The 60,948-nt window shown below is 40.1% G+C and overlaps 1 protein-coding gene and 1 pseudogene across 3 annotated transcripts; both read right to left on the bottom strand.

Moving 5' to 3' along the window:
• Window positions 1-5,944: 5,944 nt before the first annotated feature.
• Window positions 5,945-27,603, bottom strand: LOC149316252 (cytochrome P450 4A4-like; annotated as a pseudogene). Its single transcript, XR_016280662.1, has 8 exons — window positions 27,487-27,603; window positions 20,086-20,227; window positions 18,263-18,303; window positions 15,089-15,178; window positions 13,800-13,916; window positions 11,173-11,324; window positions 9,469-9,565; window positions 5,945-6,545 (listed from the first exon to the last, which is right to left on the bottom strand). The product of XR_016280662.1 is annotated as a cytochrome P450 4A4-like (transcript).
• A 3,211-nt stretch (window positions 27,604-30,814) lies between these two features.
• LOC149316251 (cytochrome P450 4B1-like) lies at window positions 30,815-55,421 on the bottom strand. 2 transcript variants are annotated; one of them, XM_089515091.1, is made up of 12 exons: window positions 55,047-55,421; window positions 50,521-50,662; window positions 49,155-49,199; window positions 46,234-46,361; window positions 44,939-45,069; window positions 43,262-43,413; window positions 42,617-42,723; window positions 39,899-40,089; window positions 38,186-38,319; window positions 34,977-35,041; window positions 33,381-33,463; window positions 30,815-32,137 (listed from the first exon to the last, which is right to left on the bottom strand). In XM_089515091.1, exons 1-12 carry the CDS (start codon window positions 55,299-55,301, stop codon window positions 31,969-31,971), a joined length of 1,602 nt encoding a protein of 533 aa, XP_089371217.1. In that variant the 5' UTR covers window positions 55,302-55,421; the 3' UTR covers window positions 30,815-31,968. The 2 variants fall into 2 exon arrangements, with proteins under 2 accessions (XP_089371217.1, XP_089371218.1); XM_089515092.1 differs by lacking the exon at window positions 55,047-55,421 and adding an exon at window positions 51,154-51,243.
• Window positions 55,422-60,948: the final 5,527 nt, after the last annotated feature.

Genomic DNA, 60,948 nt, shown 5'->3' with positions numbered 1-60,948 from the left:
GGGGTTTGTGATTTGCTGTTGCACCAGAGCTCTCTGAAAGAAAAGGCAAAATATCTCACAAAATTAGAAATCCCAGAATTCCATTGACTAATTGAAGTGGTGTGAAACTGCATTATTTCTGCATTGTAGATTTAAGCCCCATTCCCACTGGGCAACAAAGTGACGAATCTTGCTGCGAGTCAGACTCGGAGAGAGTTCCCGAGTCGTATTCAAATCACGTCCATCATTCCCATTACAAAAGGGAGAAAATAGACTCGGTTTATCTTGACCCATGTTCTCATTCCCATTGATATTTCTCCGTTGTATTTTGACATGGACTTTTTTGTTCCCCATTCCCATTGCCTGTCCGGAACCGGTTTTTCCTTTTTGAAGCTGTCAGTCAAGCGCTTAGATGATTAGACGTCACAGTGACGTCAGTTGCTTCTATGCATTTTACTCAGGCTATTTTTGTTCCCCATTCCCATTTGCATCTTTCAAACCTGTTTTTCTGGGGGAGTTTTTTGTGGTCAATGGATCGCTGAAGCACCTGAGTGCTTGGGCAGCTAGGGGTCATTGTGATTGCTGCCCAGACACTGGAGCGCTGAGGTGCTCAGGCGCTCAGCAAAAACAGAAAAAGGAAAAAGAAGAAATAATAGTTATAAAAAGGGTGTGCAGTGGGCCTCCTTACACATTGATCGATGTGGAGTGGGGGGGTTGGCAGGGTGCATCATGCGCTTAGTGCATTTAGAGACCAATAGAGCAATTTGCAATGTTCGGACACCCGACAGAGCTCCTAGGCAATCAAAAGCTTAATTAAAAAAAAATATAAATTTGTCTACACACGCAATCGCCTTGCCCTGCTTCCCGCTCCACTGGGGGAAAGGCTACATGAATGGGGGGAAATGGCACCGGGAATACAGGAAAGAGAACAAAGCTGGTGAAACCCCCAGGACAGCCCCTTGAACATTGCTCCTCCCCTGCTAAAATACTGATTCAGACACCCATCGTTCCCATTACTTTGCCCCGGATCCGACATGGCAGCTGCAAGAAAAACTGCTGGAAAAGTACAGTCAGGATAACCTGGGTCATCCACCACCGATTCAGGTTTTTGCTGGAGAAATTGATCAAAGCAGGATTGAATGCAAATGCAAATAAGAACAATTTTCCTTAAACATTATCTAACGTGGCTTCAAATGGGAACGATGTCCCTATAATCCGATTCTTGATTCACTTTATAGCCCAGTGGGAATGGGGCCTTGGATCTCAGCTTCTCCCCTGCACAATCTCTTCATTTAAAATTGCCCAGACTTTCTCTCTCCATGTTTTCAAATGTTGGTAAAAAGCATGGTTCTGGAATCTGGGAAAGAATGTGGAGAGGGAGGGCAATTTGGAGCAGAACAGTGGCAGGCAGAGGTGGTTTTAAACATAAGCTCACTGCCTCTCCCACTGTTTTCTGTTCTGCCCTCTGGAGAACAAATGTGCCCTTTCATCTTCAAATATGTAATCACATTACTTAATAATCTCTTCTCTGGAGTAAACACACCCAACTCCTTTGACCTTTCCTCAGAGGAGTTCACATGCTGATTATTCTGGCATTCTAAGTGGCTTTTCATAACTTTTAAGTGTTATTCTTTTGGATCCCCTGGCAGGGTTGCTGTTTTATGAGGAGGCCAAGCCAGGAACTGCAGAACATAAAAATCTCAGACCTCCTGGATAAAGCATATGTCCCAGATACTTCTGGAAGCCCATGAGTTGGTCTCCCCCAACACACTGCTTCCACCCAGTAACGGTCATTCACTTTTTAGTGCCATAATATTTTAGAACTCCTTAAAGATGTCATGGCTAATAGTTGGAATTTTTTTTAAAAAGATCTGCAAAAATATTAACGAAAGCTTCCATGTATATTTCACTTTTCTGACACTAGGAGAAAACCATGAGTGTAATATTCTTTTTACTCTGTTACCCTCAATTCAAGTGTGCCGAAGGGGACACTCTACCACTATTCTGAATTTAGAAGAATTTTAATACTTAGTTCAAATGAACAGATTTAGGCTAGCCGGGTAACATGGCCTTAGGGAGATATCTCAGCATTACAGAGTCCCAAAGTATGCAAAAATCCAGAGGCAAGTGACTTTTATTTAGAGGGGGAATCAACATGCAAACACACACACAAACAACCAAGCACACACACAAGAATTGTTGAGATCAAATGTGTTACACTGGAACAGAAGAGGCTTCTCTAACGGTAATATTACACCTGCACAGATCTTGATTTCATTGTTCTTTGTCCAGGAACTGAGTGCAGCCTCAATCGCTCCCTGGCAGAGGATGGCAAATGAAAGAAGTGCTAGTGAGACAAAACTAGCAGTGCTCCTGGCTGCAGCTGGACTAAGCCAAAGAAACAAAGTGGGGCAAAATCCAAGCTATAGAAATAACCAAATGTTCTTGAGGTTTTTTGAAATGGGTTTTGAAGTACTTTGGAAGTATTTTGAAGTAGTTCGGGTTACTTTGAAAACAGTTTCCCAAAGGGGTAACACTCAGGTGTGAATAGGAGTGATAGCCACGCATTTCCAGGCAGAGAGAATTAGGACACAAACTCACCCGGGCTTTGTTTATCATGTCGGCAGCCTTTTGTTCTCTGGATGTGGGTTTCTTCACCTTCTCAGAATGTTTGGAATTAATCCATCATGCTGGCGCCCCAAGGTATTGCCTGCTTTCTAGCCTATGTGCAAAAGCTATTCTCTGGTTATGGCTTCCACAATCGGGGTTATGAAAGGGGTGCCCAGCTCTGTTTTAATACATTTCTGATATCAAGGGGAGGGGCCCTTGTGGGCATAATAACAACTTTAAAACAAAAAAGTCTGGTTGGAGTCTGAGCAAGGCAAGGAAAGGAAAGGGAAAAAAGAAAGATTTCCACATCCATACAGAGGGATGTCAGAAAAATACTGAAGCTCAGTGGCACACCACGTTTGGCATGTGAAAGTCCCCATTTCAATTTCCAGCTTAGCCTGATAATATGTGAAAGACTCCTATCTCCAGCCCTGAACATACAATACCAAGCTAAATGGGCCAGTGTTCTGACTCAGCGTAAAGCAGTTTCCAATATTTAATTTCAAATTGTCTCTTCTAGTGGCCATTGCTTCCACATTATGTAGATGTGAATTCTATAAAAGGAATTTCTTTATGAAGATTTGTACTCCCAAATCGGGTGCTGATTTGACTGCATTAAACATCTTCCTATGAATTTTCTCCATACTGTATCCAATTTATAATTCTGTGCCTCTCCCTTTGGATTTCCTCATGGAAAAAGTCTACAACCCCTTGATCATTTTGTTTCCCTTTTTTTTTTCAATGCCTCTGTTTTCAATTAGGTATTTAGACTTCTAGTAGGCTAATTTGCACATTATTTTTTATCTGGGGCAATGGAAGGAAAGGAATACAATTCTCAATGAGGAGTGGCAGTAGAAGTCTAACAATCTTTCTTAAGGGCCCAGGTTATGTGTGAGACTGTTTTAACTTGGCTATATCTAAAGACCAAGATAGACCCACCCCTTTAGCCAGTGTGCATTGACATTTCAAGTGAGAGACAATGGATGGTACCCATCTTTGCAGGAACATCTACGTGGCTAAATGGGAAACTTGGTTACTTCAAAAAATGCTACATGGCCTGAAACTGACCCCAACAGTTGAAAGTTAAACACTGCACCCTTTTCTTATATGGGGGATCCGTTCTGCCCCCCCTCCCGCATAAAGAAAAAATGTGTAGAAGTAATGCCCGTGGCATGCTGTGGGGTGTGCAACGCAGGCGAGCACCTCATTACTTCTTCCAGGTGTGCCAAGGCTTCTTCCATTGCAGGCTTCCAACATATGCCGGAAGCCGCATGTAACACGGGTGCACTGTACTAGTTCAAGGCAAGTCTTGAAAAAATATGCATTGGCTGGCATCTTGTTAGTAACATATGGGCATATAAATGTGAATTATATGCACATATGTATCATTCTGGATAGGGTACAGGGAGCTAGTCTCTAACCTTCTGTGCTACATCCAAGTCCCAACAAGCCCTGGAAGGGAGGGATTTCCTATTTATTGTGAAGTCGAAGGCTTTCATGGCTAGCATCCATGGTTTTTTGTGGGTTTTTTGGGCTATTGCTGGGCGAAGGAGGAAGATGAGAGGCAAGTCAAAGGAGGAACATGCAGCGGGTCTAAGCTGTGAGGGGGAAAGAAACAAGAAGGTGTTCCCAGAAGGAGTGTGCCCTCCTTTTCCTCTCTGTTAGAGCTGAGAACAACCACATCTTCCTTTTCTGAATTGCCTCCCTTCCTCTGGACTGCTTCTCGGGGTGGGTAGCACATGGAACTGTGGAGATAGAGTGTTCCACTCCACTTCCTAGAAGCAGGATCTCAGCCTTTGTCTCCTGATATCCCTGAGAATTATACTATATCACTATTGGTGAAATATGGACCATATCTTTTGCAAACAACTTTGGAGGTTTTCTCTTTAATTTCAAAGTATCTAATTTAGTGGTCATTGCTCCCACATGATGTAGAAGTGAATTCTATAAAAGCAATTGCTTTATGAGATTATTACTCCCTTTATTCTTACTGGATGCATCATCTAGATAACTTTTCTTTCTTGCTATAAAGACAACAGGGCGTGAAGACATATTTTGATATGTGAAATTATTGGAACTGATAGTTGATTTTAAAAAAATCTCTATATTTTTGAGTTAATCTTTGTAGTATTGTTCTACCGTAGGAGTTTTATGTGCATGTATGTGTGCATGCATGCAATACTCTCAAACAATGCTTCAAAGATCAACTCTAATTGAAATGGGCACACTAAAAAATTAGTTTAAACTGTGAAGAAAACACAAATAGGATTTAAACTGAGGGCTTGGATCCACATTTCAAGCCAATGTGGGGACACAATCGACATTATGAATGTGCATTTCACATTATCAGTGTTATATACCTTTGAGATACCAATCCTGTGATTCTCAAACTATGAGGTGGGACAACCAGGGAGCAGAAATTTCCCAAGGGGGACATGAGACTTGGGGCCCTGATCCATCCTTCTCGGTTTTCCAAACCTTTTCTATCCGGGAGGGGAAGATAAAGGTGAGCAGCTGCCTCTGCCTGAGGAAGGAGGATAAAGAGGAAGAGGAGAGTGCGGAAGCTAACTGGATCATGGCCTCTGGTGAGACCCATCCTGAGCCGTCATTTCTTCTTCCCCCACCCCTCCTGTCACTGCTCAGTTCTCAGGACAAACTGCTACAGAAATCTCAACTAATGCACCCACTCAGTCCAATACACTAGGCGCATGGTGGTTGAAAGAGAGCCAGTGTCCACAATGACCTCTAGTGGCAAAGAAACCATGCAGTGACATCTATCCATATGGATCCCACACTGAATTCCTGGTAGTACCCAGCACTTGGGCTGGGGAACTTGGCTCATCAATCAACATGCAGGTTGTTCAGTGCCTGGATCCAGAACATGCAGCTGTAACCAATAAAACTTGCAGTCTTTCTATGTTCCAGATGAACATATGTATTGGTGTCTTATAGACAAGAGAGTAGAAATTGCCCCTTACCATGCAAACTGCAAATCCTAGAATTCTATAGGATGGACTTGAGACAGTTAAAGAGATTATTGTGTGGTGTAGCTCCACCACTTTTCAGTTTTTAAGATACATGAACAGATGCTGAAAACAGCTCAATATCCATTGGGAGACTTTGAGTTCAGCACCTTGAATGCTACCCTAACAACTGGGGGTAAACACTTCTACTGATTCAGATTTGTCTCCTAGCTCCTCTCAGAATTTTATTTTAAATACCCACAGTAATGTGTGAAATCTATCATTTGCAGAAGGTTTTGGATGCATTACCTTCATCTTTACTGGAAACCTCCTTTAGATAATAGTTTCTTCCAGTTTTATGAACTTGGATTTTTTTATTTACATTCATGTTTTCTTACAATTCCATTAATTGCTGTTTTTGTGCTTAGTTTGTGATCCACGTTGTTCATGTTTCTGTTAATACTCTCATTTTATGTAGATTTAGCGTATATCTTTTTAAAAAAAAATCTGCATGCTCTTCTAGCATTTTTGTTTGGGTTTTGTCTTCTGAACATGTTTGTGTTATCTGGCATGTTCTAAAGACAGCCGAGTGTGGATACATTTTGATACATGTCAACAACAGCAGAACTAGGTGGAGCAAACTGATTTGCAATCTATTATAAATTAATTAAAGTTAATTATTCTTTGTTAGATCGTTCAGGTGTATTTGTCTAAGCTGCAAGAATTAAAAATAAAGTTCTTTAGATTGGGGTTTGATCCTTATTTTGACCCCAGTGTGGAACATGACACACTGTGCTGTACAAATTTCACAATATCAAGATGTATCAGAGAAGTTTCTTCAGTTTCAGATGTTCTCCATTCTTGGAGCGTATGACTATCTGAGACATAGGAATTGAAGGATTTTCTGGGTCTGCTTTAACCTCAAACTGGAGCAAAGTCAACGCAAGAGCCATTTTCATCTCCATCATGGCAAACTGCTGTCCAATACAGTTCCTGAGCAAAGAGAGATATGTTACAATATTATATTTTGCAGGAAATGCCCATGTAATGTTTGACAAAACAAACAAATTTCTATTCCATCTCTAGATCTCTGAGCATAGTCTAATTTTACATTAAGTGAATATTTGCTTATTGTGTTAATCTGATCCGTTGTGGCACCAGAGCTCCCTGACAGAAAAGGCTAAATGTCTCACAAAACGACAACCCAGAATTTCATAGCATTAAGCCATATTACTTAAGTGGTGTCAAACTGCATTAATTCTGCCATGAAGACGTAGCCTGTGTCTCTGGAAAGATGAACTGCTTCCAAAGATTGTTTGCCCAGGGCAACACACATTCAGATAATGCTAGGGGGATGGACCTGTGTTACTTTCTCTTCCCCACATCTTATGGGTTTAGAGTTCTCAGAGGCTTCAGGGAAGATGCTAAAAATTCAAAGAGTGCAGTTTATAAAACAGTGGCTGTAATATTTTTAGAAGGGTTGAGGAATGTGTTCCTTACAGCTCCATGTGACACTTCAAGGACCCCCAGCACAACCCTCAATTTTTAATTTTTTTTGGGGGGGGGTGAAATTATCCCTAAGTGGCTACACATGCACTGGGGAGCACGGGGACAATTGTACTACTTTTTAAAGCCACTCTGGGCCATTTTAGGCTTAGGGAAGGTTTTCTCAAAGTGTGTTGGGGAAAAGGCTTCCCCTGAACTTATAACAGCCCAGAAAAGAATGGAAACACCCATGTTAGGGTACATCTGGAGGCAATAGTCATTTTCATTTTTTTTCCAGAAGGTGGGGAGCAGCAAAGAGGCAGGGCAAATATAGTCTGTAGTCTCTAATCTCAGGGCAGATATAGTAGTCTCTAGTCCCAGCTAGCCTAGCAGCCAATGTGGCCCATAACCCAAAAGATTTTTCCTTCTTGGATTTGAAATTATTGTAATAACAGACGTATAAGTAAGATTCACAGGCATGTGTGTCACTGGATGAAATCTGGAGAACCAGGGGTTTTTAGTATTTCCATTTTCAGGCTCAAATGTTGAAAGTCCTGCTGTAGTTTAAATATGAAATGGCTCAAGGGAAGGCCAAATGGCTTAAAGAAATGTTTAAGAATTCTGGAGCAATTACATTCATCCATTCATCCATCCATCCATTTTACACTGTTCCACTGGAGCAATATTACTGTTGGAAAACACATTCAGGCACCATCAGGCCTTCCCTGAAAGAACAGCCCACCCCTCCGTCCACCTTCATCCAGAGAGGGAGAAGGGGAAGCCAGCTCCGTCAGGCCTTCCCCGAAAGAAGAGCCCACCCCCCTCCCTCCACCATCATCCAGAGAGGAAGAAGGGGAAGCCAGCTCCGTCAGGCCTTCCCCGAAAGAAGAGCCCACCCCTCCATCCACCATCATCCAGAGAGGGAGAAAGGCAAGCCATCCAGCCTGGAGGGAGTGAAATGGCAGGCCCAACGCCATCGGGCCTATCCTTAAGAAACAGAGCCCTCCCTCTATTCCTTGTGCCTTGGTCCAGGCCTCAGTGGGAAAGATGAGCTCCAGGACCTGATCCCCTTCCCCACAACCATTCCCTTCTCCCTTTGTGTCGTGTCTTCTTAGATTGTAAGCCTAAGGGCAGGGAACCGTCTAATTAAAAAATTGTATGTACAGTGCTGTGTAAATTTACAGCGCTATATAAATAAAGCTTTATAATAATAATAATAATTCCATTAGATGTGTGTATCCATTTTATGTGTATCCGTGGAATAATGCCTGTATTCATGGTTATGCAGATCATAAAATAAATGTCTACTTATGATCTTATATTCAGTTACAGTTAGGAGGCATTTATCATATGAACAGTGGAACCCTTTACTTATCAATTCAGGAGCTGTACTAAATTAAATGAGCATTACTCCCAAGTAACACAGGGACTGTTTTTCTGGTGTCTTTGTCAGATCCCTGTCATGGACTGCCCTGGGTCTGATGTGGAATCTGACTCTGAGCCAGAGGCACAGACAGATCTGGGGATGCCTGGAGGTTCAAGATGGGACCTTAGGCCAGGGGAACCATCTGTAGTCTCTGAGGACATGTAGGATGCTGGGAACAGAATGGGATTTTACTCTAGTTGGGAACAGCATGGAATACAATATCCATTACATTCTCTGTAGATTGTATGCCATTGGCAGGTTTTATATTTTTATTGATTTGGTTATCTGTATGTACAATGCTGTGTACATTTACAGCACTATAGAAATAAACCATAATAAAATTTTTTAAAAATCTATGTTTGATAAACTAACTAAAAAAATACAGCATAGCTTGCATAGCAAGAATGATAAATATTTTCCATTTATTATCTATATATATTGCTGTCTGCTTTTTATTCATCTTTCATGTGTTTAATACAGACAGAATAATTAGAAAGAGACAGGAATCCCTTAAGGCTGAGAATAAAGAGGAAGCATCTGGACTTTCTGGATATCCTTATTTTGGCAAAGGTCAGTGTTGTAAACAATCCTGTTAACAGTTCACATGCAGAGAACAGTATAATAGACATGATTGTGTGTATGTAGATGCTGACAACCTGGCATGTGCTCTGAAGGCTTTGGTGCAGTGGGTCCTAACATTTTGGCCTAGTCCTTTGTGTCTAAAAACAATATTTCTTTCAAATATAAGATAAATAAGACAAATATAAGACAAATTTAAAAAAAGTTATAAACACTATAGATAATAAGAAGGAAAATAGGAGAAGGAGGATGCTAGACAGAGGAGGCAACTGATATCATGAGGAAAATATAATATTAATAACCATCTTTCTCTATTTTCAAATTTTCCTCCTGTATAATTATATCTTGGTGAAATTTGCTTTTGTATAAACCATCGCACTGACAGCATTGTTGCATTATTAGGATGAAATGAGAAATCAGTTACCTCATGAAGAACCTACGTGCCGAAGTTCATGTTTGCAGGTCATGATACTACAGCCAGTGAGTGGGATTTCTTGGCTGCTGTACTGCATGGCCCAAAATCCTGAACACCAGCAGAGATGCAGGAAAGAAATAAAAGAAATCCGGTATCAGAACACACCGCAACAACCTAATTGGTTTGAAGACATTAAAATCTCCCTGAAGTCTGCAATGCCAATTTTAACCACCAGGTGTCAGACATTTCCAGACCAGAAAGGGAAAATCTGAAGCCTAGTCTGGGAAAATTTATTGCTCCACAGAGGCTCTTCTTTGGAAGTTAGTTTGGGCCTCTCCCTTTTAAAGTTCCAAAATTTTGTTCTTTGTTCAAGTGACATTTACGAGAATGAATCTTCTTGTTTTATTCAAAAGTACAGCCATGTTAGTCTAGAACATCAATATGCAAAGGGATTCTGTAGCACCTCTGAGACTAACTTCATGTTTTAAGAGTTGTAGAATTCAAAGATATAGCCATGTTAGTCTGTAGAATAAGTAGGTAATGTTTTAATAGTTTTTAATGCTTTTATACTATAACTGTTCAATCCTGTTTTAGCATTTGGAAATGGGGGGTGGATGGGGGGTGGATATAAGGATTGTTTTCTTCTTGGATTTCATTGTAACTTTGATGTATTTTATTGTAACCTGCCCGGATTCAGGGCGGGCTAGAAATAAATCCTTATTATTATTATTATTAGGTAGAGAAATCTTGTAGCACCTTTGAGACTAACTGAAAGAAGTTGGCAGCTACTACTTAAGTGGTCTTAAGTAGCAGCAAGTTCATGCTGCTAACTTCTTTCTTTACTTAGTCTCAAAGGTGCTACAAGATCTCTCTTCATGTTTTAAGTTGACTTCGACATTTAGTCATCAGAAATGCAGCTTCTGTTGATTTGATTTTTAATAATTTTAATCACCTTCATTATCTGATGGAGTGCTATTCCAGTAAGTGGAAAGGTGGGTTAGAAGTTAGTGTAATAAACAAATAAGAATGTTCAAAGCTACAGATAATAGGATAAAAGGGCTACTAAAAGAACAGGGAAGGGAAGCTGAACAGCCATGAGCTAGTAATCCAGTGAGTCCATTTACATACACTGTCCTCTGTATCAGCAGGCTAGCCATCCCTGGACTGGAGTATCTGGAACTGAGACCCTGCCAATACTGCGGTCCTACTGTATTTTATTCAAGATAACACTGAGCCAGAAAGCCTTGGAAGGACACAGATAACATGACCTCATCTCATGCATGAACAAGAAATGTTGTTCCCAGTTTCCCAACTTCCTGCTAAAGAGAGACTCAACAATTGGAATATCATTCCTTAACAATGTATGTCAAAGTGTTTTTGTTTTGTTTTGTTTTTGCCAGTACAATTATTTGAGCACATGTTGTCTGATGGAAACAATGGGTTCAGGCAGGCCAAATCTGATCTGGGAACCGCCTTCAGTCACAGACACCCACTACTGAACCAAGCACAATACTGGAAAATATTCAATTAGATCTGCCACAAGTGCATGCAAGTATAATGTGCCATGCCATGAGTTTTCAAAAACTGTGAAAAACTAGACAAACATGGTTCCCCAAAAGGATAATTGTTTATTAAACAACTACTTGAGTAATGTTCAGGCAAAAATCCTGTGCCAGAATGACAGAGAAAAGAAAAGAAAAATCAAAGAGGTATACCTGTGTGAAGGTGGGCTAATCTGCAGGCTTTGTGAAACCAACGTCCTTGAGAGCTAAGCCAGTAAATGAAATCATTTTGGTACAAAAGTACAAGTGTTCTCTCACTGATCAGAAAGGAGAGATCAAAGATAATTTTAACATAGGAATTGTCCCTTTGATAAGATAAGAAGGAAAGGTTAATTCTAAGGAAACTAACTTTTCATTTTTATTTTAATAGCTGCTGCTTTAAAATATATATAATTTCAAATTCATTTTCAATATATTTCTGTTTTGTAAAAAACCAAACAAATGTAGCAGAAGAAAACCAAAAAGTACAATGAGTTATCATTTACATTCAATGTTTCAATTAGTCAATGTTCTGTTATTTAAAAAACCCAGCGATGGAAAAGTTGTATTTGTATGTATTGCCTAGCCACTTCCTTTTATTTTTCTTTCTTTGAATGAAGAATGCCTCCTCAGAAAGGTATGGAGAACTGGCAGTTTAAAGCTCCTATATCTTCTATTCACATAGAACATACGAAAAAGCTGTTTGGTATCAGCTTTCTTGTTGAGATACAGCAGCTTCTACACTTGTTCTCAGTGCTCTCTTGTCCACTGGGGATATAATGGATTAGACACAAAGAGGTTAGGAACTTGACCGTTCTTTCCTAACTCTTGGCTTCCTTGGTTAGCCACCAATCTCAATTCACCAAGGGGTAGACTACATATGATCTGGTTTTGCCAGGTGTCCTTAAGTGACTATCCTCTATTGCAAAGAGGATAGTAACCCAGACTGAAATCTCTCCATCTTATTTTTCTGGCCTGTGCTGTCTGCTCTCTTCCTCTTCATGAAGGAGGACATGTTGTAACATGTTTGCCTACCATTGTTGTCTCTTTTACATCAGTTAAGAAAGTACCAGGCTGTTTCTATCCTAAGAACTAATTTCATGCATTCCTGGAAAAATTGAGTTTTCCTATAATTGTGTAGTGAGGAAGAAACAGCATGCTGTTTCTATTGCAAAAAGAAGCTGGTTTTATAACGGTTTCCTTATGACTCCAATAGCAAATCCAAATAGTATGTTTAACTCTTTGGGAACTGTCCCTGTCAAGGGAATGATTGAAAAAATGGTCTCGTTCCACAGGTTTCTAGGAGATGAGTTTACCTTTTCAAAGTTAGAGATAAGTGATACACATTTAAAATTATGTCTTTAGAACTCAGTTGGAAACATTTAGCACATTTTTGTTGTAAGGGGTTTCCTAAATGTATGGTGTTCACCTTCCCAATAAGTGGTGTTTGGGTTCATCAGCTAGAAAATAGGCTTGGGCATAAATCCAACTACTAGTCCCCACTAGAAATGGAACTAAGATGAGTGTTGACTTTCCAAAATGCAAAATCTACTCAGTCTTGCACTCCTTTAGCAGTATCTAACATGTCTTTATGTAAGTAGTGCCAGCAACACAACAATGTCTAGGCCCAACTCAGCCTTAGACAGAGAAAGATTATACAGTGTTGTGCTGTTCTCTCTTACAGCTGTGTTTCCCCATTGTTTACAATGGCTATTCTTGTGATGCCCAGAGGCCCAAAGTGAAAGCTGCACATATCTTGGAAATGTATTTAAATTCTAATTTTTATTCTGGAATTTAAATTTGAATTCCAACATTAAAAGGTCCAGTAGTACACAACATACCAACATAGGTGGAGAAACCTAGGCTGTTTTCAAGTATTTCTTCCCTGGAGATTGAATTCCATGTGAAGAAATTTTTGACAATATCTGAAAGTGAGTGAACCTGAAATGCCCCATTTCAGGAATAATTTGTGAGTGCCTGAAATACTTGTGTTCTGGTGAGTTTTGAGGTTTTAAATTGCCGAAATGTGGAACTATCTGAACCCAGGAAACTTGAATTAGTATTTTGAAAGCTTTGGTGCATTTTTCCTATACATTTTCTTCCATGTCAATTTGATTGTTGAATTATACTCACTGGGTGGGAATAGAATGTCAAATAAACTTTGCCACAGTAGCAATAGCAATAGCACCTTCATTTATATATCGCTTCATATTGCACTAAGTAGTCTATAAGCGGTTCACAACCTAATTGCCCCCAACAAGCTGGGTACTCATTTTAGCAACCTCAGAAGGATGCAAGGCTGAATCAATCCTGAGCCCCTGGCTGGGATTGAGCTCACCACTTTGTGGTTTGTGGGTGCGTGGCTGTAGTACTGGCATTTAACCACTGCACCACCAGGGACACTGACTGCATACAATGTTACAGTGGCAAAAATAAGACACTTCTATGTCCAGTTATTATTGTCCTGGAAGAAGAACATTCAGGCAAGGACAAAACAGGGATGCACATCAGGAGAGTGAATTTCAGTTTGAACGCTACACTCATTTAAAGATTGATCCTGCATTTGACAATGACACAATACTACACCTATGGAAGAACTGCCATAAGTGAAAATATTGTTGCTGAAGTCAATGAAGAGCTCCTAATGACTGCCCCACAAAAAAGAGTGGTAAGTAAAGATCATAAGAATAGTTGTCTCCCAAAGTATTAGTTTGAATAGTCACCCAAATATAAAGCAACCTTGACTTAGCAACATTCAGAAATAATAACCACATTGGAATATGGCAATAAGCTTAACTGACCGATCCATCTGTCAGTTGCTCTGAAAACTGAAGGCTGTCAAGGGTCATCAAGTTGACATGGTCATGTATCTCCACTGATACTTCTCTGTCTTTTGAGACCAACGTCTTCCATTTAGTCTTATAACACAATAGAAAGTAATGTAAAAAAGCAAATTTATTCATTGCCATATTTCAGATGTCTGGTCTGGCTTGCCAAATTACTGAAAACCAGCACAATCCAATGCACATTTACTCAGAAGTAATTCTCACTGTGAAGTCGAAGGCTTTCATTGCCGGCATCCATAGTTTTTTGTGGGTTTTTCGGGCTATGTGGTAATTCTCACTGTATTTAATCAGGCTTACTCCTGAATTACTCCCAAGTGCAGCTCATAAAGAGACAAAGTAGGCCTTCCTTTCAACAAAATGTTTAGTAAGGAAACCAACTCTTCAAGCCAAATCAGCTAATAACGGCAATAGCACTTAGTGTTTCTACTAGATCACAGCATGGCAAAGATATGCAGGGTTATTCAGCAGATACAGGATTCAGAAACTTCCAAACTAAATGGATTCACCACAGTAGTAAGAGCTGCTCTTCTTCCCTTTCTGGCCCAAGAAGAATGTGGTCCCATGGACTGCTGAGTCTCATTCAGTCTAAAGCAAAACCACCACTATATTCTTTCTAAACAGGCCCCTTTGCGGAACGGTGGTGGTGAGATTAAAGGTTTATGGAGGAAATTGCTCTAAACCTTACATAAGCAGAGGACTAAATCAATATAGACATATAGAATACTGAGTGAAAAATAATGCTGATCATAGTGCAATGAAGAAGAAGGGATGTCTCAGGAGCTCCTGGATCTTCTAGCAGTCTTTTAAACCATCTGTCCTTAGTCTGGGAGTACATCTACACTGCTGAATTATAGGATTTTGCTACCATTTTCACTTCCACGTCTTCATCCTATGATATCTTGGGATTTGCAGTTTGGTGATGTTTACTCCCCTAAACAACACTGGTAGTGCTTTCTGAAAGAGAATTCTAAGTTCCTCATGAAACTAAAAATTCAAAGATTTCATAGGACAGAGCTATGGCAGTTAAAGGGCCGTCAGTGTGCTATAACTGTGTAGTGTCAATATACCCTAAGACATCAATAAGTGCTGATGATTTTCAGCTGATTTTCAAATCCCAGATTTTGAATAGGTGGTACTCATTAGGTTACTGATAGAATCCTGTTAACTGAGACTAACAAACATGCATAAGGAATGCTATACTCTTTCAAATGCATCCTAAGAATGAAGGTAATGGTGTTTCCTGCCAGCATCACTTTGACAAACTCAACCACTGGAGCCAAATAAGATTTCAGAATCTCATAATGAAATCCTGGGGTGAGTAGATTCCGATGTCACTGCCAGAAGAAGTAAACCTTTCTCTATGAAAGGTGGCAGTGAGATAAAAAGGCATGGAAAAAGTAGATTAATTATCACAATCAAAAGTATATTATACAGAAAGACCAGGATCACTAACAGTTTATCAGTCTCTAGAGATCTGTGAAGCCAATCCTTGCTTCCTTTTGATTCCTGTGCAATCAGCTGGCCTTGCTGAAGATCCTGTGTTAAATACAACTGGGGACCTGGATCACACAACACTTGTATTATGTCCACAGCTTGGGAAAGTATTTTTTGGGACTACTACTCCCAAAAAGTCCCAACAGCATTCTATCCCACAATTCTTTCTTCCAGAGCATTTGCATTCATGGATTTAGCACCATATTTTATCTCAGTTAATTTTTACAGTAACAAAATGGGTCCTGAGGACACTAAGGCTGCTATTAATAACAAACACATCTGTTAATTGCATTTATGTAGTCAACATCTCATTGGCTGTTGTCTGCTGTGCAGCCCATGAAAATGTCCATTCCTCACGGGAACCTATGTCAGAAAGCACCAAATGTCCTCAATTGACTAGGTGTGAAATCACCCCCTCTGCCAAGAGAGAAAGAAAAAGAAAGAAAGGCCCTTTACAGACTGGCTCAAAGCACCGGCTTGTGGCTGATTTTAGGGCTCAAGAGAGCAGAGTGTCCACAGACTCTCAAGGCCTACCGCACTGTCCAGGTGCCATTTTGGCACACACATGTTCAGACGACATGCACACCATGCACCATGTTTACACGGTGTGGCACACAAGAGATGTCACCGCTCTGCTCCAGGGCACTAATGGCGCCTCAGCAGTGGCGGAGAAAGGAACCGCATTTCGCAGCACCTTTTAAATGGCGCATTGTTGCTGCGACGTGTGGTTGCCGCAGCAACACTCCATGGGAGAAAGGGGTGGTATCTCACCGCCCCTTTCTGCCCATCTGTATCCCCCCAAAGAAAAATGATGTGTCTCTGCTTGTTTTTTACAGTTGGCCCTCCATATCCACAGATTCAACCTTCCATGGCTTGACATATTTTTTAAAATAAATATGAATTCAAAAAGGGATACCATTGTATTATGCCATCGTATTTAATGGGATTAGATGGGATTAGAACATTCATGGATTTTGGTATTCGGGGGGGGGGGTCCTGGAACCAAACCCCAGTGGATACCAAGGGCTCACTGTAATGCAAGGCAGCCAGCAAGGAAAAACATACTGTATCTTATTGACTCAGGATGTTATCACACATGAGGAATTTCTCTTAATTTCGAATGAAAAGAAAGTGGGACCAGAACGCATTTACGTGAATTCACTAGTTCAGCGAATTTACACGAATGTGAATTGCATTCGAACTGGCTTCCCATTGCCCGAAAATAGCATGCCATTGTCCAAAATTACGTGTGATCATGTCTCACGCAATAACGTGAAACCCCATGATTGCACTCGGACTGACTTCCCATTGCCCGAATTTGCATGTGGTAGTCTATCACACAATAACATTAAACCCCATGATTGCATTCGGATTGCCATTGGATTATACTTCCAATTTCCCTTGTCTGATAATGTCCTCTGTCTCAGGCTCTTAACCTGAAAGATTTTGGTGAGGGGCCTAAGGAAACAACCAGATTCAACTAAACATATAAGTAGATGTAAAACATAAAAAAACCCTTTTTCTTGGCAATTAGAAAAATTATATCAATTATAATAATAATAATAATAAAAACCAAAGGCCAGATGCGTTTCAACTGACGTCTTCTTCAGTGACCTGCCAATGTTAAAAAGATAAAATATACAGCAACTCCTTAGCACACAATGTGACTGTACTGAATTCAAAAGCTGCAATGATCTTAACCTGCTCTCAGAGTGTCTTATATAACCAGCTGTGCTGGTAATGAGCATAATCCTGCTAAGACTCAAGGATAGATCCTGGGGGGAAAAACATAGGGTGTGAAAATGACAATAAGAAAATCACCAACAAACATAAGACCAACGGGGAATCAATTTCCAACAAAGAGTTCAATTGAGTGCCAGTATTTATGGTCATGTATCAAATATCACATCTGAGTACTAAATTTAAAAGGAAATACTTCTCCTAAGGAGAAAGGGTTTTTTTCTCTACCCTTTCTGTTGTTTTATTGGCTTTTCTCCAGGGTTTAGTTTCTCTGGTATTGAATTTTAGACATTTTATCATATATATATATATATATATATATATATATATATTTATTTTCACCCTTAGCATTTATAGATTTTTTTCAGTGGGGGTATTTATACCCTTTAAGATACTAGATTGTTTTTTTGCTCCAGGGTGCTGTTATTTCCTACTAGTGATGAGACCTCACCCCATCATGCAGCACTTGGGTCTCAAACTCCAAACCTACGTAAAACCTATTACAGATTCTATTCATAACAAAATCACAGATATATTCAGGTTGAGTATCCCTTATCTGGAAATGCAAAATCCAGAATACTCAAAAATCCAAAACTTTTTGAGCTATGTATCTGTACTGTATTTGTGAGGCTGGAGAGAGACGCAGCTGGAGAAAGATACAAGGATCTTTGAGATGGTGGGAAGTGTGGATTCATACCAAGCACTACACTTGGAATCCTGCCATTTCACATCCTCATCTCTCCAGCCTCATTATGTATATGCAAATCAGGTATTCCAAGATCCTCCCCCCAACACGGAACACTTCTGCTCCCAAACATTTTGGATAAGGGACACTTGACCTGTAATATCATGAAACCAACAGCAACATTCAAGAAAAACATCACCAGACATCACCATAACATAATCATCTTACATGAAATAAACACACATGTACTTTTAAACTGTTTTTTAGCTAGTTGCTTTTAATTGTCTTTTAAATTCTTAATTGTAAATTCTTTAAATGTTTTTATTTTTGAGCTGCCTTTGGAACCTTTGTGGGAGAAAGGCGGCACAGAAATGAAATAATAAATACATTGATAAATAAAAACATTAAAACCAGAACTAGATTTAAGATTCAAGTATGGTGCCTTTCCACAAAGATCTTACTTAATGGAACATGAAGGAACATGAAAATACATACCAATCCATGGAATCAAGCCATCATAAAATATAAGACTTTTAGGATCTGTGTAATGGAGCAATAAAACATATAAAAACAGTGTCAGGCTAATAAAATGCAAGGTTACTCCATTTCAGATTTCTCTTAATAATCATTGCTTTTAAGTTATATTTAAGTTCTAATAGATGGGCCTGCATAAGAGGAGGATATGAAAATATAGTTTAAGCAAATAAACAATTAATATATAACCAGTTCCTGTAAGAATAATTGTCACGGATAAAAATAGATAATAGACATTAATTATACATTTTTAACATTTATTAGGAAATTGTTGGTCCCCTATTTAAAAAGTACCTTGTTTTAATAATGATACTAACATACATGACATTAAATGGCATTTACTGTCTATTCTTTTCAGTGATATAGTGAAGGCGGCCATGGTGTAACAATCAGAAAAAATGTTATCAATATTGTCGAGGCTGTAAAAAATACCTTAAAGTTTTATTATGTCACCTAAATGTTAACTTAAATATTGTTATGAAACTATGTTGCTTTGTTTTCTCTGTATGCTTTACAGTTCTTGGGGCTAGTGTGCATCATAGCTATTTTGACAATCCACTGAAAAGAAATTTCTACATCATGTGCATTCCATGGCAGTGCTGTAACTACCACAGAATAGTTTAATATAAACAGAGTTTTTGACTTTTACATTGTTTGAATATTTTCATTGGCAGATAACACATATATGGAGACTTTTCATTCACTTGTCACAAAATATATTTTAAACTTTTATTGCTATGTCGAGTACTTATCACTTATCACAAGGAGGTTTGTTTTGGGCTTCTCCCACTGGTGAGAACAATGGGCACTGACCCAAAGGTTTGCTGTGCCAAAGCTCTGAGTGGGGGCATTCTTGAAGAAGCAAGGGACAAAAATAACATACCCACTGGAATTTGTATTTTCTGTCTCACAAGTCTAATTCTAAAGTCAATACCCTGGAAGTTCTGTGACTCAGATTAAAAAACAAGTTGGTGCTAGAGCTGAATTGAAGAGCTTTATTCTATTTTATTACTTACAGGTAGAAAAATGGGGGAACAATTTTGGCAAATTTTCCAGATGAGGAGCAAAAAGTAGCAAAACAGGGCCATGCTCACTATGAAGGGCTAAAGTATTCATTGATGCTATAATCATTCTCTTTCCTGCACCCTCAGCAAAGAGAGCAGCAGGGAAAGCTGAGGTGGGAAATCAGGTTAACGTTATTTTATCATACATCACCATATTGGTGCCAGTTAAAGCACTTTCTATCTTCATACTACCGATTAGGTGTGTGACTGGGTAGGTAGGCTTGGAGGATCATTCATAAAGGAGACTTTGGACAAAGATCAAGTCACAATCCTAATGACATTACAAGGAGTGTAATAGTGTCAGAATTGGGATTGAAGCTAGGCTAAGAATAAAATGAGGTATTTTCTGTGGCTGCATCCATACTGGTTTGACACTGCTTTAACTACCATGGGTCAATGCTATGGAATTTTGGGAACTGTAGTTTGTTGTGGCTTCAGAATTCTATAGCATTGAGTCATAGACTTGAAGTTGTGTTAAACTGGTTTATTTCTGCAGTGCACATGCAACCTGAATTTGGAGGGAATATTTCATTTTTTTCCCCTGGACTCATCTGGGGGAGTTACTTTGTGCAAAAGTAGTGGAAGAAGGAAAAACACTTGTGTGTCCAATACAAGTCCAATTTGACTGACTATACTATTCTGTAAGTATTACAGGATTTTACCCTGGTATTATAGGCAGAAATGTGGCACAAGTGTTTAGGATCAATAAAATATAAATACTTACCACCTCTGCTGTATACTGCCTTGAAATATTCAGAATGGTTAATGGCTAAGCCGGCTAAGAAACCTCCATACCATACAGGAAAACATCTTGGAAATTCTTCTGTTCACTTCACTATACTTCTTAATTCTTTCTGTTGTCCCATCTGCATTATGAGATTACACATAGATATAGTGAAGATCATGTTCACTGAATAGAATGTTATCAGGAAAATAATTTTGTTGCAGGAAGGCAGTCGAGTGTTCCAAGTGAAAAGACAATGAATAGAAGACTTTTTGGTGGTGACAGCTGGCCATAGCGGAAAAGGAGGTTGTGGCAGCTGTCCTCCTTTCTAGTTATGACTTTCAGGACACAGAGTTTCAGACTTTCTTGCAGCTTGAGATAGCTGCCTACTGTGCATCATTTTAGAATTCCTTAAAGGCTTGGAAAACCTATTCAAGATTAGACAGTGAGTAAAATAAAGCTCTAGAGTAGATCCACCAGTTCTTTTTCTGTTTCCACCACCCTATATATGTGGAAGGTGACTGTCTAAAAAGGAGAGTCTCCTCTACTGATAGATCTCCACACCATTCCACATGTTGGGAAGTCACTGATCAAAATCACATGGAGAGTCACTATAGATACAGGAATACCTGTCATTCAGAATTTGCCCTCTAAGCATAGAGGTGACAGAAATTATGGCTGCTTGGGGCAGTCAAGGCTACGATGTTCATCTCCTGACTTGTTTTATTTTACTTCCAGAGTACCTGAATAAGGCTGAAGAGACACAATTGTTTTTGAAATCAAGACTTCTGAGTTAGCAGAGGATATTGAACACAGTCCAGAAAGTGCAGTAGAGGTTGCTCCGTTGTTTGAAACTGTCCTCAAAATAAAATAAAATAAAATAGAGAATTCAGAGACATAGTCATATTAGTCTGTGTAAGGGCGATTGCTCAAATTTTGGGGAATATTAATTAGCTCAACACACCAATATCGGGCTTTTTACAAGTACCCTTTTTGGACCGAATCCCAGCCGTGTTTACCAAGTGGCCAGGACTTCCAGGAACTAACGCAAAGGCAAAGTCTTTGAATTTTAAGCTAGTTTATTGATGCACAGGGGAACACACACTCACATACACACATTCACTCATGCAATCACTCAAGGCTAATAGAAGAAAGGGAGGAAAAGTGGAGAGAGAGAACATGAGGCCTTCTAATGGTAGATACTTGCCTGAGATGGTTTCTCTCGGAACCAAGGTAGATGCAGCAACACTATGAAGGGAAATAGGGAAAGGGGTGCATGGAACCACACCAGGAGAAGCAGACTGACAGAGTGCCTGCCTGCCACTAATGTGGAACCCAGAACAAAGGAAAAACTAAACTTTAAATAGGTTCCTAGTCATGTAATAGTAATAATAGTAATAAATTTATTCGGTCATTGACCAGTATAAAAACAAAACCACACAAACAGCGTATCAGTATAACAGTAACAGGTTAAAATATAAACTGATAGTAGACTATACATATACAATATCCAAACAGATCTTTCTACATGGTAATAAAATGACCATTTGTCAGTTGAGGGCACAGTTTACAAACAATGTAACAAAATTTAGCCACGTTATGGGATACTCCTATTGTTATCCAATAGGAGGCATAAATAGAAGGAGTCAGTTTTACCTGGGAATTTACTCAGTAGTGGGCTAATCAGTTGGTGATGAATGTCTCTATAGAATTGACAGTAAAGGAGAACATGCTCATTGGTTTCAACAGCGCCCGAGCCACATGGGCAAAAACGAAGTTCAAAAGGTGTTTTTTTGAATCTACCTTCCAACATGGCCGTGGGCAACACATTGAAACGTGCCAGAGTTAAAGCCCTTCTAAACTTCGGGAGGGTAACATGGAACAGATATGGAGCTGGGGAGGGGACCAAAGCTTGAACACTGAACAAGGCATATTGTGGGAGGGAAGCGAAGTCCATGTATCTTTCTACTTCTAGGATTTTTTGTTTAATAATAGATTTAGCTCTATCAGCGTCAAGCTTTAGAATTTCATTTTTGTTGAGACCTAGCTCCTTTAATTTGTTGAGAAGAGAAATTTCCCAAGAAGATTTAAAAGAATCCAGAAAAATTAAATTTGTCAGACCTCCAGAAGTTTTATGCAATTTTTGCCAATAGGTAAGTATTCTGATCCACAGACTAGATTCTATTTTAATAGTCCCATCCTCCTTTCTAAGAACAGCATTCGAAACACAATGGGCGACCTGAAAGATTCTCCTAAGGAACTTAGTTTACACACGTTCGATTACATTGATGTTACTATATGGTCCCAGTTGGGCTCCATATAGAAGTTGAGGGCGAACCTTGGCATTAAACAGTTTGATTGCGGCTGAAATAAACTGAGGACCTTTAGTGAAAAAAAAAAAAAATCTTAGAATAGCCGTTATGGTTCTTTGGGCATTACTGATGACAAGTTCTGAATGGGCTGTTCTCCTACCAGAGGTATGAAATACAATCCCTCGATATTTGAAAGTCTTAACCTGCTCTATGTGTTGTCTATCAAGTGTCCATTGTCTCAATTTGGGGTGGTGAGCAAAAGTAAGAATCTTAGGCCTGTTACAGACTGCCAAAATAAAGCTGCTTCCGGTCTCTTTGGAGGTATGCTATTTAAATGATTCATGCATCCTAAGAATCCGGAAGCTACACACCAGTGCTTAGGAATGGAGTGTGGCTTTGGCACGACCTCTGGATTCTTAGGACCCATGCATCATTTAAATAGCATACCTCCAAAGAGACCCGAAGCAGCTTTATTTTGGCAGTCTGTAACAGGCCTTAGTCTTAGAGAAGTTAATTATTAATTTCTCCTCTTTGCAAAACAAAGCAAGAGAGTTTAGGGCTCTTTTAAGTCCAATGGGGGATAACGAGAGGATAACAACATCATCTGCATAGAGCAATGAGTTGATATGCTTATTAGCCAACTCTGGAGGATGAAAAGAAAGATTATTCAAAGCAGAAACAAGGAAATTAATGTAAAAATTAAATAAAGAGGGGGCCAGGACACATCCTTGCCTTACACCCGTCTTAACAGGAATTGTCTTGGAAACATGTCCTTGGGGACTGCATCTAACCTTGATATTAGAATTCTCATGCATCTTAATAAGAAGCAAGAGGAGTCGTTTGTCTATATTAGTGCACAATAGTTTCCCCCACAATCTAGATCTATTAACTGAATCAAAGGTGGACTTAAAATCTATAAATGCCGCATATAGTGGTTGAACATAATGGAGGTATTTTTCAACAAGATATTGGAATATCATTGCACGGTCAATAATGGGTCGTCCAGGCCGAAAGCCTGCCTGTTCAGCCAACAGAATATCCTCGGTCTCAAGCCAGTCTAAAAACTTATTTAAAAGGTGTTTTGTATACAACTTACTTACCAAACTCAAGAGACTAATTGGTCGAAAATTAGAGGGATTGGTTCTATTACCTTTTTTATATATCAGGATTATGATGGCCAGGCCCCAGTCTTTTGGAATGGAAGCAGATCTATCAATGGCTGTAAATAATTTAGAGAGGACAGGAACACACCAATCAAGATTACTTTTGAGTACTTCACCAGTCATGTACTCAGCAGAAGTTGTTGTCCTACATCAAAGCAAAACCAAATTTACACATCACTTGATTTTATAGACATCCTCTGTCATGGGAAAACTATCGATACCGGAATGGCTTCTATCTGTGAAACATCTCCTAGTCACAAATCTGTCTCATAGGTGTGAAGGAATCTTCCTGTTTGCAACTCCTAACTAAGGCTGGCTGCCTACGTGGTCTCCCCGCTTTCAGGTCATGACAGCTGAGGGGCATCTCCATAATGCCTTTCCATTAGATCATAAGGAGACATACCTTCACCCTATAGATGCAGGACTTGCTTAGAGGCCTCTAGGATCAAGCAATGCCAGGGACGAAGGGGCACCTGATTACCTCCACAGATGCATTTTGGGATAGGGATTTGTGGGCATATTTTTATAAAATTCCAGACTCAATAATATCTGGAATATCAGTATGCAAGGTAGAGAAAGCTTATGCTACAACATCTTCTACATAGCTAGTCTCAAAGGTGCTATAAGATCCCATTGAATACAGATGTTTCATGGGAGAGAAGGAGAAAAGCAATCCTCCTTATCACAGAGCTGGGGGCCTGTTTCTGTTATTTAAAATTATCACAATCTTCTTCCATCTTGGGAAAATGCCATAATTGTTCCCTAAGAAAACAACTGAAAAGAAGACTGCCGATGCCATAATTCTCTATACAAATCTATGGTGTGGCCTCAGATGGATTTCTGTACACAGTTCCGGTCACAGATTTTTATTTTAAAAGAGTAACCAAATGGGGAAGAGGCTGGACAAATTCTACAAGTGATAAAATTACAATATCTGGAGATTTCCATTTAGAAAAAAAATATATGGAAAAAACACGATAGGAGTGTACAAATGATTCATGATACAGAGAAAATGGATAGAGAATAGTTTTGCTCTCTCTCTTCTAAAAGTAGAACAGCAGGTCATCTAATGAACTTGAGAGGTGAAAGTTGCAAGTCAGATAAGAGAAAGTATTTTTTTCTATATATCACTCAGCTGATACATATCAGCTACATGATATATGATTATATATACACAGACACAGGGACCCATGAACTATGGTGGGGTAGGCAACCTGAAGCTTTCCAGATATTTTGGACTATAACTTCCATATCACAGATTGAATTTGGGAGCAATGTCTCATGTATTCAAAAGGACGCTCCACTCTTTATGGACCACACTTCTTGATTGGGAGTGAGGAGACAGAAAGGATGCAATCATTTTTGTTGTGCAGAAAAACTAGTTATGCTCAGAGAGGCTTTCAAGTCATTTCTGATTAAGTATGTAGTCAGAAAATCAGAAGAAGATTAAAAATGGGGAAGGTGGGTATAAAAGAACTAGAAAAAAATCTAAAATGCAAAGATATACAACTGAGTACAAAAGCTAGAATCATACAAGCCGTCATATTCCATATTACCATGTATGGATGTGAGAGCTGGAATTTAAGAAAGATGATAGGAAGAAAATCAATTCATTTGAGATGTGGTGCTGGAGAAGAGTGCAGAGGATCCCATGGACAGCCAAAAAGAAAAACAAAAGGGTCCTAGAGCAGATCAAGCCAGAAACCTCCCTGGAAGCCAAAATGACCAAACTGAGACTGTCATACTCGGACACATCATGAGAAGGCAGGACTTATTGGGAAAGACAATGGATGTTATCAGACAAGGGAAATTGGAAGTACAGTCATCCCTCCATATTTGTGGCTTTGATATTTGCGGATTTGATTATTCACGGATTTCATTAATATGTTCTCTCTAGGACTGTCTTTGTCCTCCAATGCAACTCTGTGGTCAACTTTAACGAAAAGTTGCACTGAAAGACCATTTGTAGCTACTCCAGTGCCATTCTATGGTCAGTGTATGTTGGACATTGACCACAGAATTGCGCTGGAGGACCTAGAGATTCCTAGAGAGGTGTCCTCTCAGGTAAAAACAGTGTTTTTGTTATTTGCAGTTTTTCCATATTCACAGGGGTCTTGTTCCCCTAACCCTAGCGAATATGGAGGGACAACTGTATAATCCAGTGGCAATCTGAACGCAATCATGGGGTTTCATGTTATTGCAGGACAGACTACCACATGCAAATTTGGCAATGGCATGCTATTTTCGGGCAATGAGAAGCCAGTTCGAACACAATTCACATTCACCTAAATTAGCTGAAGTAGCGAATTCACGTAAATGCGTTCTGGCCCCACTTACTTTTCATTTGAGATTAAGAGAAATTCCTCATGTGTGATAAAATCCAATAATTCTGGGAAAGGTGGAGGGAAGTAGGAAGAGAGAGAGAAAGGCCACTCGCTAGAATGATGGACTCTATTAAGAAGGTCATAGTATGGGGTTGCAGGAATTAAGCAGAGCAGTGGAGGACAGAGGGTCTTGGAGATGCCTCATCCATAGGGTTGCCATGAGTCAAGATCTATTCGAAGGCAGTTAACAACAAAAACCTTTGATTCACAGACTGATATCTGTAGCTTTATTGTTATTCTCCTTGCAGTAGATCAGTCCCTGCTAATGGAAAAACGTAGACAGAAAGACATAATTTCTTATCATCTTTTAACAAACAAGGCATTTGAAAAGTAAGTGAATTGTGCAAGTTGGTGAGGATGGAAAGAAGAGAGAGATGTAGATTAGTGACAAATTTAATTGAACAGATTGTAAGGAAAGATTCTCCTCCTTTAGGCAGCCTTTCCCTACCTCACATTTATTATACATGTTGGACTCTCACCATTTCCAAGCAACAATCGTTTTCAGCGTTATAATCCATCTCATTAAAAAAATATGTATCTAAATTGGAGGAAAGAAGCTCTGAAAGGATAAACAAAACAAAACAGCACTTCTGAAGGAACCAGTGGAGGTCAACCATGCCATTCTCTATAAATCCCAGCGTGCCCCAAACCAACAACTTCATTAACAAGATAACAAGCGATAACTCAACCAATTAAGTGATTTTTATTGGTGTCATTACTTGTTGACAGTGCTGTACTGAATACTGTTGACAGTATTAATTCCCCAGAGAGCCAGTGTGGTGTATTGCTTGGGCATTGGACTATGACTCTGGAGAACAGACTTTGAATCTCTGCTTGGCCAGTTCCTTCCTGTGAAATACACCTGATATCTATTGGCAGTCTCCCATTCAAGTACTAACCAGGGCTGGCCCTGCTTAGCTGCCAAGATCACAGGAAGTTCCCAAGCTTTCTTCCTCCAGACTTTTTGGAGTTCAACTCCCAGAAGCCCCTGCCAGCTTGGCCAACAACCCAGGAATTCTGGGAGCTGAAGTCCACAAAATATCTGGAGGACCAAAATTTTGGAACTCTTTAAGAGAGCCAGCGTGGTGTAGTGGCCTGAGGGTAGTAGGACTAGGACACTGGGAGACCAAGGTTCCAATCCCAGCTTGGCCATGGAAACCCACTGGGGAGTCACACTCACTCAGCCTCAGAGGTTGCCAAGAAAAAACCATGATAAGGTTCAAACGACTTGAAGGCACAGTACAAAGACAACAGCAGCTTATTATTTAGGCCTCCTGGAGAGATCTTGGCTTCTTTCCATGTGATTTCACTACAACCATAGAGCACAAAGTGCTAGAGCGGATTCTTTTTTTACTTATGGCCGCTCTAGCATTCTACTTTCTATGGTTTCTCTATCAAGAGACGGAGAGAAACCATAGAGAGGGCGCGGCCTAGAGCAGCAAAATAGACCCTTGGGGAAAACTAAGGGAATGATGGTTTCCAGAGCAAGCAGAGCAGTTCAGGGCTTCTCAAGGAAGAGAGAGACCCCACTTTCTCCCTGACCATGTGGATGTGGCCATAGAGCCAGTGGGTGGGGGGTCCTGGGAAATCTTTTAACCCCTGGATCAGTTTCTGCCTTGCCTAGAACAGCTGGGTTAACATGAGAGCAGCAGCAGCCATCTGGAAAAGCTGGGAGAGGCTCCTTGGTGATGTCCAGGACACCTTCCCCCCAAAGCATCCATTACACTCTCCATCTCTCTTCCCCTCCTTGTTTTGTTTTGCAAGTCTAGAATATGGCTGGTGGCTGAGGAATCCTGCTTGCAAGCTCTGTATTTAATGCCAAAGCATTCCAGCAAAGGTTGAGCTGACCAGCAGGTACAGGCAGTTGAGCAGTTAGTTAAAACCCACAACCTCTTATTTCACTTGGCACCAGACCCACAGCTGAGCTACAGAATCACAGGACCACTGTAGTTGCCCTGGATCTAAGCTACAAAATCCTGGGATTTCTACAGCCTTGCCTCACTTAATAAAAGCCTCTGATAAAGAAGCTTCTTCTTTTTTTACAAAAGCCCTCCCTGTCCCTCCCCTTTAAATTAATTGCCCCTTCGAAGGGCAACTATGAAGGAACTAGACAAGATCCTCAAGCGCAAATAATTACCACTGAATACAGCCGGCCCTCCTTATCCATGTATTTTGTTATCCATAGATTCAAGCAGCCACTGCTTGAAAATATTCAGAAAAAGTATCAATTCTAAAGAGCAAACCTTGATTTTCCATTTTGCATAAGGGACACCATTGTGCTCTGCCATTATATTTAATGGGACTTGAGCATTCATGGATGTTGTTATCCATCCGGGAGCCTGGAACCAAACCCCAGCAGATAACAAGGTCTCACTGCACTAAAGTTATAATTGTCAATTCCACCGTATTTCCAGTTTCTACATGCGTTTGTGAAAGCTGGGCAGTGAAGAAAGCAGACAAGAAGAAAATCAACTCATTTGAAAAGTGTGCTGAAAAAGAGTTATACAAAAGCCCTCCTCTTTAATTGTCTTCTGTCTAGTTGGAAGTTTTGCTTTGCTTTGTTTTGTTTGCATCACTGGCATTAAGAAGGTGGTGAAGGAGAGATGGTGAAGGAGAGATTTTCAGGGCTGCGTTGCAGCAGAGGGTTTACAGTGAATAATAATAATAATTAAAAAATACACTCATCTCTTCACATTTGCTCAACCCTGTGAATGGAAAAAACACAAATTACAAAAACACTATGTTTTTACCTGAGAGAACACTTCTCTAGGTCCTTCAGTGCAACTCTGTGGTTAACATCTGCCAGACATTGACCAACATAGAATTGCGCTGGAGGAGCTACATGTTAATGTAGAGTTTATGAAAATGTTCAGATGTGACAAAATGGAAATTGTCATTTACTTTGCAGAAGCCTGGAATTGGCTACAGCTGGGACTCAAAGCAGCAAGTGATGTCCAAGGTCACAGTGTGTGCCACAGAGCAAGTAGCTATATGTAAATATACTGTGTCATCTTTGCAAGGGGGAAAGTATTCCAAGATGCACAGGAACTTGTACAGGAAGGGGCTGGGCAAGGTGGCTGCATGGCAAATGTGTATATAAGCCCAGTTGTCCAGTTGTACAGTTTATTGGGGTGTTTAGTTGGTGGATGGTGTTAGTATTGTTCTCGCGTGTGTCTTTGCAACAAATAAAACAAAGTGCCTCTTTGGAGATAAGCCAGGCTTCGGTGTACTTTCATCCTGTAGCTGTTTTTCTGGCATGCTCCAGCAGCTTGCTGGTTGTTTATCTTCACACAAGCTTCCAAGTTTACTCTGCGCGCTCACGCTTGCATCAACACTACACATGCTTAGTGGAGTGTTGCTAGGAATCTCTAGGTCAGTGGTTCCCAACCTTCCTAATGCCGCAACCCCTTAATACAGTTCCTCATGTTGTGGTGACCCAAACCCATGAAATTATTTTCATTGCTACTTCATAACTGTAATTAAATAGGTGTTTTCCAATGGTCTTAGGCGACCCCCATGAAAGGGTCATTCGACCCCCAAATGGGTCCCGACCCACAGGTTGGGAACCACTGCTCTAGGTCCTTCAGTATGACCTTTGGCTAAAGTTGACCATAGAGTTGCACTGGAGGACCTAGATATCCCTAAAGAGAACATATTAATAAAATCCGTGATTAATCAAATCTGCAAAAGACAAAGCCACAAATGTGGAGGGACAAGTGTACATTAAAGTTTGACTTGGGAAAGAATGGGATTCTACTTTAGCTGATCCTAGTGTAGCTGTGTGGGCTCCCCTGCGTTGCTGCCTCCAGAAAAATTATTTAGCATCTGTGAAGAGCAAAACAGAAAGGAAAAGGAAAAGAAAATTAGCCTGCCTTACCAACTATCCTGACATATTTAAAAAGCATAAATCTATAACTTTCACCACCAAAATGGAATTCATAAGAAAAGGGGAGGCTAAAGAGGGGCGGAGGTAGATAATCCCTGGATGCATTTTGGAAGAAGATTTCAAGTGGTCTGTAGAAGACTCAAAATGTATTTGTTTATTTATGCAAGGCTTACCTGAGCTGGTTGTTTCATTTCACATGTGCATAATGTTAGTTTTCAATGAAGGGTTTGCTGAAACATTAACTGCTCTTCTTTTTATGGCATACGAACCTATCTCTATTCTGACCATGTTACGTCTACCTCTGGTACCAAAGTTTATGTTAAAGAAGTATAGCCCAGGAACACATCTACTGTATTAACTGAGGTTTTTATGACACATTCAAGCTCTGTGACAGATAAATCGGAATACCTCATTAAATGACAAACCGTAGGATTCCATAGCATGGAACTGTGGCAGTTAAAGTGCAATTATATGGTGTGAAAGAGTCTCATTTATTGGCAACTTGGTTGTAAGCAACTGTGAAACAGAAAAAAAGTACAGTGTTGAAGCATTTTAATAAGAGTAGTTGAGACCCAGCGTGGTGTGGTGGTTGGTGGGTTCAATTATGACTCTAGAAACCAGGCTTTGGTTCTGAACTCACCATGAAACCCAGTGGATGACCTTGGACATATCACATGCTCTCAGCCTCAGGGGAAGGCAATGGCCAACCACCCCGGGACAAATCTTGCCAAGAAAACCCCATGATAGGTTGAAGGTAAACAGCAACAATGAAGACTAATTCAGAAGAAAGAAGATTTCACAGCAGCCTGATAGAATGCCATAAAACTATAATAAGCGGAACATCAGACAATCCCCAATTTATCATATTAATTTCTATCACACCATTCTTTCTCAGGGGAAATATTTAAGGGAGGGGTAGTCTGAAGGCCAATAAATGTTCATGCATATTATAGCAACTGTACACTTACACTATTCACAAACTAATGCATTTAAACATATTTATTTTTAATTTGAGAGATTTATATCCAGTTGTTCAGCATACAACAATATACTAAAAGCAACAGCAAAATCACCTAGCAAAATTGTCTCAGTCATTAGTCAAAATTGTCTCAGTCATTAGTCAAACTGGAGACTCCATCAAGAAAACAGAAGAAGAGTAAGACTTGAGGCAGCTATGAAAAAATACTTAAGATCTTCAAATGTAAAGAAATATCATTAAATACAAAAGTCAGAACCATACATGCCATACTATTTCTGATTTCTTTGTACGGTTGTGAAAGCTGGCCAGTGAAGAAAGCTGACAGGAGATGATTAACTCATTTGAAATGTGGTACAGGAAGAGAGTTCAGTGGATACTATCTACTGTCAAAAAACAAATAAATGGGTCCTAGAATAAATCAAGTGTGAACCCTTGCTATAAGCCAAAATGACTACACTGAGGCTGCCATGCTTTGGACATACAATGAGACTGACAAAAATAACACACTGGAGAAAACAATTCAGTAAAATGGACAGCAGTAGGAAAGAAGAAGACCACACTACAAGTAGCGAGCCAGTGTGGTGTAGTGGTTTGAGTTTTAGACTAGGATGCTGGAGATCAGGGTTTAATTCCCTGCTTGGCCATGGAAACCCACTGGGTAACCGTGAGCAAACCACACATGCTCAGTCCCTGAAAACCCAGTGATAAGCTTACTATTGCCATGACTTGGAAACATCTTAAAGGCACACAGCAACAAATATTACAAGTGACTTGGGCAAGTCAGGGAAGCCATGGCCCTGGCTTTGTAAGACTTGAGCAGGTAGGTTGATACCGGGGAATCATGGAGGTCTCTTGTTCAAAGGTCACTATTAGTCAAAGTTAACGGGTGGTAAACAACAACAACAACAACAAATGATTGCAATACAAAATATCGCAATAGTATTACTGGAATCAAATATGGGGAAAATACATTTGGAAGTAACTGTGATCTTTAATCAGTCGATGTATGCCTATAATGGTAAGAATTCTGTCCCATAATTACCAAGATGTGAACAATTCTATGCAAAGACCAAAAGTACATTTGGTAGTATTAAAATTAAAGTGCTACCAATATTTATTTGGGAGTATAAAAGCACTACTGTTGGGGTGATATCAAAGCTCAGTTAATAACTTTCAGTTTCAGATGTATCCCGTTCTTGGATCGGGTGACAATCTGTGGGATGGGAATGGGAGGGTTGGAATGATCAGGCAAAAGTTCGAACTGCAGGAGTGTCAAGGCGAGAGCAACTTTCATCTCATTCATGGCAAACTGTTGTCCAATGCAGTTCCTGAGTAGAATTAAAAGTAAGAAAAGAAATATGGCATTTTGAGCAAAAGCAGAGTCCAGAGATTTTCACATAAGTTACTTTTCTATTGTTGCTCTAGTGGGCTTTGGGTATCCTCTGGGGATTGGTTCTAGGAACCCCATAGATAACAAAATATGTGGATGCGCAAGTCCCATTGTATACAATGGCACAGTAAAATGGTGTCCCTTATATCAAAAGGCAAAATTAAGGTTTCCTTTTTGGATTTTTTTTGGGGGGGGGTGGAGAGAGGGATATTATCAAACTATAGAGGGTTGAATTTTTGGCTACAGAATCCTTGGATACAGAGGACCAACTGTATTTTTGTTTTCTTTTGGCTGCCAACTGAAAATCTTATTATTTTCTCAATCCTTTTGAGGGCTCACTATGTTTGCGCCGGTTCAAGAATCGGTGCAGGAAGCATAGCCCGGCTTCCCCACCATGCCTCCCTCCGTCCTCCTGGCCATACTGGGGGCTGAGGAGAGGCCAGGGTAGAAGGAGAGAGGCAGGCTTGGAGTAGGCATGGAGGTATAGCCAGGATGCCAGGGAAGCCACTGCCAGTGGGAACCAGGATGGATTTGAATCTAATTTGAATCCGCCAGGTTCCACTTGGGCTGAATCAATTTATTTCCAAAAAACATCCCATTTTACCCGCGCCTTTTTGACGTAAAATGGGTAAAAAACATGCCCCCTTCTCCAAATTATTTCAGCGGTTCAAATTAAGTGGAAACCATGGTTATTTAAACCAGATCATTTTGAATCACGATCCGGTTTAAACCATAGTGAGAATGAGGCCTACATTTTAATATTTTTAAAGTATTATTTTAGTACTTTCACTATATTAATGTGAAAGCAGATGGTGATAAACAATATAATATTGCACTTGGAGAGAGAATACAGTTGTCCCTCCATTTTTGGGGACTTGGAGTCCACGTCCCTTGCCCATTCGCAGGCGGCAAACAGAGGGGGACAAAATGTGATGCATGCAGCCTTTCAAGCCAATGGGGCTTGAATATAGGCAATTTTTTGTTTTTGCGGGTGGGGAGGTGACTGTATATTAATCCTCAGATGTGGATCCAAGTGTTTACAAAGTACTAGGAATATTTACATATCTAAAACTGATTCAGACCTACCTGCAGTTATTGTTCAACATAGTTATGCCTCTCATGGAAAATAAATGTCTTTTAAAGAAGAAAGTTTAAAACAATATAAATTTTTAAAAATTTACCTCGACCCAGCAGCAAAAGGAAGAAAGGCAAAGGGATGGCGACGCTGTGAATTTTCTGGGGTGAATCTTAGAGGATCAAAGACCTTTAACAGAAAATGAATATCTGAATTAGCCAAGGCGGTCATCAAGACACATAGACAAAAAGAACCTTGCCAAAAATTACTATGCGACTATTATTCCATACACACGTACCGAATTATTAATCCCACTGAACTCAATGGGTTTTAACTCTGAGTAGGCATGCATGGGATTACAGTATTAGCAATCACTTTCCCCAGCAGGTTTAAACAAAGGAGCTGTGCTGCATATCCTACCTTCCTGTCAAGGAAGACAGAAAACAGACAGCATAACCTGGAGGAAAAATCCTTAACATTCGTAAATGTTTAGGCCAATGTAGACTTGACAATAATTGGATGGATTGAATTAACACAGTTAGTGTTTAGAATATAAGTAGCAAACAAATCAGACTGTGGAGGGAGAGAGAGAGCTTAACCAACACTTTTGTATGTGTACATGTGAGTATGTGCATACGTTCATATGCATGCTCATTAAACCATACAGGGAAGCCATACCAGGAGGGCTTTGAACCATAGTCCTGGCACAGGACTTCTTTCCATACTTATTCTCTAAATCATTGCCTGAACTTGGTACTAGGCATGAGCAGAGGACAGTTCTGGTGGCATGTGGTTTTGTATCTGGACTGTGATGCCAGGGGAATCACTATATCTCTCATCCCACTTCATATTAGGGCCCCATACACCTTGTTTTGACATAACAAAACTGCTTAAAATGGATTGATATGTCCAGTTATGTCTAACTCTCCAACTATACTGATTTATCAGGGATAGTCCTGACTAATCCCACTTTTTCAGGTGCTTTAAACTGTCCCAGTTTGTCTCTCCTCCTCTCACTTTCTCCCTTTATCTTCACTTTACTTCAGTTGCTGTAAACTGAATTCAAAATACAAAAGCAAATTGCACTCAATTCAGCAAGGGGGAGAGGAGAGGAGGGGACAAAAGCAAACTGCTATAGCCTCGCCTAGCTAGTCTTTTCTTCATTAATAACATTTGCCATCTTGGCCACACCCTGATGTTCTTTGGCCACATACAATAGCCTTCGTGGCTATTTTCCAATGCATTCCTTTTCCCTTCCTGAGTATTCTTTTTCTGGCTAAAATAAGGTGAATCACCTCTCTAAGAGCCTTTTGTATACACTATTCTCCTCTGCATTATTTAATATTAAAACAACAACATGTAGGGTTTTTCAAAACCGAAGTGGATCATCAGCTCCTTCTGATTTTATTTTTTGACAGAGAATTAATCCCAGAACTCAGTGAGGTTGACCACCCCTGCCCTGTCTCATCACTAAATGGATCTGGCTACAGCTATGGAACCCACTGGGTGACCTTGGATAAGTCACATACTCTCAGCCTCAGGGAAAGGCAATGGCAAACCTCCTCCTCTGAACAAATATTGCCGAGAAAGCCCCATGATAGGTTTAAAAGTTGGAAACGACTTGAAGGCACATAGCAAAAGGAAACCCCTGTCTCACTAGAAAGGCCTTACTTTCTTAGATTTTTTATCTTCTTATTATTACCTCAGGATTCTCCCAGATCTCAGGATTTCTGTGAAGGTTATAAATACCCAGCAAAGCTAGAAACCCTGTGAAGCAAAGAGAAAAAATTTCACTTTAAAGCATTTTATTGTTTACTGCGCAGAAATTTTATTTAATGAGTATTAATAAATATATGTTGCAAAACTGCATGACCTACCAAAATATATAATAACAAATTATTATTATTATTATTATTATTATTATTATTATTATATACAATTTGTATTGCTTTTAATCATAGCCTGCATTCCTCTGAGTATTCAGTGGAGTTCTCCTAGCCTAGAACTGGTCTATCATTAGGACAGCATCAGAAGCTGTAATAAAAGTCATTAAATTAAATTAATAATTGATTGTTTACCACTGGGACAGCAAGAGGTATCTGTGGGATTACATAGAGGTTTATCACACTATACTCTTAACGAGCCATGATTCCAGTGTGACTCCTCTAGCTGCCTCCTGCTGCATTCTGGGATTGGCAGTTTTAAGGAGGGGTATTTAGAATTCTCAGGCAGAGAACTTCTCCTTAAAACTGCCAATCCCAGAATGCAGCAGGAGGCAGCTAGAGGAGTCACACTGGAATCATAGTTCGTTAAGAGTATAGTGTGATAAACATCTTAGTTTGGGGATGAGCAGGGTGTCATATTGCTTCAGACACCACAGTGTTTTGGGCCAGTGCTTCCTTGAATTGCCAGAAAAGGTCCATCGAAACACTAGCAGGCACCACATTTGGCCCACAGCTCTGATGCAACTACCTTGGGATCTTTAAGACCACTTTCAAGCCAGACAATTAATTGGGATGCAGGTATTCAAGCACCACATGCACGTTTCAGTTTCTATCTTTCCAATTTAAATCTATGAAAGGCTGCTGCTTGCATGCATGCCTGCGAAAGTAAGACGGTGAGTGAGGTGTGAATCTTGAACTTTGACTGTGACAATGAGCAGATTACTGCCCATCAAACTGCAGGGTTGGGGGTATAGTGTAAATTTTTAGACTGGAAGGGGATGGGAGAGTTAGGGGACCAAAAAACAACTTGTCCTTTCATCAGTTTGTTAACTTCTATAAAAGAAAATAGAATCAAATGACAAATCTGAGATAGGAATGAGGTAGGTTGAGAGAAAGCATTTCAAAAGCAAGGTAAGAATGACAGTGTAGTTCTGAGGATAACTTCCAGCTGTCTCCTTATATGCAGTGAAGCATTAAGGTCATCACATTGTCCTCACTCATGTGGGCATAATATTTGAGTACAATGTATCTATTAATTTATCCACATTTATTTATCCACATTAGCTTAAATAGTGTGATCAGTTTGCTCAAAAACATTTAGGAATATTTTTTAAAATGATACACCCATGTAGGAAAATCATAGAATCGTAGAGTTGGAAGAGACCACAAGGGCCATCCAGTCCAACCCCCTGCCATGCAGTAAATCAACGCATCCCTGACAGATGGCCATCCAGCCTCTGTTAAAAGACCTCCAAGGAAGAAGACTCCACTACACTCCGAGGGAGTGTGTTTCACTCTCAAACAGCCCTTACTGTCAAGAAGTTCCTCCTAATGTTGAGGTGGAATCTCTTTTCCTATAGTTTGCATCCATTGTTCCGAGCCCTAGACTCTGGAGCAGCAGAAAACAAGCTTGTTCCCTCCTCAATATGACACCCCTTCAAGTATTTAAACAGGGCTATCATATCACCTCTTAACCTTCTCTTTTCCAGGCTAAACATCCCCAGCTCCCTAAGTCGTTCCTCATAGGACATGGTTTCCAGACCCTTCACCATTTTAGTCGCCCCCCTTTGGACACGCTCCAGTTTCTCAATGTCCTTTTTAAATTGTGGTGCCCAGAACTGGACACAATATTCCAGGTGGGGCCTGATCAGAGCAGAATAGAATGGCACTATTCTCTTGATCTAGACACTATACTTTTATTGATGCAGCCTAAAATTGCATTGGCCTTTTTTGCTGCCACATCACACTGTTCACTCATGTTCAGTTTGTGGTCTACTAGGACTCCTAGATCCTTTTCACACGTAGTTTCATTCAGCCAGGTGTCCCCATCCTATATCTGTGCATTTCATTTTTCTGCCCTAAGTGCAGTTCCTTATATTTTTCCCTGTTGAAATTCATTTAATTTTTAGCTTTGGCCCAGCTTTCTAGTCTATTCAGGTCATTTTGAATTTTGATCCTGTCCTCTGGGGTATTAGCTATTCCTCCTAATTTGGTGTCATCTGCAAATTTGATAAGTATGCCCCCAATTCTGTCATCCAAGCAATTGATAAAGATGTTGAATAACACTGGCCCCATGACAGATCCCTATGGGACCCCACTGGATGAAAAGGAGCCATCGTTGAGCACCTTTTGGGTTTGACCGGTCAACCAATTACAAAGCCATGTAACAGTTACCTTGTCTGGCCCACATTTTACAAGCTTGTTTGCAGGAATGTCATGGGAAACCTTGTCAAAGGATGTTGGTAGCAATTGTAAAAGAGTGTGTGGGATTATATCTCATTAGAAACAGTAATAAAGTTGTATCATCCAAACTGGGCTAGACCATGAACTTAGAGGAGGTTAGGGAAGCATCTTTGACATTTTTATCCATTTACAGATTGGGAGCTGCTTTCTTGAGGCAGTTGACCAAGCCAGAACATACTTTGCTGGCATATCTTAATCACCTGTGGATATTATCAGTTTATTCATGCCACATACTCCCTGATGCAGTAGTTTTTTGAAACACTGGTGTCATTCTGGTGTTCAGGATCTCTGTAATAATGAGGTTTGAATGGGCCTAGATTCTAGTGGCACATTTGTACAGTAAACATCCATATATACATCCAGCGTAGGTAGTTTCCAGAGAAAACTAGAGATGGCTCCTGTAACTTTAATGGCTGAGCAGAAGAGGAAATTTCAGCAGGTGCTGCTTGTCATATAACTAGATAACCAGAAAAACCTATTTTAATTCCCTCTTCTACACAGCCATTAAATATACATGACCCACCTCCAATTTTTCACTCTGGCAACACTAATATATGTAGATAACTACCTTCTCCTCACCCTCTCCCACCTCCTCTTTCATGTACTTATAAGAGGTAGTGCTTTGAAATACTGAAGAAGTCTTTTTTTAAAAAAAAAAAAAGGTTAAAATGGAAGTACAAATTTAAATTAATTCAAATCTGAAAAAGATGGGAGAAAGATAGACCTTTTGGTAGTGTTTTTCCATCTGGAAATGTCGCTGGTGTGCTCAGTTCTCGTGCTATTTGGGGTACTGGTGGATAAAGTCGAAGGCTCTCTTTAATGCACATGGTGCTGTATGTCATCTTTCCTAGGTCATCCCTGAAAAACATTAGGAAAATAATTAAACAAGTCTCACTTTTTTCACCAAAGACCAAAAACCCACATGTTATCTACTTGCTAAGGTTCAAATGAAAAAAGGTCAGATGTCACCCCAATATGAATAAAGTGTTTCTAATGTGCCTACATGCTAGACACCATTCCTATATTTGAGGAAACAAACAAGAGATGTTCTGAATAAGTGGGGAAGCATCCTCAGTATGCAAGAAAATCATATTCCTGTTTCAGCAATCATCTATAAACCAAATTTACAATAAAATTTTAGAGTACTGGATTATTTTTCTCATAAATTAGGGAATGAAAATACTATATGACAGGACATATATTTGTGATTATCTAACACATAGATAGGAATCTATATTCTCCCCAACGCATGCTGTTTGTTACTCACACACACACACACACACACACACACTTTTTATATTTTGTTTATTTTTATAATAAAGAAAATCAAGGTCAACACAATAACATATCTGACCATAACAATTTACAGGTTCCTTTGGGACATGAAAATAGATGGTGTGTGTTTCTTTATTCAAATTCATATTTAGATGATAATTTCTCAGTGCTTTGCAATATCTGAAACCAAGATTATTTTCAATTATGTCTTTACTAAATTAAGTGTCTATGGCCTGTTACAGACAGCCAAAATAAAGCTGCTTCGAGTCACTTTGGAGGTATGGTATTTCAATGATACATGCGTCCTAAGAGTCCAAAGGCCGCACCAAAGCCACACTCCAGTCCTAAAGACTGGAGTGCAGCTTTGGTGAAGCTTCCAGACTCATGCATCATTGAAATACTATACCTCCAAAGTGACTCGAAGCAGCTTTATTTTGGCTGTCTGTAACAGGCCTATGTTTTTAAGAACTCAGTTCTTAAAAGAGAGGAGTTTATCAGACAAGGGAAATTGGAAGTATAATCCAATGGCAATCTGAACGCAATCATGGGGTTTCACGTTATTGCGGGACAGACTACCAGACGCAAATTTGGGCAATGGCATGCTATTTTCAGGCAATGGGAAGCCAGTTCGAACACAATGCGCGTTCACGTAATTGTGCTAAACTAGCAACTTTAAGTGAATGCGTTCTGGCCCCACTTTCTTTTCATTCGAATTTAAGCAAAATTCCTCCCGTTTGATAAACTCCGAAGTGCCATCACATATCCTGAGTTTTGAAAGACAAGTTCCTAATCGTGAAAGACAAAATGTTCAAGGAATTTTGTTCATTGTATAATATCAGCTTATTCAGCTGTCTCTTGATTAAATGTGATTTGAAATAGATTTTTTAAAATGATGTAATGTTATCAGCCTAGGGAACAAAGCAGTAACTGAAAGTACAGAAAGAAGAATAGAAAAATAAAATTGTTGTAAGATACATATTTTTGGTTTTTTAGCTGTGAACAACTCCTTTCTATTTCAGAGAGCTAAGCGGCCATCTGTGGGATTTTAGCAGCCTTAGGCCTTAGGCCTGTGATAAAATACATCCTTCAAAACCTCAAAACACTTCAAGAATATGACCCTGAAACTGTACTACACAGATGAAGAGCAAAAATGTGGTCTGACCATTGTACATGCTCCTGTTCGCCAAGAAGTTCCCTTATCTCTTCTCTGCATCTCTGCTGATGTTCAGGGTTCTGGGCCATACAATAGAAAAGCCAAGAGATTCCACTCGCTGTGGTATCATGACCTTCAAACATGAATGTGTCCACCTCAGCACGCAAGTCTTCATCTGCTAATGAGTTTCCATTTTCATCCTAACCACACAAGGAACATAAGTTTCAACAGAACGAAAAATTATTAGTAACTCTGGCCATATCGTTTGAAGACATGACTCACTAGAAAAGACCATAATGCTTGGTAAAATAGAAGGTGGGAGAAAGAGAGGAAAACTGTATTACAGGTGGATAGATTCAGTCAAAGAAGCTACAGTCCTGAATCAGCAAGACCTGAGCATGGCTGTTGGTGACAGGGTGATCTGGCGGTCTCTCATTCATGGGGTCACCATAGGCTAACAACAACAGCAAACTAAATTTTAAAATTCTAAATCTGAAACGTAGGCACGGTACAGATTGCTTGGCTGCAGGGATACTGCGCAGCAGCCCCAGCATCATGGCAGCCCCCTTCTTGACAGGAGGCCGCCATGGTGCTGGCGCTGCCATGGACTAGGGTTAGGGAGCGTGTGGTTGGTGTGTGCTCCCTAACCGTAGTATTGCCAGCAGCACGCTGCTTTATGGCAGTGTGTACTGGCCCATAGATTGAAAATAGGGCATTGGCTGAGATCCTGTTCTGTAGGAAATATAGCAGATAATTTCAGTAATAACTATTGCTATAATTACCAATAAGATTCCAGTCTGCAGCTTTACTAAGAACTTTATCGGACAGATTTTTTCCCCCGTTAATGGTAACAGGAAGGGACACTCAGGGCTGCACATGACCGAGAAAAAACAGATTTTACAGCACAGCAAAGTGTCCTCAAAATGGCCCCATTCCATTCCCCATCCTCAAGCCATCCCCATTCAGTGCTGAGGGGTGTTAAATGTTTGGGTTGGAAGTCTTCCGGCTGAGCAAAATGGTGTGCCTCAGCACTGAATGGGGACAGCTTGGGGCCAGGGTATGGAATGGGGCCATTTTGAGGACACTTTGCTGTGCGGTTCTCGGTCACACACAGCCCCAAGTGTCCTCTTCCTGTTCCCATAACGGGAAAATGTCTCCAATAAAGTTCCATCATTACTCGTACTGTTGCAGCATCACTGTAATATGTTGGAAGTTGCTGCAAAATGTTGATCACTTCCTAACAAAACATGGGGAAACATGGATAAGCCTCACTATTTCCACAGTTGTGCTCATTGCTGATTAATGTTGTGGTGTAGCATTTTTCCTGTCTTGACATAACCCCTTTCCCCAGTGCCTCTCTATGTAAGCCCTGTCCCTTTCTTTGAGACTGGCAAGATCAGTAAGACATGTTGGCAAAAACATGCTGCATCTTGAATTGAGCTTCCTGAGGAAATGCAACACAGCATCATTGTTTTAACTTTAACTGTGTAAAGTACAAGCCCTTACAAATCTTATGAAGCTTTAATTTTGGTTCCATATTGTAACTGTCTTTTTAATGTTAAAGGGTATGTGATAGGGTCGCCAGAGTTTGTGTATTATCTCCAGACAGGAGTTGGGGGCACAAATTCTTCTGTTTTGGTGGGCTCATCTCTGGGTGAGATGAAGTCTGTGTGCAACTCTCTAGCTCACTACTATTTGGAAGGCTTAATTGATTGGTTGCTGCAACTTGAAAAGACTCCCCAGGAGGCCAGTGTATTTACTTAGGGTTTAAACAGACTGCCCTTTTGGAGTGGCCTGTTGCCATTCTTTCAGGGCTGTGGCAACTACATGCTGTGGCCCTTATCTGGCATTCCGCAGAACAAAAAGGAGCTACAAAAAGCTGCTCTTTTGTGTGCTGTGGAAAGGGTGCCCCAGTGGCACCTTCTGGCACTCCTTTTGTGTCATCTGGACATAGCACCAAAGGAGCTTCATGATGCTGCCTACTGTGCGGTTGGGTTCACGGCATGACCTCATCAAGACATGCGTTGTGTGGACACCATGGCCCCACTCTGCCCTGAGGCCAGCATATAACGCCCAACTGTACAGCCTCTTAGTTAGTTCACTCATTCCCTCCCAGTCATTCTGGTGCCAAAGTGGTTATAACATTTTGCCTTACGCTCTGCCCTGCCTCCACATTCTGACTAAAAACAAGTAGGTTAGATTAAATACTCCTTATCCCATGTCCCTAAACCATAAAGAAGGAATAAAATCCTTTCATTTCAGCTTGATCGGTGGAACAGCCCCTGAGATGAGATTTTTATCTTAATTTCCAAATAGGAAAACATGACTCCATCCATCCCCCTCTATTTGAATGACAAGCTGCAAACAACTGTGTTTGATACTTAATGCATCACTTAATGACATCACCAGGGACTGTCTCTAGGTTTTAGAGTTTTGTCAAGAACACCTCTGGGCCTGGGACACTCCTGAAGTGGCAAGCTTAGTGACAGTATAGATTGTTAGTTGCTCCTTGAGTATGGGATAAGATGGTTTATATATTAAAATAACTAGGTCATGACGCACAGACCATGAAACTCATGCTTGGGCCATATCAAGACTGATTAATGGCGGTTGAATGGCGCACACGGAAAGGGAGCAATGCTTTGGGAAAACCATTCCTGCTCAGTCTAGAATACTAAGTAAAATAATTATGTTTGACAGACATAACACTCTTGTAAAAATCCTTACCCTTGCACAAAGAAGAATATCTAGGAAGTCCAAACGCCTCTTCTTCATGATCTTCTCAAGTTCTTGCTCATCCTTAAGGGACTCCTTTCTCTCCCTTATTACATTATCTGCAATAGATATAAGCAATAAGTAAAAAATGAGAATAAGAGTTACGCAACATTTCTGGACTAAGTTGTGTCTGTGACAAAGAAGCCTCTTGCGGAGCTGAAATGAAAACTTATAATTTTCAGTACCTCAAGGAAGTAAATAGGTTGAAGCCTAGCTTCTGTGTGAACAGAAGAGGTTGTCACTTTGGTAATACTTCATGCAGGAGATGACTGAGAATGGAAGAACTCTGGCTGAATGGAAATCAAAAGGCAAAAAAGAAGAAGAAGAAGAAGAAGAAGAAGAAGAAGAAGAAGAATCTAGTTGAAAGGATACTGAAGTGCTAATAATAAATGGGCTAGGCAGGAAGAACCTGAAGGAAAGGCAAGAGGAAAGTAAGGATGGGAGAAGCAATGAATTCAGACAAAATTATTTATTTTGTCTTTCCTCTGGCTCTTTTGACTTATTTAAACATTTTGCAATTCAGCAAAGACCATGCAAGCCCCAGAAATATTTAAACTAGAGTGGTGCTGGGGAAGGGACCATCCTTATAAAGCATACCTGTGTGAAGGTGCGCTAGTCTGCAAGCATTGCGAAATCGGCGCCCTTGAGGGCTGAGCCAGTAAATGAAGTCATTGTGGAGCAATGGTGACTTTAGCCTCTGATTAAACAGGTAGGAAAGATCATACACCGCATTAATGTAGGCATTGTCCCTGTGAGTAAACAGGAAGCGGAAAATAGTAAGGCTTTGAAAGCAGACATAATCATATTACAGAAGATGATGTTGGTCTACAGTTAAGACCTATCTCAAAATATCTCAAAATACAAATGAATAGGATCAGTCTGAAAGTACTCCAGAGTAATAGCAAAGCTCTAGGGTCTATTACATAATGAGTAAGCAGGTGAGCATGCTCATCATTTTCATCTTTAATTCCGTAGGCCTGCCAGGAGAACCTCTTGCTCATAAGATGAATTAGGCCCATGGGGCTGCCCATCTACCTTCAAGCCATGCAATACACTCCATTTTAGAGGGTGTGTGGCTCATGATAGATCAAGATGTGGAACTCCATCCTAGCCCACACTCACAATGGGAACAGAACTGAATCAAGACAACCATTTCTTGATCTGAAGTTCCAAGTTTATTTTCAGAAAGTAGACAGAAAACAAAACAAAAAAAACAACAACCAGAAAGCACTTGGCCAAGTGGGTGCCGAAAGGATGAGGACTCAGAGCAGCAGTCTGCAGACACTTTAAAAGCTTAGCTTACTTCATAGCATATGCAGGTGGACCGATCGGCTTATTTGGCGCTGCTCACCTGGTATAACTTTCCACTCCGCCTATCACATGTTTCCCCTTGATATGTTCCCCCATCCTTCACATATATCACATGATCATTAAAAACTCCACATGCCTCTCAGGGCATGTAAATTAATATTATAATGAAGCTTAATGAGGCTGTAGGTGACTAAAGTTCAGCTAGGACACCAGGGTTTGAAGACCTAGTTGGCCGCAGACACCCACTGGGTGACCTTAGACAAGTGATACTCTCTCAGTCTCAGAGGAAAGCAAGGGCAAAACCCCTCTGAAAAAATTCTACTCAGAAATCTCCATGACAAGTTCACCTTAGGGGTCACCATATGGCAGAAATGACTTGAAAGCACAGAAGAACAACAGTATTGCTGAGATAAGGAGAAATTTAATTAAAAAATCCTTTCACGCTATCATTTCTTACACTGGAGTGGTAGCAGATACAACCATTAATTGCAGAGGTTACTGGAATCTTGTGTTCCTTCTCATGCCAGTGCAGGCAAGCACAGCTGCATATCGCATACTCTCCAACTGTTCTGATTTGGCAATGGCAATCCTGCTTATCCTCTGCCATCCCACTTTTTCAGCTGCTTTTCAAATGACCCAGTTTTTCTCTCTCTTTCTCCCACTTTCCCCCTTTGTCCTCAGTTTAATTCCATTTCTGCAAACTGAATTCAAAATGCAAAAGTAGTTTATATTCCATTAACTCAGTGGAAGGGAGAGGAAATGAGAGGAGGGGGCAGACTCGTGCCCTTTTGAATCAAGTCAGGAGAAAGTAAATGGATGTAGCCTCTCCTAGTTTGTGTGTTTTTCCTCTTTGACCACACTCTGATGTTGCTTTGCCAGACTTGTCCCAGTTTCCATCCGTGAAACCTTGAAGGATGTGATATAACCACGGTTCCCACTTTAAAGAAGACATCTTATACTGACCTTTCTTTTTGACAATTACTCTTATAGCTGAAAGCACATTTCATGATGGTATCAAGAGTCATCAAACTGACATGTTCAAATATCTCCACAGATGCTGTATTGTCTTTAGAGATCAGCTTTCCCAATATATCCTAATATTTTAAGAAAAAGAATGGAATGATAAGAAAGAACTCCAAAATGACTAACTTATTACTGGACACTGAGTCATATTCTAGGGCAGTGGTATTCAAAGTGGTGGTCTATGGAATGGCATTGGCTCTTGAGCCATTAGTTTATGGTCCCTGCAGAACTTGCAGGAAGGAAAGCCAGTTGTAGCCAGTGGACACAAATAGATACTAATGTGTTCAATGAATGAGAACATTTGCAAGAGAGAAATCATTGGGCAACAAGTGTTACCTAACTTTTCTGTCTCCCCTATTTTACTGTATCCCTGCTAGTCATCCCTTCAAACACTACTTTCACAAGCTCTGTTGCACAGAACAAGCTTAGCTGGGACCACTAGAGCCTGTAGGTAAAAGTGTGAACCATTACGAAGTGTCATTAAGGATTAACCTCTCTCTCTGCTGCCCACAGATGTCTCTTTGTGGATGATCTCTCCCTTTGGGAAAGGTTTTACAAAGATAAAAGCCAGATTAGTGGGAAGGGAGTAGCCCACCTGGCCATATGCCCATTCCACATATTTTCAGTTCATAGGATGAGGTAATATGAACTCTACTGGTATCACAAACCTCTAGCATAAAATGGTTATTTAAAAAAACCTAATAAGTTGCCCGCTCAACCATGCTGAAAACCAGATAGATCTTGTGGCCTACAAATCTACGTAGTACCATTCTGACAGTCCATGAAAAGTGATGGATTGATATTCAAACTTTAAATAACAAAATGAAACACACAGAAACTTTGTGTCACATCAGCCTCTGAGAGTGATGAAAATTATAACTTAATTTATATATATATAAAGTTATATTTATGTAGGCCTTTTAAAATTCATTATACTCCTTTCATACCAGATATGGTGGCATAAATTCTTTGGCCCCAACTAAAAGATCATTTCACATACTTAGGTGGGCTTCAGACACCAAAGAAACCTTTTGAAGCAAATTATCACAGGATCCTTGCATTATGACAATGGAGGTCAGGAGGTTAAAAGGAGAATTAAAAGCCACCAAAGTATCATCAAAGTTTTCCTTGGGATTAAGGCCACTAAACTGGACCATTACATTAAAGCAGTGGCCGTTTCCCAAGAAGGAAGTGAACAGAAACGAACTTGTAGGCATGGCAGTGAGATTTCTTACCAGCATCGCCTTAACTGATTCAGCCATGACAGTGAGGTAAGGCTTTAGAACATCATAGTGGAATCCTGGAGTAAGCAGCTTCCGGTGTTTCTGCCATTTAGGCCCATCCGAGATCAACAATCCCTTTCCTATCAGGGGAAAGGAGAAGGTCAGAAACACAAGTCAAAAATATCTGTTTCCTTGTAAATATTTTAATGCTATCTTTAAGAGTATAAACTTGTCTAGGCTGTATGCATATTGAAAACCAATATGCAGCTTGGCCAAATGTGTTGAGACATGACAATTTTAATTGTTTTACTTACCGCTTTTATTTTTGAGATCCAAATAATGCTTTTCCTGTGTGAGTCTATTTCCTGGCAATCTCTGTTAATGGTTGCTGTTGCATGCCTTTGGGTCATTTCCAACTTATGGCAACCCTAAGGCAAACCTTTCAGGGGGTTTTCTTGGCAAGATTGGTCAGAGGAAGTTTGCCATTGCCTTTCCCTGCAGCTGAGAGCATATGACTTGCCTAGGGTCACCCAGCAGGCTTACAAGGCAAACCAGGATTCAAACCCTGATCTCCAGAGTCATAGTCCAATGTGCAAAACACTCCACCAATCTGGCTCTCTAAGATGCCCATAGATGAACTAGAATTTGCTACCTTTTAATTTGAGGGCTTTGTTTTGTTTTAGACAGGAGATGCTTTGGTTGGGAAATGACACTGAATAGCATGATATCCATCATTTGGCACAAATTGCCAGTGTTGAGGAGACCAGTCTAATATAAAAATAATAAATTAATAAGAATGAGGAAATGGTGAGTCCCTAGTCCAGAGAATACTAAAATAATTACAGTTCTGGACTAGAGATGTAAAATTTCCAGAAATTTTGATGCCAGGGGAGGGGGGAGATGTTTTTTTCCTGGATTTTTTGGGGGGGAAATTTGAAATTTTCAGAAAAATTTTAAAAATGCAACATTAGCACTTTTTACAGATTGAAAGTCACTCTGGAGCTGCCCATTTTCCCTCTGGAGGGAGGCCGCAGTAACCAAACCTCGCGGGCTCCCTCTGCTCCAAAAAGAACCCACTAAAAGTGGGTTCTTTTGGGTGCACCAGGAGAACGTCATCAGTTTGCCATTGGCACACTGTGTTGTGTCCAAGATGCAAGCGCGGCACCCAGAGGTGTGGACACGGCACTACGCTTGCGTTGTGCATGCGCACCACATATGGACCGCGCCACATAAAGATGGCGCTGTCCATATGTATTAGGGTAATGGGGCACACACCCGTGGTGAATGTGCACCACTGCGCCGCCATGCACCATGGGTGCAAGCCCCATTATTTCCAATGAGGCTCCAGCATACACTGATTTCCCCTTACGCGGAGGGATCTGGAACAGATCCCTTCGTAAAGGGAGGGCCCACTGTACAGTGTATTCAGACAATTATTACAGACAGAATTTACTTTCATTTTCTTTAACTGTCATGGCTCAATGCTAGGGAATCATGGGAATTGTAGTTTGTTGTGGCACCAGAACTCTCTGACACAGATGGCTAAATGTATCATAAAACTACAAATCCCAAAATTCCATAGCACTGAGCCATGTTAGCTAAAGTGGTGTCAAACTGCATTATTTCTGCAGTGTGAATGGAGTCCTGGTTATCAGTATCATTTTCAGTCTCTGCTTCTGTTTTGTTATGTTTATCATCATCACAGTTATCATGGGCTTCTAAAAACCAAAGGTGTATCCCGATTAAAAGAAGCTTCTCTACCCTTTCACATGTCAGTTTATTTCTTGATTTAGTGTGAGTATTTCCAAACGTAGACCAGGTTCTTTCAGTATCCCGTAAAGGAAGAAATGATCTTGCTCTTCCACTGGAGAGTTCAGTTTGTAACCTTGCTTGTCCTTATTCTGTGCATAGAAATTAAAATAATCTGATACTGTACGTAGTTTTTAGAAGTGAATTAGAGAATATATGAACACCTTGTCTTAAAGATTTTATTCATCCTGCTAAAATAAAACATTCCATAATTGGTTTTCTTCCCTTTTTCAATGTTTCCAGTTTTTCAGAAAAAAACAGAAAAGGCTTCAGGGGAAAAATAAAACAGGAGATAATGTTGTTTTTCCTTGAATTTTTCCGTTTTTTGTCCAGGCCTTCCCAGCTCTACTCTGGACCCACTACATTAAAATTTAGTTTAAAAAAAACCTGAAGTGATCAGTTAGGTCTTTTGTGATCTAAAACCTGAAACAGTATGCCTTCATGAACATCCTCCACCCCAACAGAACTGGTTTAACTACATCTTGGGCTCTTTTACACTACACAGTTACAGCACTTTGAGTCCACTTTAACTTTTGTGGTTCCATTCCTTGTGGAATCCTATGATTTGCAGTTTTGGGGGCAGTATTTAAAATTCTCTGCTAGAGAGCTCTAGTGCCTCATTAAATTACAAACCCCAGGATTCTGCAGGATGCAGCAATTTCACACTACACAGTTTGTGCAGCACACGGCCCTTTTTGGTACACAATTTTAGCTTTTTAACTGCCCTGGCTGTATCCTATGGAATCCTGTAGTTTGTAGTTCTATGGTTGAGAATTCTAAATGCCCCCTAACTATAAATCCCAGGCTCCCACGAAATTAAATTGGAATTATAGCACCCTATTTCCTTCTGTACAGGATCACAGCCAATGTCTTATCTTTCTGTGTTTCAAATTTACAGTGTTCAAATTTACTATGCTACAGTTAACAATTTGACTCCTAATTAATATAAGCTGAAATGCCCTCCCCAAACAAATATATTCGGCATGTAAACTCTCCAGCAAGCACTATTATAGTAAACCCACACCAGCAAATTTCAGCAGACATGAACATTTGTGTGCAAGTCTGATGTCACAAATATGACAAGAATACAGTGATTTATGTAATTAGGAAGGAGCTATACATACCAATCCATGGAATTATGAAGCCGTATACTATAAGAGATTTGGGATCTATATAAATGTGAAAGAAAAAGATATCATCACATGAAACAATGTAGTCTTTTGTGAGTACAAACGTAAAGGTTTCATTTTCTAAGCTGTACCCTGCTGCCTCATGGAATCCTCCCTTCTGTGGACAGATACAGGGCATGATCCCATTTCTTTGCATGTGTGAATGTGTTGAAATAGTGGACTGTGAACAGCATAGCACATCACAGACCAAAGTGACTAATTCAACCACTGTCTCTCTCTCTCTCTCTCTCTCTGTGTGTGTGTGTGTGTGTGTGTGTGTGTGTGTGTGTGGAAGAAGACGAACAAACAAAAGAATGTGTCTGTTGTCAGTCCATTCTTGTTGGTTGTTCAGTTATCACTAAGTGGTTTAATGGTTGTTACACACTATAAGCTTTAAAAATAATTTTTAAAAATACTCAAGAAACTTCAGCCAAAGTAGATTGGCCACTTCATGTCCCTGATCACACTTGCATACAGTGAGCCACCATTGTTATACTGGCTAGGATCAAGACTATGGAGAATAAGGACGGGAGCAAAGCAGATTGCTCCCATCCTTATGTCGTTTTTATCGCACTATTGCATGAAAGATTATTACATGCATCATCCTTATCCTGTCATTATCATGTCAATGAAGTAGAATTATCCTATCAGTTTTCATTAATGGAAACTTCCATTACTCAAAAATGACAGGTCAATTTCACTTCATGGACATGATAATGACAGGATAAGCATGGTGTCGTCTGATAATCTTTGCACAATCACATGATAAGAATGGGATAATGAGAGAATAAGTGTGACATCATCTGATAAGGATAGGAGTAATCCACTTCGCTCCTGTCCTTTTCCCCATGTGATAATTTCCAGAGACTGAGCTATAACAACCATTGCAAACATATGAATGTCAGAAACAGAATGTGTTCATCTCTTCTTCTCAAGACTTACTTGTTCTCAGAGTGACCAGAAATCTTCCTTTTCCAGGACATGTCTCACATTTTAAGCTTCTGTCCAGGAGGAATTTCAAAATGTTCTCCATTTTAAGCATGACCAAGAAGCATGAACTTATATTTCTAATAGTGTTTGTAGTTTTTAGTTTGTAATGTCCTACATTTTTCTTGGATGTCCAACATTTCACATTGTCTTGTGCTCCTTTGTGGTTATGACATCTGGTCACCCCACTTGTTTATTTTGTTGAAATAAAACTAAACTCAAATGGAATTTAAAATATCAAGAAAACAAAGAGTGTCATCAACTGCTGCTTGGGATAAATGCATGAAATTTCACCCTATGATCAGAGTGAATAGTAAAATAATGAATTTCTTACCACTTCTGCTAAAGACCACTTTCGCATATTCAGGGTGGTTGATGACCAAGTATGCTAAGAATTGTCCATACCACACCGGATGGCAAGTTGGGTACTTTTCTGTCCAGGCTCTTGCACTCACAAATTCTTCCTCTGGTGTCATCTACATTGTTTGTTTAAAGGTCAGTAATCAGTACACAATACATCATGAGCATTATGTTTACATATCTGGTCAGCAATGCAAGTAGTTTTAGATAATAAGCATAGTTGCTTATTTTTCTTTTCATTTCTTTTTAAAAAAAACTGGCTGCTTTCTTTCTCTTCTGCATGTGTGGGCTTGCCTTTACCATTCACTGAATCTCCAGCATAGAGCATAAGCTGATTAAACATGGACAAGTCATAGAATTCTGAATGTTGAGGGTGGGAAATGGCCACTAAACGTGACAAACCCAAAGTTTTCTGATTATGATAGAGGTTTCTCAGGAAAATTTGGTACCAGAGGGAGAATGAAAAGACTATGGACAGGTTACTGCACCATGAAAGAGAAGAGCAGTTCAACAAGATTCAATGAACCTTTTATCCAATTAACAATATGTACATGTGGAATGAAATAACCAGGTCAGGTAACATGGCCATATAGCCTTGTAAACCTACAGAAAACTATGGATGCTAGCTGTGAGAGCCTTTGACTTCACATGGTGAGGATAGACGGTGAAGTAGGATTATGTCTTCTCCCCTTTTCTCTCTGCTTTGCTGTTCACACACGGTAAGGAATTCTGGGGGCAGTTGCTGTTTAGCTTGCCTGAAGATCAGTAGAGTAAAATCCTAGTCTTTCTCAGCAAATGATTTCCTGTATTATACTGCAGACAGGCTGCTACAACCAAGTACAACAGGTCTGTTGTTTCTCCAGCCCTACTTCATCATCCTCTCAATGCCAATGCAGTTAAAAACACTCAGCTAGACAAAAGGCAAGGAAGAGATCGTGGTTGGACAAATATAAAAAGAGTTTGCAAAAAGGATATTCTTTGTGAGAGGCTTTGTTGATTGATGTATATATTGTTGACTGTATATAATGAAAATTAAATTATCTTGCATAGCTCTATTAGTAAATATTTGTATTTCATTGTTTTCGTGGAAACTGATGCACTATGATGTCACTTTAACTGCCATCCTCTGGAATGCTGAAATGTGAAGTTTAGGAAAGAGTGCTATAAATACCTGGATTTCATAAGATGGGACTCTGGCAATTAAAGTCCTTAGGGAGACTAGGATGGCTCCCTCCTTGTTCTCCTTCTACCAGAAGGTAAAAACCTTCCTAGTCCATCTAGTTTTTAGAAATTGACTGCCATACACTTTTAAAGTTGTATTGAACTATTCTGTTTTCATTACCTTTTGATGAATTTTAAATGGTTTTAACACTATAACTTGTTTAATTGTTTTTAAACAACACACACACAGACACACATTTTGTGTTTTTTATCTGTACTCATTTTAATAATTTGTTTGACATCTTAAATCCTATTACTAGGGGAAAAGTGGAATGTAACTGAATAAAACTACTGCAACAATGTGGAATTGTAGTGCTACAGTCACAGAGTGTGAAAAGTTCCCTGGTCTGATGAACATGCTGTGTGTGTTTATAAAACATTGAAGTTCTAAGTCTGCTTAGGTTGTATGCTTTCCTTGATGTTTTTACATGCTCTGCCACTGAATTTGCTGCTACATGAGCATATTTCATCAGCTGGATGGAACCAAAGAAGGCTACAATACAAAGCTCACAGGTAACGTTTGCCTTGTTATGAATCTGAACTGTTGTGGAAGCCTCCTGGAAGCATGATTCAGCTTGAAAATAAAGCAAACTTACTCCACACTGGTGTTGTAAACTTTATTCTGTGAAACCAGAGGAGGAAAACCTTATAGCAAATCCTTTCTTTAGTTAGTTCACTTAAAAATTGGAATTCCTTACGTCTTTGTTTAACATAATAATGAGCAGATTAGTGATTCCCAGTATTAATGATAATATTGCTGGTCATCACATCTTTTGGGATAAAAGTTAGACCAGCAAAAAAAAGTGTCCAGCACAAAAAGCCTATAACTGAGTTTGAGGCCACATCTGCACTGCAGAAATAATCCAGTTTGACACCAGTTTATGTGCCATGGGTCAATGCTATGGAATTCTGAGGAGTGTAGTTTGTTATGGCACTATAGCTCTCTGGGACAGAAGGCTAAATAGCTCCCAAAGTTACAAAACCAAGAATTCCATAGCAATGAGCTGAGTATCTTATCAGCTGAAAAAATCCTGACCTAGCCTAAAACTGAGAGACAGCATGATGTCCACCAGATGGACTATGGGGGCGTTCCCACTAGTCTAAAACTCACGTCATGATTCGACATAAGTTCTTATCGTTCCCACCTAAGCTCGAATTAGACCTGCATTACCCCGGAATCGTTCCCACAGTGATTCGATTCAGATTTGATTTATACGTGTTTAAATCGGGTTAAAAAATAGTAGGTTATAACGCAGGTTATTTTCAAAACCGGGATACGATTCGCTGTAATACAATGGGAATGAATTGGTGTCTGATTCGGGATCCTGGCGAAGGGAGGAGCAACAGCTGAAGGGTCGGTTTGTGGGTGTAACTTTTTCTTTGTTCGTTTTCTCCTTCGCCATCGCCATCTTTTTTTCCTATCATTCTTCCTCCAGAGCCTTCCTTCCTCGCGAGGCAGGTAATTAGCCCCAAATTTATTTAAAAATATATATTTATAAGCACATATGCGGTTAAAGTAGGCGGATATGCACATAAGTGCATCTCATTGGCTAATTTGAAAAAACCCACCAAATTAGGAGGGAGGGTAAAAATGGACAAGAAATGGGAACGGTGGTTAGGATGTCACGTTGATTGACAGCCAGTGGGAACGAATTGAAAGTCTAATCCAGGTTAACATAAATTGATGTAAATTAAATGGGAATAATAGAGGGGTAATTTAACCCGGAATATTTACAGACAACGACACAAATGGGAATGATTGGAAAAAAATCAAATTTAAAATTGCTGCATTTTAAATTGCTGCATTTATGACTCGCTGCATTTTAAGTCGCTTTAAACACAAGTGGGAATGCCCCCTATAACTCATAAACTCTTGCCAGCTCACTGGTCCTAAAATCCTGGGAACTGGGGACCAAAACATCTGGATGGCATCAATGGTTGCCTATCTGTGTTATATTGCTTTTATCCTTCAAATGAAACTCAAGTTTCTTCTATTTCTTATACATGCCAATCTGTAATATATAAGTAGGAATTCTAATAAAGATTTTGAAGTACCTGGGGCTGTACAAAGTTGGAAATAATGTGCGTTGAATCCCTAGAGAAGTTAACAGGATGAATATGAAAACGTTTCTCTTCGGGTGCATCCACACTACAGAAATAATCCAGTTTGACACCACTTTAACTACCATGGCCCAATGCTATTGAATTCTGGAAATTGTAGTTTTGTGAGACATTCAGCCTTTGAGAGATATTTGTGACTTTGAGAGATATTTGGCCTTCCATATCAGAGAGCTCTCGTGCCACCACAAACTACAATTTCCAGAATTCCATAGCATTCAGCCATGGCAGTTAAAGTAATGCCAAACTGTTTTATTTCTACAGCGTGGATGTAGGCTTTGGAACTCAGACACTGCTTTCTTTCCTCCTTCCTTCAGAACTTTTTTTAAAAAGCCACCATCCTATATCTATTTAAAATAAATCCCACTGAACCTAATGGGATTAACGTATCAGTTGACATGTATAGGATGGCACTGGTAGCAGACCCCTTTTCATGGGGAAGGATAAAGTGGAATAGAAACCTACACATGCACACACACACACACACATGCACTCTAACAACAACCAGGAACCCTTTGCCCTACACAGTTATAGCACTATGATTCCACTATATCCTATGGTATCCCAAGATTTGTAGTTTAGTGAGGCACTAGAAAGAGCCAGTGTGGTGTACTGATCTGAGGGTTGGACTAGCACTCAGTCAGCCAGGGTTGAAATTCCCACTTAACCATGGAAACCCACTGGTTGACACTCTCTCACCGGCAGTGGAAGGCAATGGCAAATCCTCTCTGAAATGTTTTTGCCAAGAAAACTCCATGATAGGTTTGCCTTCTGTCTGCAGAAGCTGGAAACAACAACAACAACAACAACAGAGGCGCTAGAGCTCTCTGGCACAGAATTCTAAGTACTCCTCCCTGAACTGCAAATTCCAGGATTTCATGGGATAGAACTATGGCAGTTAACGTAGGCTTGTAGTGCTATAATCCACATAGTGTGAAAGAGTCTTAGGTCCTTGCATACTAACTTTCTAGTTACTAGTGGTTTTTCAGCCAAGGCAACTTTGGCCTTTAAGAGGCATGACAACTTTTCTAAGACCCTAAGAATGCAAGGACCACCAGCACCACCACTACCACCATGTGCATCCCATTTTACATACACAACAACACACACCCAAATACACACACAGGCACACACACAATGCTGTTCCAGAAGTCATCTTACCTTGTGGACATGGCCATACAGCCAGTGTGTAGGAGGGCCTGGAAAACATTTGAGGACATTGACCATATGCTGTCTCTTCCAAAACAGCTGGATGACACACAGGACAGCATAGGTAAAGCCCAAAAGAACCACTAGGTGGAAAATCTGAGAGGAATCCTGAGGCAGCCAAGACCGAAAAGAATTCTTGACAAACTCTGGCAAAATGCTCATAATTTTGCCTGTGTTTCCTGGTGGCTCTCTGCTTTCTTCCATCATGTTTCTTTTGCTCAAAGCGCCAGATTTGATATAAACTCCAGGCCTTTTAATAGCTAATCACTCGGGCTTGGAAATGTGCCTTGTCTTCAGTGTTTTTTCTAGGGAACAGGAATTATTATCTTTGAGATAATACGCAGTAGGAAATCTCACTGTATAAAGTATCATGTTGCTAAAGTCTGTTATTGCCAAAAGGGGCTGAGCCAATGCTCAGCCAATAAAGCCTGGATTCATTATTTGCACAAGAACTACTGTGGCCGCTTTTTGTGCTTGTGAGTGACAAAAGCACCCTCCTCGCCAGTCATTTGTTGACAAAGAGTCTCTATTTACTTGACACATGCCAATAAGTTAGGGACATTGAGCTTAGAGTTTGAAAAAGTTTGTTTCGGGGCTAAAACCTGGTCTAAAAATAAACATTCTCAAGCCCTGGAAAGTTTTCAATGCTTCTTGGACTTGGAAGGGGAAGAAGGTCTTGATCTTTTTCCATGTGACATTTTGCCAACCCAAACAACATCTCTACATTTGAAAGGAAAGTTTTTAAGAATGTAGTGGTGCCATACATAAACTGGTAGCTTAACAGGTTTATTAAAAGTGCTGTGTTACTCTCTGACAGAGCTGCTGCTGGATCAGAGGCAGCCCAAAGCCCTCTCTCTCCATCTGGCTTGACTTGAAGAAAGCAGGCTATCTTAGGCTGCATCTGCACTGTAGAAATAATCCGTTTTGAGACCACTTTAACTGCCATGGCTCAATGCTATAGAATTCTGGGAACTGTAGTTTGTTGTGGCACCAGAGCTGGACTCTGGTGACACAACTACAATTCCCAAGGAATATTCTCCCCTGTGTAGCCAAGGGTCCGTTTAGGGGAATTTTATTATTATTGTTATTAGCTCAAATATTGCAAGAGGGGGCTGGCTACGAGAGCCCACTGAAATCGCCCTCCCGATATGTATACGGAGTAGACCAGGGGATCCCAATAAATAAAGCTGAGACGGATATTAATAACTAGATGTCTAATTTATTGAAATAGAGGAGAAACACATGCGTTGCGCATACACTCACACACACACTCAGGACTCAGGAAAATTAGGGTTGGAAAATGGGAACAGATTTCAGGCGTTACTAATGGAGATGCTTACCAGAATGTAGATTCCCTCCGGGGAGCGAATGGGGTGCTGGACAGTGAGACAAGTCTGCTCCGCAACCTGGGAGTGAGCAGAAATGCCGGCTACCAAAACAGAGGTCTGACTGACGTGGAGCAAGTAGACCTTGAAAAATGGCGCGCTGAGCAGCCAAAGTGGGGACATTTTATGGGCCAAATCTGGCCTGAGGCAAAGAGGCTGGCTTGGCCGAAACAAAGGTGTTCTAAAGATTTTCTTTTCACCTGGATGTCTGCTTTAGATAGTATAAAGGGCTTATGCCTCTCGGGCAATAGGTTCGAGGAGGAGGTTGATAGCTTCAGGGAAGGCAATCCTTTTACTCTTCCCAGACTTGAGATAATCCCTTCATGCGACTTCCCCAGACCCTCTGAGATGTTAATATGGGAACTCCCTCAGGGGAGGTGTACATGTCCTCTCACTTTGCCAGTAATGGAGGACAGGCTGCTAGAGTTCATCCAGGGGTCATTAAGGGTTATCATTGATTCCAAAATTTATATCGCAGCATGGGTAACACCCTGTGTCTCACTATTCTCTAGCATCTGCTGCCTGAAGCAGCCACCTCACAGTAACTAATGGTAGACTTGACCCTGAACAAGTTTTTTGTGTTCTTTTGTCTTTGAAAAGGAAGCTGGGCAAAGGCTTGAGCCTGGCTTGTAACAAAGGGAGGTATTTTACTGGTCTTGACTAATGGCACACACCCTTTTTCTTGTGGTGGAAAAGCTGATAGAGTGCAGTATATGTATAAATGCATTGTATACTCTGCCCCACCAGGTGCCCATAGACAACTGCATTTCAGTTGTACTTGTTGATTTAAAAATGAGAAACTCACTAATTTCTTTCATCACATGTAGTCCAGTCCTCAGGTGCACTATTTAAGTGCCAGTTCAAATTGGAAGCATGTGTCTTTCTTGCATCCCCAAAAGTTAGCTTTCATGTCAAGAAGGAGTGCTATACAGGAGATCTATGCTTCAGTTTCCCAAATGGAAACAGAACAAAAAATCATCCCTACTGGAGGGCATTAATTGTGATCAAAACAGCAGTGCTGGAATGGAGAGCGTTCTATCTTTCTCCTCAATTTTTCTTTATTTCTAAATTAATTAATACAAGCCACTGAACATGCTTACTTGAGGATTTGAGGAGTTATAGTTCTCCAAATAATGTTTCCCATTTCTGAACTTTTATAAAATTTAGAGAGTTATGAGATAATCTACTCTCCAACTGTCTGAATTTGGTAGAGACAGTCCTGATTAATCCTTGGTTCTCCATCCTTTTGAAATGTCCCAATCTCTCTCTTTTCGTCACATATTCTTACTCTGTCCTCAGCTTACTTCAAGTTGTTGCAATCCACTTTCACAATGGAAAAGTACTTTGAATTCAATTAGTTCAGCAGTGACGGCGGGGGGGGGGGGGGGAGATGAGAGATGGTGGTGATGGAATCTTGCTCTTCACAGTAGGCTCTGGCAAAAGTAACTGCCACAGCCTCTTCTAGCTTGTGTGTTTTTTCTCATTAATAACCTTTGTCATCTTGACCATACTCTGATGTTGCTTGGCCTTGTGTCCTGATTTTTATTTGTGAAATGTTGGTGGCTATGAGATTGCCTATTTGCTGTGGCCTAAAGAAAACAACCACTGGCAGAAAAATCAACACCTAATGCAGAAATGCAAAAACCTTACACTTCCCCCCCCCCCCCAAACTTCATTTTGATTGCTCCACTATAGTTTGTAGTTTTAAAAAAACCATAAAAGACATACATTTTCATGTTATTTTCTGCCAATACACAAAGTATATAAGCATGTTTGCCTAGCACAAGCTGTTTTGTCTGCCCTTTCCTTTAATACATGCATTTCTTTTGATTTTGTATCGTGTGCACATTTTGTTTGTTTGTTTATTTATATCAACTATGTATATATTATAAGATTTCAGGGCAGCAAAAATAAATTCAAGAACTGAGAAATGTAAAACAATAACATATAATTTATACAGCCTTAAAATGTAATAAAAAGTTTAAGAATTAAAAGGAAGCCAAACCAATTCAAAACCATACAGTATATATACGTGTACACATTTGGATACAATAATCAGAATGAAGCCAGTGTCACAGACCATTGGGGTTCCAATGGGAGGACATTCCATGACCACATTGCCACAATAGAGAAGGCCCTCTTCTACACCTTTATATAGCATATTGTTTCTATACGCAGGAGAGGTCTTCACTAGCAGACCTCAGTCCACAAGCAGGCATGTACAGGAGGATACTTTTACAAGCATTCACCCCTTTTATAATTTTGCATATTTGGGTTTCCCCCCATTTTTTTTTCACTATTTTCAGAAATTTCTGTGCATAGGTAGATATTTATTGTTGTTATGTATCTTCAAGTCATTTCTGACTTATGGCAACCCTAAGGTGAACCTATCATGGGGTTTTCTTGGCAAGATTTGTTCAGAGGAGGCTTGTGACATGCCCAAGGCCACCCAATGGGTTTCATGGCCGAGTGGAGAATCAAACCCTGATCTCCAGAGTTGTAGTACAACACTCAAATTACTACACCATGCTGGCTGCTGGTGCAATGGTTAAATGCCAGTACTGCAGGCACAATGTTGTGAGTTCAACCCCAGGCAGGGCTCCAAGGTCAACTCAGCCTTCCATCATTCCGTAGGTCAGTAAAATGAGTACCCAGCTTGTTGGAGGCAATTGGCTTACACATTGTAAACCATTTAGGGAGTGCTAGTTCAATGACAATTGGTATAAAATGTGCTTTTTTATATATATATATATATATATATATATATATATATATATATATATAAAAAACACCTTAATACTACTTGGCATTCATATGGTGCTTTAGTTCATTTCATAGATAATTGTAGGTATGTGTGCAATATGTTTGCTTGTCATAGGAACTGTTAAAATAAACTCTGCCATGATAACCACTCTTTTCTACCATTTCCATTTCAAAATGCATGAGACCCTTAGTAACTGTGACTTTACCCGGGGAAGAAGCTCTGATGGTAAATTTTTTGTGGGTTTTTCGGGCTATGTGGCCATGTTCTAGAAGAGTTTCTTCCTGACATTTCACCAGCATCTGTGGCTGGCATCTCTGAAATAGCCTGAAAAACCCACAAAAAACTATGGATGCCGGCCATGAAAGCCTTCGACTTCACATCTGATGGTAACTCTGGATGCCATTTAGTTAGTTTCAGATGGCTTCCCCCTTCCTCCTCCCTCTGCCTGCCTTTACCTCTAGGTCAAAGAAGGCTGTAAAGTAATTCAAGGAGTAAGTAAGAGCAGGGAAATTGCTCCTTATGTCAACAGGCACAACCCAGGATCCAAAGTAAGAAGATAGCATTAAACCAAGAAAGAGAAAGTGAACAGAAAATGTACACAGTTTTATAAAGAAAACAAAACAGCTTTACAGAACTTAACACTGTATGACAAAAGGCTACATTTTGGAGAGGTGGGGGAGAGGATTAATTCCTAATGGAGAAGAAGAGACATTGGATGCATCTGCAGAGCCTGCAATACTGATGGGGGATATCCTGATCAAATCGCTTCACAGTCTTAGCCACTCCAGCTTTCCACTGTCTTCTCTTCATACAGGTAATTATAAGGCTGCAGCAACCCCCTCCCAACCCCCCCCCCCATCCACTATCCCGTCTATGATACCATTTCAGTTAGCTCTGTATGCTGCAGTTGTTTGCATTGCTGTCTTGTGTGTGTGATTGCAGTCTACATATTTTCTAAATAAAACCTTTTAAATTCACCCAAAACCTGGCTTCCTTTCAGTCAGTACTGATATACATTGGTACAAACGGTCCAAAGGTTACCCAAGCCTGTTGCAAAGATAATTTCCCCAACATTTGAAGTACAGCTAACAGTTGTTGAAGGCCCCCTCATGTTCCTTAGATAACAACAGTGTTATGAATTAAGCTAAACCAGCGGTTCTCAACCTGTGGGTCACGACTACTTGGGGAGTTGAACGAACCTTTCACAGGGGGGGTCGTCTAAGACCATAGGAAAACACATATTTCCGAGAGTCTTAGGAACTGAGACCATTGTTTGGGGGCCACCACTACATGAAGAACTATATTAAAGGGTAAAAGCATTAGGAAGTTTGAGAACTACTGTGATACACAGATAGCTCTTTGATCTGATCCCTCACATCTTATTTTTTAACCCACAGGCCAAAAGACTGATAATTACTCACAAATATGTAAGTAATCTTGTATGGTTCTCTTTTGGGGTGTGAGCAGACCATATCTTACCCCACAATTTTTTGACATTACCATAACTAACCCAATAATGAGAAATGCTGTCATTCAGACTGCCCCTAAAGGTATCCTTCGCTATAAGAATGTCTAGTTTCTATTGTTCAAAGCACATTGTCATTTGTGAGAATTTAGGAGGGAAATGTAATTATTATACACTAAATGAGAAGCTCCAGAGGTTTATGAAAAAGGATGATAATACCATTTTGGGGTATGAGACATT

The sequence above is a fragment of the Sceloporus occidentalis genome, unplaced genomic scaffold (assembly GCF_023333645.1).
Source record: "Sceloporus occidentalis isolate IW3139 unplaced genomic scaffold, rSceOcc1.0.p SCAF_3, whole genome shotgun sequence".
NCBI classification, from domain to species: Eukaryota; Metazoa; Chordata; class Lepidosauria; order Squamata; family Phrynosomatidae; genus Sceloporus; species Sceloporus occidentalis.
This window is presented reverse-complemented; position numbering and strand designations above follow the sequence as displayed.

Coding starts and splice junctions, on each gene's coding strand:
- LOC149316251 (XM_089515091.1), bottom strand. CDS start 55,301: ATGATGGAAGAAAGCAGAGAGCCACCAGGAAACACAGGCAAAATTATG. Junction 50,663..55,046: donor TGTATGGCCATGTCCACAAG/GTAAGATGACTT, acceptor CAAACAATGTAG/ATGACACCAGAGGAAGAATT. Junction 40,090..42,616: donor ATATTCTTCTTTGTGCAAGG/GTAAGGATTTTT, acceptor TTGTGTGGTTAG/GATGAAAATGGAAACTCATT.